General features: G+C 37.4%; 2 protein-coding genes across 2 annotated transcripts; both read right to left on the bottom strand.

The window, feature by feature from the left end:
• Positions 1–31,793: 31,793 nt before the first annotated feature.
• LOC143546446 (putative GTP diphosphokinase CRSH, chloroplastic) lies at positions 31,794–34,781 on the bottom strand. Its single transcript, XM_077038109.1, has 4 exons — positions 34,527–34,781; positions 33,206–34,114; positions 32,142–32,411; positions 31,794–32,070 (listed from the first exon to the last, which is right to left on the bottom strand). The coding sequence occupies exons 1-4, from the start codon at positions 34,728–34,730 to the stop codon at positions 31,933–31,935; spliced, it is 1,521 nt and encodes a 506-aa protein (XP_076894224.1). The 5' UTR covers positions 34,731–34,781; the 3' UTR covers positions 31,794–31,932.
• A 3,469-nt stretch (positions 34,782–38,250) lies between these two features.
• LOC143546445 (inositol-pentakisphosphate 2-kinase-like) lies at positions 38,251–41,897 on the bottom strand. Its single transcript, XM_077038108.1, has 7 exons — positions 41,730–41,897; positions 41,433–41,633; positions 41,201–41,348; positions 40,922–40,962; positions 40,717–40,827; positions 39,376–39,969; positions 38,251–38,599 (listed from the first exon to the last, which is right to left on the bottom strand). Exons 1-7 carry the CDS (start codon positions 41,826–41,828, stop codon positions 38,444–38,446), a joined length of 1,350 nt encoding a protein of 449 aa, XP_076894223.1. The 5' UTR covers positions 41,829–41,897; the 3' UTR covers positions 38,251–38,443.
• Between the last annotated feature and the right edge of the window lie 30,192 nt (positions 41,898–72,089).

The following is a 72,089-nucleotide window of genomic DNA, read 5'->3' as shown; positions in this document are numbered from 1 at the left end:
TTCCAACCCTCAATGCAAGACTTGCCAAAGATATCACAAGGGTCGATGCCACTTCGCTCCACCTTCTACCGCAACTGTTTATGAATCATGTCATAGACCCAGTCACGCAACGGCCGATTGCTGGAAGAAGAAGATGACTTGCTACAACTGCAAGGAAATGGGGCACCTCAGCTTTGAGTGCCCTAAAAACAAACCCGCGACTGGTGGTGCAGGTGGAAGTGGTCAAGCCAAGAAAGGCAATGCAAGAGTCTTCGTCCTTGACACTAAAAAGGCGGCCGATATGCTGGAAACCATCACCTGTATGTTCCTAGTCAACGACACTTATGCTATAGTTTTATTTGATACAGGTGCCAACTTAAGTTTTGTAGATTATAACTTTTGTAGTATATTAAACGAACCATTAACAAAACTAAATAAAACTCTAAGCGTCGAGACCGCTAGTGGCGAAATAGTCAAGATCTCCGAAGCCCTTGAAACCGGAAAAATTCTTTTGGCCGGTTACATTTTGCCCATTCAATTGCTACCAATGACTCTTGCTGGTTTTGACATTGTACCTGGTATGGATTGGTTATCAAACAACCATGCTCGTATCATTTGCAATAGCAAAACCGTTGAACTTCAAGCCCCTGATAAACGAACTATTCGAATTGAAGGGGACAAAGACGCTGGCTAAGTTAGCATGATTTCCATGATTAGGGCTAACAAGTGTTTGAATCAAGGATGCTTAGCATTCATGGCCTACATCACCGAAGAAACCAAACCAAAGGAAATAAAAGACGTTCCCATTGTTTCCGAAATCTCCAATGTCTTTCCCGACGAACTTCCTGGAATCCCTCCCGGTCGTGAAGTAGAGTTTAGAATGGATCTTATTCCTCGTACTGCTCCAATCGACAAAGCCCCGTATCGTTTAGCCCCAACCGAAATGATAGAGTTGAAGAAACAACTCGATGAATTGTTTGAGAAGAGTTTCGTCCGACCGAGTTCATCACCGTGGGGAGAACCAATTTTATTAGTCAAAAAGAAAGATGGATCCATGAGGATGTGAATCGACTACAGAGTGTTGACCAAAGTAAAATCAAGAACCGCTATCCACTCCCTCGAATCGTTGATATTTTTAACCAACTCCAAGGTGCTAGCTATTATCCAAAAATCGATCTTCGTTCTGGTTACCTACCATCAACTTAAAGTTCAATATGAAGATATTCCGAAAACTGCATTCCGAACAAGGTATGGACATTATGAGTTCATGGTCATGCCATTTGGACTTACTAATGCTCCAGCTGCATTCATGGATATGATGAATCGAATCTGCAAGCCTTACTTGGATAAATTTGTTATCGTATTCATCGACGACATATTTATTTACTCCAAGTCTAGGGTTGATCATGAAACTCACCTCCGAACCTTACTTGAATTACTAAGAACCGAGAAGTTGTACGCCAAATTCTCAAAATGCGAATTTTGGCTTCCCGAAGTACAATTTCTTGGACATGTCATAAATGTAAACGGTATTCAAGTTGATCCTGCTAAAATTGAGGCCATTTCAAAGTGGGAGATTTCGAAGTCGCCAACCGAGATTTGAAGTTTCATAGGTTTAGCTGGCTATTATCGAAGGTTCATCGAAAATTTATCTCGAATCGCTGTTCCCCTAACTTCTTTGACTCGTAAAAACATTAAATATGAATGGGGACCCAAACAACAAGAAGCGTTCAATATACTTAAACAGAAACTCACCCAAGCACCTATACTGGCTTTGCCAAAAGGTACTATTTTGTAGTCTTTAGTGACGCATCTCATTCCGGTTTGGGATGAGTACTAATGCAACGCATGAAAGTGATCGCATGCGCCTCTCGCCAACTCAAGGTACACGAAAAGAATTCCACAACTCACGATATAGAGTTAGGCGCCATAATCTTTGCATGAAAGATATGGAGGCACTATCTCTATGGAGTAAGATTTATCATGTATACCGATCACAAGAGTTTGAAACACATATTCGATCAAAAAGAGCTATACGCGTCAACGACGCTGGATGGAAACTCTAAATGACAACGATTGTGAGATAATCTATCACGAAGGCAAGGCTAACGTTGTAGCCGATGCCTTAAGTCGTAAGGAACATGAAAAGCCGAAAAGAGTCCGAGCGTTAAGATTAGAACTTTAAATTGACCTCTTTGAACAAATCAAATCCGCTCAAATTCAAGCGATTAATGAAAACAAGATTTCCGATGAAAAATGAAACGGCACCATTGACTTGTTAGTCAAGGGAGACGATGGCATCCTTAGAATGTGAAACTGAATTTGGGTACAAGTTGTTGGAGACTTGCATGAGAAGATTATGAAAGAAGCTCACAAGTCCAAGTACATGATGCACCCCGACAGAACAAAATGTACCAAAATCTCAAGCCAAACTACTGGTGGAATGGGATGAAAAGGGACATCACTTCCCATATTGCGAAATGTCTAACTTGTTTAAAATTCAAGGATGAACACCAAAAGCTTTCGGGATTGCTTCAGCAACCCGAACTTCCCGTATGGAAGTGGAGTTAATAACGATGGACTTTGTCACGAAACTCCCGAAAACGACTCGACAACATAATGTTATTTGGGTTATTGTGGATAGGTTAACAAAATCCGCACATTTCATACACATTTATGAATCGTACTGAATGGATAGATTAGTGCGAATCTATGTGAAAAACATCGTTTCTTTGCATGGAGTACCATTGGCTGCAATCTCTGATCGAGACAGTCGTTTCACGTCTCACTTCTGGAAAAGCTTCCAACAAGCGTTAGGCATAAAGCTAAACCTTAGCACCACCTATCATCCGCAAACATATGGGCAAAGCGAAAGGACAATTCAAACTTTGGAAGACATGCTCCGCGCTTGTGTGATAGTCTTAGGTGGAAGTTGGGATGACCACTTACCCCTAATGAAATTTTCATATAATAATAGTTATCACACAAGTATTCAAGCCGCACCGTTCGAAGCATTATATGGTCGTAAATGTAGAACGCCCGTGTGCTGGTCTGAAACCGGAGACAATCAATTATCTGGACCCGAGGTAGTCCAAGAAACCACCGACAAAATTTTACAAATCCGCGAACGACTTAAGACGGCACGTGATCGCCAAAAGAGTTATGCCAATGTCGGTCGTAAGCCGTTCGAATTCAATTTTGGTGACAAACTTCTTTTGAAAGTCTCGCCATGGAAAGGCGTGGTTCGCTTCGGGAAGAAAGGTAAACTTAGTCCACGATTCGTAGGGCCATTTAAGATAATCGAGCGAATTGGGACTATTGCATACCGTTTGTGGCAACCCGATTAAATGCAAGGGATACACGATGTATTCCATGTCTCAAATCTGCACAAATGTCTAACTGATGAACCTTAGATATGCCGCTAAAAGACGTTGAAATCAATGAGAACTTAAAATTCATAGAAAAACCAATTCAAATTGAAGATTCGAAACTAAAGAAGTTAAAAAGACGAACATTGAAAATCGTAAAAGTTAAATGGGACTCACGAAGGGGACCCGAATACACTTGGGAACTCGAATCCGAAATGAAAAAGAAATACCCCCACTTATTCTAACGAAGCAATCTCGAGGACGAGATCTATTCTAAGGTGGGGAGGATGTAACACCATGAAAATATCGGATCAAAAATACCAAATTCCAAAGTCCAAGGACGAAAAGTATAAAATTTTGTTTTCCTGACCCATCACGCTACGCGATGGATCAGAGGACAAGCCCATCGCGTATCACGATGGGCATGGTTATAAACCCAATGATGGGCGGTGACGCGTTACGCGATGCACCAAAGATCCAACGTCATCGCGTATTGCGATGACGTGATCGGACATGCTTTGACACGTGTCCACCTGTGGCACACCGTCTACCACGTGTGGCCACGTGGCACAACGTCTGCCACGTGTCACCACGTGGCAAAACTACCATATGCGTCATCTAGCCTAGTCGCGATACGCAACGGCGGTTCCTTAGGCTCATCGCGTATCGCGATGTTATAAAATATTATTAATAGATCCGATGATCCATCGCGCTACGCGATGGATCCCTTGCAAGGTCCATCACGTATCGCGATGGGTCACCAGAACTTTGCCTATAAATAGAAAGTCCGGGTTTCATGTTTCTCACACCAAAATCAGCTCACTCATCTCTCTCCAACATCTCTCTAGAAACCTCGTAAAGCGTGCCCTCGACCGCCTCGACTTTCATGCTCAATAAACTTGTTATTAGTGCCAAACCGAAGTTATTCCGAATCACCAACAACATTACCTCGAAGTATGTGCCAAACCGAGATGACTCGACAAGCCACCTCGAAGTACGTGCCGATCAAGAAACGAAGATTTGGTGTACATCGATAAGCGTGCAAAAGTGTTGATCAAGAAGTTCGAGAAAACGAGACGACGTCGAAGTGCTGCTCGATTTTCTAAGAGTGTTATAAGCCAACCAAGGTAGGCATAATGCCCGAATAAAATAATAATAAAATATTGAAAAGGCTTAAAACTCAAAGTAGAAGAAATACTCGATACCTCGATAATAAAAGAAAATATAACAAAGAAAAGAAAGGAAAGAATATGAATATATATATATATATATATCAATATGAGTATATATAATTCTTTGTTATTGATTATTATTATTTAAGTAACTATGAAAACTTTTAAATAATAAAGAAAAGAAAATATACATTTCTTAGAGAAGAAGAAACGTAGGGTTTTACAGAAAAATAAGATTTAATTAAAGGTTTGTCTTATAAAAAGAAAAGTAAATTAAAAGAATGACTTTTAATTTATAAAAGAAAAGAAAAGAAAATATTTTTATCTAAGGTTTTAAAGTCGGGGTAAATATTATAAAAAGACTAAAGGTTTTAAGCCGGATTGTATATCCGACTAACAAAAAGTTATACTCGTACTATAGGTGAGAGATAGCAAGGGAAAGACCCTCGGAACAAGTGATCTTAAAACATTAAACGGGAACTTTTATCAAATTAACGGTGGTTTTGTAATTAAAACAAGTGATCTTAAAACATTAAACGGGAACTTTTAATCCGTCTTTTGTGTATGTAAATATTATATTTTAATCCACATGTTTTAAAGACTTCCTCTTTTAATACATAACTCTGATTTATTTACAAATGTGGTACCAACTGTTGTTCGCACGACCAGGCCGAAGATGAGGGTGTGAAAGTAACCGTATGTTTAACGAAAAACTTAGGCAAATCGACAACCATATCATCAACAACTTGTTTAGGGATTTAATGAATGATGAGGGTGAGAGGGTTAGGTTGATTATAGGGGGTTTTTTAGTAGGGACGGCCGGAGGGTAGGGTGAGGACTGAGGCGGCCCCAGGCCCACTCCCTCCACGGGCCCAAGGTTTTTTTTAAATATTATATTTTTTAACTTGACTATATGAACTACCTTTCATATGGCTGACTGTTAAAGTAAAGATAGAGAAGAAAAGAGTAGAGAAAAAAGATAATGGGGTTTCCGCGACCTTACACTATGCTTTGTAATGAAGAATTGTGACACTCGTCAATTTCAGGTTAACTCCGTTAATCCAAACTCCGTTAATTCAAACTCAAGATCACACGAACTATAACGTTACATTTAAATTAGGGTTTAAAGGACGCATGACAATCATAACACAAGTAGTCTTTCGGAGTTTCACCAAATCACCCACGAGTCGACTCAAACCGTTGGTGAACAAACAATAAATATTATAATACGTACTATGTTGCGATAATATATGTTATGTGACTACGTGCTTGCATGTGTAACGTTATATTGTGGATGAAAAGGTCTATTTTGTGCTAGAATTAAGTAAGCTAGAAGGTTAAGGGCTAAAGTGTAACTTGGATATTTATATAAAAAACATTAAAATAATAAACCGTAATTTTCTCCTTCCCTCCTTCTCTTCGTCGACGGCAGCCCTCCCCCTCCCCCTCTCTTGATCGATTTTCCACACACACACACATATTAGTAATTTACAAGCTTGTTTGAAGGTCCAAGGTGCTAACTAGGTAATCAAACACACTCTCTAACCTATCCTATTGATTATTTACATCATTGAGCATGTTAATCATAAACCCTAATTGTTAAACATGTTGATTATTTATATGCTAGGGTTGTATGCATGATTGTTAGTTCATAGGTTAATAGTTGTTGAGTTTTTGATGAAAACTGATGCTGGACAGATTCATAATCGCATGTTAAAACAACTGTAACTTGATGTTAATGATGTTTTTGGAAGTGATTATTGATTCTATAATGTAGTAGGTCGAGTCTAGTTTCTAAAGAGTCTAAGTTTGTAATTTTTGGACGTGTGAAAGTTAGTTTTTATTAATTTACAAATTTGTTGTGCAAGTCTAATTCAGGAAGCCTTCTGGTAGGCTGTTTTGCGATTAGTATATCTCACAAGAGACAAGACCAATTGAGTTGATTCGACTTCTTGAAGTTAATAATTTGAGTGAGGAATCTATACCAATTGGCCTTGAATTAAATGGATTAGCCATGCAACGGTAATAGCAAATAGCATTATGTTGCGCATGATAATGACTGTTGTGTGCTTACTGTGTTGTTTTGATCATAATGAGAAAACCGTATGTGATAAAAATATAATAAAAATATTCTTGGAAACCTAACTCAATTTTGATTCTGTGATTATTTTTGGTGATTTTACTTACATGTTATGATTTATGAAATAGAGGAATCTTGAAGTGTTAAAATCTGTCTAGGTAACTTAGCTACTGTATTCCTTGAATTAACATGGAAAGTGATTAATTGATCGATGTTTGCTATGTGTTTGACATATTTGCCCGTGTGGGAGATAATTTATTGATAATGTACCATGGTAACACTAAACACTATACTTTTTCACACATGTAACTTATCACCAACGTCTTTGTCGAGTCGCACTTATTTCACAAACGAAACACAAACGCATCTCATGCATAAATTTTATGTGTCGAGTCTAGAGACTCACTCGTAGTTACACTTAGAAATCTCATTTTGTTTTTAGAGCACTAGTGAGGATTTCTGTGACGCACGCTTTTCTCAGATGTTTTAGTTAACTTCGCAAACAGTGAGTTTCACAGCCCCTTTTACTCTTTTATCACCTTTATTAGGGGGAGATAACATACTCCTACGATTTAGATTTTGTTATTCATTGTATATCACTTGTAAGGCTAAGTGGCAAACAAACCAACTAAGTCCTTCTGAACATCGAACCGGTTAATATTTGGATAATAGCGAGTCACCTTTGAGTAGTACTACTGGGTTTGACAAACCCCACCCAACTCTAAACTCGACTGTAGGTTGAGTGGGTGTAATTTTGGCTAAACATTACCATGGTCGTCGTTGACATGGTGGCAAGACAATCATTAAACAGACAGCTTCGGTGTCGAACACTTAGTAATACATTCTTGATAGGTTAGCTACCTATTGATATATAATTGACTTAACACTATCTGGTAACGCTAAAACGCAACGCTTAATTTATGTAAACCTGTGAACTCACCAACCCTGTGTTGACACTTTTAGTATGTTTATCTCAAGTAGTCGAGGCGGGGCGAGCGGTATAGGACATGCATTCTCTGAACACCATTGTTTTAAACTTCTTTTAATCTTTATCATGATAACTGTGTTTTAAGTCGTCCTGTGTGGCGCAACTATTTGCATTACAGTTTTACGCTTCTGCACTTTTACTTAAGAATTGTTTGTCTTGGTGGTTTTTGAAAACTTTAAATATGGTGTTTGATATAACTAATTATTCTGATCCTGTAAGTTCACACCCTCTGACGGTAAAACTCCTTTAGTGGATTTTGAGGGTGTAACAGAATAGAATTGTGCTTTGCTAAGAGCAAGATGGATAAGAAAGAAGATAGATAAAATAGTTTAAAATAAATGTGGACATCTAATCTAATAGGCTTAAAAAAACCTAAAAAGCTGACTTGTTAAAAGAGAAAGGCAAATGGTACAGTCCTATTTTAATCCTCTGTTCAAATAGTTGTTTTATTATTATTATTATTATTATTATTTATCATTAAAACTTTTCTTATGAGTAACTTTTTTTTCATTATAATTCATAAGCTTTTATTTATTTGATTATGACTCTAATATTGAAATTAAACCCGTTTACATCAGACATTTATATATAGGTTTATCATCATTTTTAAATGCACATTAATGATTAAATTGGGAGGAGAAAACTTTTTTTAGGCCCAGTTCCATCAGCGCCCTAGGCCCTAATTTTTTTGAAAACTTTTTTTAGGCCCTGTGTTTGAGTGAACTTTTAAATTTGCTTTTTTGTTTTAGGAAATAAAAGACATTTTTGAAAAGCTCCAATTTGAAGCTTTGAGGGGAGCTTTGCCAAGCCTCTTTTGCTTTTCAACAATTAAACAAGTAAATAAGCTAGTTTTAAAAGCTTACCCCAAACACCCCTAAAACACAATGTTGTGTTTTTCAGCTACATAACAAAAGTATTATTAGTTTTTATGTTTCTCAATGGTATTTTATAATAAAGTATGTGTGTTTATGTTACTGTGATTTAAACTAAAGCTTTGATTATTGTGTTTTTCACTTGTTTGTCATCTCTTAAACACAATACTTAAAACACAATAATCAAGTTCGTTGTGATTTTGTTTTTATTCATATACATTGATATTAGGGTAAATTATTCTTAAAAAAATAAGAAGGGTGAGAAGGTTTTATAGCCACAAAAAAAAACCTTTAAAAAATAATAAAAAATTAATAAAAAAGGCATAACTCAAATTTTAATAAAATAATGAAAAATGTAAAAACACAAAAATGTTGACACCTTCTTTCTTGTTATTAAAAAATAACTCGAAAAAGACAAAATGTTGAGTGAAATATATCAATGTGTCTTTATGTTTATCATTTTATTTTGAGTTTATTTTTGTCATTGATTGTGTCTTTTTTTCTTGATATTGTGTCATACTACTCAACATTGTGTAATATTTTGTTTGGCATTGAGTTATATTTTGCGATTTATTGTGTCTTTTTCTATTTATTATTGTGTTGTTTGCTCATTTTGGCATTGTGTCTTTTTTTCTCAGCATTGTCTTTTCGTCGTTTTTTTTTGTGGAACGTGAATGACTGGGGAAACATTTTGGTTTTTAATTTTTTTCGTTTTTTATTTATATATTGAGATGTTTTTTTTTGAATTTTTAGGGTTTTTTGTTTGGCAACAAATCATTCACACCTTTCTCATTTTTGTCTCCCTTTTATATTTTAACTTTAGACAAAATGGCAAAACAGGTCCTTTATGTTTGCACATTTCGTCATTTGACATCCGTTGACAAACTTAATGACACAAGACATCCTTTATATTTGGAAACTCTATCACGTTTTCTCCTTTAACCCTAACCCAGTTAAGTTTTTTCGTTAAATCTGGTCACGTTTTTTATTTAATAATTAAAATAAAAACTCTATCCCTCTCTCTTTCTCTCTCTCTCTCTCTCTCTCTCTCTCTCTCTCTCTTTCTCTCTCTTTCAACCATTTTGTCACACCCCGACTTAGGGCCTAAAAGTGTGACCACTAGTTGATACTTTTTGTTGTAAATATATCAGAGTTTATGGGTTAATTTTAGCAGAAGACTTAAAGTTGATTTAATATATTAATTTACATTGAAAAGTTACGTGGGAATTAAATACACAAGCATTTGTTTACAAAACACTAGTTCATATTACAAGGATTTCATTTATCAAAAATCGAGCCATCTTGTAACGCGCTTCTATTCCATGATGACTCCAATCCTTGCTATAGCACACTACTAATTAGTTACCTGCATGGGTGGAAAAATACGTCGGCTATGTGCTGGTGAACACGTATGACTCTATAAATATTTAAAGTACAATTTGTAAACGGCGTTGTTGTGACGGTGGCGTGGTAAGCCAGCGGTGATGGTGGTGGTCAGGTGGCCAGATTTAATAGTCGTCAGAGATGGAGTTTTTCTTTTTGGGGGGGGGGGATTGATTGCTTGTGGTGGTGACGGCGACATGTGTTGGTAGTGATAAGCGGTGGTGGTGTTGATGTTGGTGTTGGGGTAGGTGGTAGAGGTGGTGGCCAGAGGAGTGGTGGTTAACATGAAGAAGAAATGGAGATGAGGATGAATGTTGGTGGGATGAGTATTTTTTCAAAAGGCTAAATCTTTAGTCTAATTACACAAACAGTCCTTAAAGGGGTAAAATGACCATACTGCCCTCATGTGCAAAGCATATGACCATATTGAACGAAAAAAATTCAACTGGGTTAGTACCAAAGAGACGTAACGTGAACAGAATTTGAAACATGAAATATGTCTTGTGTCATTAAGTTTGTCAAAGGACGTCTAATGAAAAAACGTGCAAACACAGAGGACCTGTTTTGCCATTTTGCCTTAACTTTATACTTGATATTATACTCGTTTTAAAGATTATAAAATATTCATTTTTATAATATAACTAGTTTTTCTTCCCGGCTCGTTGCGCCTGAGCAGCTGACAAATCCCAACGTTGAAACCCGGGTTTTAGTAAAACCCGAGCGTAGCGGCGATGAGTCGACACGAATTTGGTCAGTATCCACTGCGATACTAACACCATTGGTAAAATTTGAGAGTTAAAAGCCAAAAAATTAATTCTTCAAATGAACATATAAAACATATAAAAAAACAAATATTTAAGACGATGTTTATTTGGTTGGCAAACTGGGCGGTGGTAGGACCCAAGCGTTGTCGGTCCCGAGCATTGAGGCAGTTACTTGACACGAATTCGGTCGGTTTTGATTATGCACCTTATGGTACCGGAAGTAAAAAACAAAAAAAAATATAAAACTTGAGATGGAGCAACGACCAAATTGGGGGGGGGGGGGGTAGGTCAGTTGGCTTTGTTGATCATGGGCTTTAAATAAGGTAGCGAGTCTGCACGAACTCGGTCAGTTCCTTAAAATTTGTTATGGTCCCAGAACTAAAACAAAAAAATGACATTTGGTCGATTTCATTACGTTTATTATGGTAACTGAACTAAAAAAATAACCGACCAATACGGTGCCGCCAAGTGGCCCAATCGGCAATTAGCGGTGTGACATTCGTCAATTTCGGGTCTCGATTCGTATTCGTTTTGTAAACTTTATTGATGTAAACCGACCTGTTTTGTAAACCGAAACCTTGGATATAATCAAAATGATGGATTTTATGTTACAATATTATTTTACACTTGTTGGGTCTTGAAAACATTCAATTCGTTCTTTAAAACGCTTAAAAATCACTTAAAACGAACTTCGGGGGCCAAAACCGCCATTTTTGAAAGTTCAAAAATCAGAAATATACCCCGTCGCGCCCCGCGACGGGGGACACCCTATCCAGTTGCGTAGCGCGGCGGCGACTTCAGACTTGCACTCGTTTTGGTTGTTTTGTGTTCGTTTTTGACCCTTTTTTGCATGAAAATTCTTGTGCTTAACACCCATCGTTGACCCAACTCAATCCCCTATATATACACACCCTTTCCCCCTCATTTACACCTGCTACAACTCCAATTTCTCTCCCAAATTTAAAGATCTTAAGGTTATTTTCATTGTGTTCTTGAAGGTTTGACTTCCAAAAGTCAAACTGAGTTTAATCTTTAATTTTAACTTGTTCATCTAACATTTCTAACACTTGAATATGGTGGTACAAAATATATATAATACACACCACTTGTTTCCTTTGGTAGTTACTTCTCCGACTCCGGTTGGTTAAGTTTCGGACCTCGTAAGGCAAGGCTTCATGGAGGACTTCGTGTTCTTGATATATATACACACACATAACTTGTTTGCACATACTAACCATGTCTAACATCTGCTCATTTAGTTTATTTACCTTATTTACAAGTTCCGTGGTTATGGGTTTAAGAGCCTATGCTTCGGTTCGACCGCAAATAGCTCTAAACCGGAAACCGAACTTTTGCTTAGTAGTTTGGTTAAAAATAGTTGTTTAAACATGTTTAATGTCAGATTTGAGTTTCTAAAATCATTTTTGCAAGTTATTTGATATTAAGCATGTGGAATCCATCTATGAACTCGTTGGGAGATGGAAACCGAACCAAACCGAAACTTTTGCTTAAAAGACTTGTTGTTAACTTTGTAGTTGTAAAACTTAAATATTTCTTATTTATGAATTATTATACAAGATATATGATATTTGGGCATGTGTAGACCATCAAGGAACATATTGTGAGATGGAAACCTAACCAATCCGACTTTTACTCGCTTAAGACACACAAGTGTGTTTTTAGCTATCAAGACTTGTATATTTCTTTAAAAATAGTTTACAAACTGATTTTAATTATTTTCTTAAGTACTTGGAAATGTTGGATCCAACTTGGTCTCATAACATAGTTGGACCAACAAAACTGAACACTCGCTTAACGTGCGTTGTTAGTTCTAAAACAATAGATCTACATACTTGGTTAAGTGTTATTATGTTTTAATGAGTTACCTCATAATAATTAATATTTTGGAAAGTTGACTTTGGGTTTGACCATTTGTCAAGACCCGAATCGACAACCCGAACACTAGTTAAAAACTCGTTTTAGTATTTTTGTCCCAATGGAACTTGCATTATAGCATTTTTCCCACCTTATTCCTTAACATTGGTTAAGTAAATATTAAGGTTAGATACTTTAACCCGGTTTTGAGCAAACTCACATTTTTAAAGGGTTATTATTATATATTCTTAAATAGTTATATTTTAAACCTCGAACTTTAAATTGTTTACTTTTTGCAACAATTATTTTATTTAAAGATCTTCAAGGTAACCTTTCTAAATCCAAGACTTCTTTTATTTTAGGCTGCATACGTTAACTCGTCGTTCCGGCAAATCTCCAAATAATCAATCTTTCAACTTTATTACTTGAAAGTGAGTAACTTCATACCCCATTTTCTAACTTTTGTTTTGGGGGTGAAATTTCATATTATCTAAACTAAATGTTTTATACTTGGGTCTTAAACCACAAACATTGTTGTATACTTTACTTAACTACTTACTCTATTTGGTGTTCTATGCTTATATGCCTATGTGTTTATTGCTTTCGGTTGGTTGAATATATAAATCCTAGACTACTTGGCATCCCCTTGTAGCAAGGTGTAACATCCTAATTTTGGTTATAATAATAATATAAATTTCGTCTATTTTATAGTGGTTCGTTATCGGTTTAGATAAATAGAATACGAGTTGGGCTAGTGTTGGGTAAATGAATATGGGTTATGGACTTGGGCTAGGAAAGAAAGAAGGAAAGACCATGGGCTTAAGCCTATGATCCATAAATATATAAACCCTTAATCACCATTTAATCCTCATTCACACATATTCCATACACCACCCAAAACACACACTTAAGATTTCTCTCTAGTTCTTCCTTTCTCTAAGCCGAAACCAAGAAGGAAAACGATCTCGACCCGAGGTAATACTAGTATGATGTTTTATTTACTTAAACCCATTAGATATGGTCACGAAACGACGAGCTGACACCGTTAAACCGTTTAAGTCACGAGACCCGGATGGAATCGGGTATAAATCGAACCTAAGATGAGCTAAGGGATCACCCTAGCTCAGATCCGGATCGAACGGGACGAAAAACGATGAAAAACGGTGTAAAATGGGGTAAACCGCGTTTTTCCGGCCACCGCCCTGTTTTTTGGCACGGCGGCGCCGGAAAGGCGGCTGGGTATTTAAGGATGTCAGAAAATGTTTCTGACATTCTCTGACAAACCCTAACCCTAATTCGTTAACAAATTAGGGGCGATTCGTCAAGTAATTCGTTAAAGAAAGCATAGCGAACTAGCTTCAGTTCATGTTCAATTCATTAAGGGAAAAGACAACGAATCACCCTTGATTCGTTATAGTCATTCGTTAAAGGAGATGACGAATTGGAAGGTCCAATTCGTTACATGGACTGATTCGCTACATGAACTGGTTCGTCAAGGACCAGTTAGTTATAAGGTCCAGTTCGCTTAATAACCAGTTCGTTAAAGGGTTCAATTCGCTACATGGACCAGTTCGTTATGATAACCTAATTCGCTAAGACCAAAGTAGCGAATTAGAAGTTTAATAAAATGGCAGAATAGTCCCTGGACATATAAAAGAATGGTTTATGTACAAAGAAGCCCTTGAACTTTTAAGTTAGCTAAATAAATAATGATTCAAAATTTTAATGGAAAATGTGTTAAGACAGTTAATGGAAATAAATTTTTTCCAAGCTGATCTGGCAGCTTGACCCCAGCCAGGGGCTCTGCCCCTTGGACCCTGCTAGGGGTTGCCGCCCCTAGACCCCGCTGCCAGGGGCGTTGCCCCCGGACCCCTGTTCGTTGAGGGTAATAATTAGGACTAGAAAGACAATAAGTAGTGATAGTTAATTGATACGTGTAATTGTTATACAGTTAGTCGTGCACAGCTCAAGAAAGGAATTACCATAAACGGTGAACGTAACCGACTTCAGGTGAGTTTCTAGCCCCATTCCTTGTTATGTTTTCGGGGCTGTGTGCATACTCGATGTGATTAGTTAATACACTTATCCTAAGTGATAAGTTTATGCCATATATGTATTACGTGAAATGTATAAATGATTTCTTGTCGGTACATGAACGATCTTCGGAATTGCATGTACTGCCAGGAAATGGTTGATGTTATATGTATGTTGTAAGATGAAGAATGAATGATGTATGTATGAAACTTACGATTATGTATATAGAAAAGTATGTTATAAAGGTATAGAAGAGAGGGTACCGGACCCTAATAATATCCGAGGATGGAGGGTACCGGACCCTAATAATATCCGAGGATGAAGGGTACCGGACCCTAATAATATCCGAGGTGTGTAGGGCGAATGCTCTTTATAACGTAAGGTTAGTTATGAATGTATATGAAATAATGATGGACAGGTTAAGTATGTAATGCGTACCTTCGGGCACGTATATGTGTATGTAAAGTAAGTCATGTGATTAACTAGAACTCACTCAGCGTAGCTGACTTGTAGTATGCACGCAGGCAAATAGGTTGAGGCAGCTCGCATGATTGAAGACACATGGCATGGAATCGAAGACACTGGCATCTCGAAGAAATGTTATGATGTTTTTAAAGACTATGTTTAATGTTTAAATAACTACGAATGTTCGTTAAGATGAGATTTGACAGTTATGTAATATATTATGGTTGAGGTTTTCTATTCCGCGTAAAGTTTTAATTAACTCTGATATTTAGAACTGTGTTTATGAGTAAATCCAACGTCAAAATGTGAGGCACTGGTAACGGGGCCTTACACAAGGTGTCGTTAACGTAATGCAATTAACGATAATCTATTAAATCCTAGACTATTTGGTATCCCCTTATAGTTAGGTGTCGCTAACGTAATTTTATTAGCGATTTTATCCAAATTTTGGCTTTTATTTATTGTTTCGTATACTAGTTTGTGGATCTTTCTTACTATATACTATTGTTGCTCAAACTTATGAATTGCTCACCAACCGTTGTGTTGACAAACTTTATTTTATGAAATGTTACAGGTTTGCATCTAGGTTGATTATGAAGTTCGGTGAAGAAACCGTCACAAATACCGTTAAGATATTAGCAAAAATGAACAATATTTGATTTGCTATATTTTGTTATATTTTGTTGTATTTGACTTATGAAAATTTGGTTATGTGACATTTTCGATGTTGTGAAATGAAATGAGTTTGTTAAATATAGTCGCTTTAAATAGTGTCATGCGCTTATGAGCAATCATTGCACCCCGGCATGTTCCGCCGCCTTTGGTCGGGGTGTGACAGCTTGGTATCAGAGCCTTGACAATAGGATAGGTGGTTAGACGTAACGACCTAGTATTGTTATGCTTAGGGTCCTATGCGTGTCTTTATACGTGTTTACTCTATAATTGATTGTTCATATCGCATGTTATTTATTTATAAACTTGTTTAAAATTCACCAATATCCTAAATGTTCACATACACACACTTTCTTAGTATTTCCAAGGTATCCTTACCTTAAAACGCAAAAAGTAGATTTTCAATGTGTTTTATGGATTACAAGATTAACTTGGATCCCGTTGTTTCAAATCCCTTAAAGGTTGCGTTTATATCGGGTTTGTAGCCATCATAGAAAACGAGACACTATAAAATGACCATTTGACAAAAAGATTCCAAGGATCGAAGGTGATTTACTTACATGGGATGGTTGAGTTATAGTGCTCGTTTTCTAGGCCATAAACCGTGTTATAAATGCCAATTCTTTAGGTAGTCGAATGCGAGCGTTCCGGTCGACATCCTAAATTTCGGTGTTAAAACAATAGGACTATGGTGATTTCGTGGACTAGTGTTTTGGCATGACGTTGTATCTCAATTTATTGTGTTATCATTGTTATTTGAGTCTAAAACATGAAAAGGTCGCGGTGGTTACGTGCACATGTTTAGACTCCAACGTGGTGTTTTATAAAACTTTTTTTTAGTGTTGGAATATCGAGTCATGGTGATTTCATGCACGGTTTTTCCGGCTCTACAAATCTCTAATTTTCAAGCTTTAACCATCTCAAAATCATTTACGTTTTGTTTACGGTTTGTTATTTATAAACAAAGTTTTATATTTTATCTAACACTAACATCTCCTCCATACTAACTCTAGGATTCACAAATCAAAAAATCGAAATCTTATTTTATTTTATTCACCTTTATATTCATTTCCTTTTACCCAAAACTTATCCCATTTTCTTTATAAATTTTTAGCATGCCTCCGCTAAGACGCCAACCGCGAAAGAACTCCACCCGACGCATGGCCGCTTTCGTCGCCAAACAAATGGCCGCTGTGATTCCCGAACTTATAACCCAAATCCAAGCTACACTACCCGCACCCGTTGTTGCACTCGTTGAACCCAAACCCGCATGTTACCTACTTAAGCAATTTACTAGTGCCAACCCGTCCAAGTTCCTTGGAACCAATTGTGCGAATACCTTGTTGCAATGGTTCGAATCGACCGAGAGTGTGTTCCGACATAGCGAATGCCCCGACGCGAAAAAGACAAATTTTGCGTCAAGCATGTTTAGAGAGACCGCTCTAACATGGTGGGGTAGTGTTATGCACCTCCAAGGTTCGGATACGGCTATGGCTCTTCCATGGGCCGAACTCAAGGCACTTATGATGAAGAAATTTTGTCCCAAACACGAGCTCCAAAAGCTTGAGGTAGAATTTTGGGAACTAAAACAAGAAGGTGGTGATAACGCCTCTTACTCACTTCGCTTCCATGAGTTGAGCATCCTTGTTCCTCATTTGGTTACCCCAACCGAACGTGAAAGTGATAAATACGTTGGGGGTTTACCGATGCAAATCTGTGACTCCGTCATGAGTAGCAAACCCGCGAACCTTGAGAAAGCCATCACATTAGCCGGTGCGCTATCGGAAAATCATGTGAAGGCGGGTACCCTAACCCTCAAGAAAGCAAGTGAGAAAGCCAAGCCCGAGCCCGCACCGCAAGCCAAGGTTGAACCCGCACCACAAGCTATAAACTACTCCAACTCTTCCCGACACAACAACAACAAGAAACCCAAGACTAATTACCGAAACTTTGCCGTCACCCAACCCCAACCTCAACAACAAACCCAAGCTCCCCAAAACCGAAGACCCTATACCGGTCCTTTCCCGCTATGCAACTCTTGCCAATTTCACCACCCACCAAACATGCCATGTCGGCAAGGTACCATTTGTAACCGACTTGGTCATCTCAACACCACTTGCTGATCCGCCCAACGAACCCAACCCAACCAACCTAACCAACCAAACCAACCGAGAAATTTTCCCCAAAATGTCCAAAACCGCTATGCACCATACCCACCAAACCAACCCCAATAATCCCGAGCTTGCTTTAATTGTGGTGATCCCAATGTAGGTTCCTGGACGGATCTTACACGGGATATCGCTATCTACGTAGGTGCGGAATCCCTGCGTAGGTAGTTACGAGCGTAGAATACGTAAAACAATCACACGCGATACAAACGAACACGTTATATATTATAACTTGAAACACGTCTATTACAGACTCTCGGCACGTTCACTGAACTCAACAACTGACTCCTCTCTCGTCACCTAAACAATCCGTCAGCTACAGTATATATAGACACGACAACTTCGCCCGATATGTTCAGGCGAAGTTGTCCATAACTTCGCTTGTTCAACAAGTTCGCCTAGGCGAACTTGTCGACAACTTCGCTTGTTCAACAAATTCGCCTAAGCGAACTTGTTGACAACTTCGCTTACATACATAAACATAAACTTAAACATAATTACATTACAGACTCGATTACAAACGCTAGACTATGAACTACTGACATTTATGTACCAACAGACTCCCCCTTGGCAGTAGCTTCATGTCTTGATCTTCAAAGCTTGTGTCTTGTAATCTCTCGTCTTCTCTCTTCATCTCTTCAAGCATGCACTCCCTGTCTAACACATACAGAAACCAACTTCTGGTACTTCTTAGCTTCCTCTTTCCAAGCAGGAATGTAGAAAATCTTCTTAGCATGTAGTACCTGCAAGTCAGCTTGAGACAGATTGACTAAGTGCATAGGATCATAAACTCTCATGATCTCTTGCTCATCTTCATCCTCCATGACCGCTTCAGCAGTTTCACAATCCACGTACCACCACTTCAAGTCTTTCAAGACGTTCTTGGGCATCACCTTCATCGGCACTTCTTTTAAATGACGGACTGGTTTATACTTCATAACCATCCATGGTTTGCCGTCTGCCCTCATCCCTCTATCTTTGTCTTCTACTAACTTCCCTTTCTGAGGCTTCAGAAGTTCAAACTTTTTATCTTTAATGGCCTCCTTTCAAACAATTTTCCCAATTACTCTCGCCATGTTATCATCACTTCTGTTTATCAGCCCCAGTCTTGCTAAGTCTTTCACCTCACACTCCGATAAGGTATTCAGGGATCTTAACATCTTCTTGAAGTACTGAATGCCGTCGTAACGTTTGATCACAAATAGTTTCAACTCTTCATCGTACAACCAGCATATGATTCCCTTCTTTGATTCTGCATATCCCTTTATATTATACGACTTTTTGAACATCGTCGGTACTGCTGGCTTCATCGTCTTTACAAACCACTGAGCGCAGCCTTCCTTCCAGTTTGGCTGATCTTCCCACTCAGTGTTGTCAACCGCAGCATCTTCACATATAGTCGACTGTTCAACCACAGGGATCTCATGCTCTACATTTTCTTCAACAATCTCTCCTTCTTCTATCACATTCTCAACCACAATTTCTGCACCAATCTTTTCGATCTCATCGATTGGCAGAACATCATCTTCATTTATCAACTCATCATCCTCTAACATATCGTCTATCTCTTTCAGCGCATCAATCATATCATCAACAATCTCAACATCTTCAACCACATCCACATCATCACAAGCGACAGACTCCCCCTCAGCTGTGGAAGCCCCAAGAGCTATAGTAGTTCTTGGCAACTCACCACCTGCACCTTCCGGTGCATTGGGATCATCGTCTTGATCATTTCTTCTTTTCGTCCTCAGCTCGTCGCCTCTACAGGTCATCTCCCCCTGAGATGCCAAGAACACCTTCAAGGCATCTATAACTTTCCCGTGCTCAACCAGGAGGGATGCCTGCAGTTGATTTGCTTCCACTAGGCGTTGAATAGTCTTGGACTGCTCAGCAACGATCCGCTCTAGTGAAGCTATTCGTTCCGAGTCTGAAGTGGGCGTAACCGCAGGTGGTACACTTGGTAACCCTGCAGTGGTAGCAACAACTGTCGACTCTATGAATTGTGCAACAACCTCCGACGTAGTGAGCGTTGGAGGCGGCAACGATACGATCTCCGGAGCCGAGAGTTGTGCTGTGGTGGACGGGATGCTAACAGATGCAGTAGTTGCCACCACAGGAACAACTGTAGCGCTTAAGCTTGTAGTCTGTGCTGTAGAAGGGACCAAAAACATACCAGACAACGCAGGTGGAGCAAAACGTACCAACCGTGAAGTCTCTCCAGCTCCTACACCCATACCTGTCCTTTCCCTTCGTGAACGCTTTCTCACCAGCTGCACAGCTTCTTCTTCATCATCTTCCTCGTCGTCGTCGTCAACAGTTCTCTTTTGTTTACCAACCGTTCTCTCATGAGTTACCATCATCCTTCTAGCCTCTTCCATCACATCATCAAAATCAGCTTGTGGACCCGAGACTTGAATATTCTCTTGTGGATCAACTCGGTCCATATCAAACAATCCTTGCCCGCCGAACATGGCGTCAAGGTCAATCTCTGCAGCTGTCACAGCAGCAGATACAGCAGGCGCAGCTGATACAGCCTGGGTTGCTGCCGCCTGTTGTGGTCTTGGGTCTCTGAACTCGTCCCCTGCCGCAGGCACATACTCCGGGTTTATAAGGTACCCAAAGAGCGGAGTATGCCTGGGACGCAGCTCAGGCTTGCTTCGTGCGCTGGAAGTGCGACACTGTGCAAAGATACGTTTTGTCACACTTTCCACGTATCGAATAGGGCGTCGTTGAGGCAGCGTCGGAGCCACATGATTTAAAATCATCTGTAGGAATCGTGGATACATTATAAACCGCTCACGCGCCACAGCCCTTCGTTGCCTATCGATCTCGTAAAAGATCATCTGGCTGAAAGAATATCTTTTATTATAAGTCAACGCAGTCATAGCAGACTGCATTGTCGCACCCATACCATCAGTGCCTGCCTTCCGTCCTGACATACATACGATCATGACGTGCATAAGGAAGCGCCACTGATCTAAAAGGAATCCCTTCCTCCGTTGTGTGTCCCCTAAGGGACCAGAATACCCCATCCTGAGGAACGCCCCATCACGGAATGGCGCAACAAACTCCGTTGGGTCATCCCTCGTCTCTTCACCAAACCGCAACGCCACCCGTATTTGTTCAGAAGAAAACTGAACAACTTGACCGTTTACGGTGGCTCGCATAACCGGGGGCACAACCCGGCAATCGTACTCTACCGTCTGCCAAAAGTCTTCAATATTCGGTAGGGAAATAGGCAGGGTAGTTGTTATTGCGTGATATATCCTTGAGCGCAGGAGAAAAGTAATTATCTCCCTGTAGTCCTCCACGCCATTTGCATCTGGGTCAAGTGTTATGAACTGGTTATGAGCTGGGAAGAATTGTCTGAGATCATCACCGTCATCACCTGCACCTCCTGCACTTCCAACAGCAGCCATATCTGCACTAAACGAACCAAGTTAGATAAACATTAAAGTGTTACACAAGTTCGCTTGATTACCAGGAGCGAAGTTGTGATCAAACCTGTATAGGCGAAGTTAAAGGTGAAGCGAAGTTGAGAACAACTTCGCTTCATCTTTAAGTTCGTCTAATTAATTTTAAGTAAAATGGTCTGGGCGAAGTTAGTGATAACTTCGCCTCTTCACAACATCGCCTCAGGCGAATTTAAGTTCCAGGCGAAGTTACGGATAACTTCGCCACAGGCGAACTTAAACTTCGGGCGAAGTTACGGATAACTTCGCCTCAGGCGAACTTAAGCTTCAGGCGAAGTTACAGATAACTTCGCCTAAACCCTAACTTCGCCTGAATCTGAAACGGCAACAGTAGGGTTTATCGAAACACGTGAAAATCGGCGTTTCGATAAGGTTGACAATCTGGAGGCTGAAACATATGTGAGATCACGTCATTAGGATGATTATGAAGTTTATGAACACGTAACATGAGTTTTGAAAATCGGTTTCAAAATCCCGACTGTTCGAGGTTAATAACCGGGTCGAAACGACCCTTGATTAGCATGAACGAACTTGTAATATATGATAAAACAACATCTCGAACCTATGATCGGTGTGAAAATCAAAGTAAATAACACGTAATCGAGGTTAAACTCAAGTTCGCCGGAGAATAGTATAAGTGTGGATATGTTCGCTGAAATAATGAACTGATTGACTGTTTGTAATCCTTTTATATAGGCGGAGTTATACAGGCGAAGTTACGGATAACTTCGCCTAGGCGAAGTTAACCACAACTTCGCCTGTTCAACAACATCGCCTATATATTTACAAAATCAAACCTTATAATTTTAACAATTTTCCAATTAAGTTATAAAACTATCCAAGAAGAAATAAATAACATGATCAATTCTAAGTAACCAGTTAAAAAGTCATAAAACTATCTAAGTACAAAAACGTAAAAAGTTTAAAGTATAAGGGATCAAATTTCAGTCTAGTTAGGGACTAGCACGTTTTTAGAAAAGATCCGAACAGGAATCATACTAACTACGTGACTGTCACATAGATCCGTGGTTAGCTGTATTATGACATATAGAGACAGGTTGTAAGCAGGTATAACTTAAAGTGGTTTTCATCGTTTCTGTGATACGAGTTAGATTCGATTAAGACTCAAAATTTAAGTGGAAAACAACTCAGAGATTTTGATGTCTCATATCCATTCTCTAAGCGTATTTGGCTTTCCCCAAGTCACCCCGAATTGACCTCGACCCATAGTGTCTGATTAAACTTGTAAATATTCTTGATCTGCTTCCCGTTCTTCACTCTAACTCAATGATTGTGAAGTCTAAAATGTTTCACTAACTCCAAAATTTTTTTTTTTTTTTTTTTTTTAATTTACAAACATAGACTTCAGAGTAGAAATTGACTGCAAGTCCCGAATCTGTATCACTGCAGTATCTCGAAATGCTATCTTCACGGGAATCAGAACACTTACGGGCTCGTGTATGACTGGGTAATCACTTTTCTGCCTATCATGCGGAAAGATATATACGAAGACATGGAAAACTCTTAAGTAGTTTCCACGTAAAATCAAGTATATTTAATTTGTATCACATATACGTTGACACACCATTAAAAATTTACCTTGACATACAATGACTGTTCTAATACCTTTTAAGCTTAAGAACTTCACTAGTTAAGCACACAAAATTAGTATAAACATCATTTTCCAAGGTTGGATCAATTTCCTGTTAAACATAGCAAATGAACTTCTTACGAAGTATTAGACTTGAAAAGTAATTTCATTTCCCAAAAAAATTTTGACTTCAATCGCCCCGATCACGTCAAAGTCTTCAGGTAAACGGCAATCCTGAAGATCCAATGGATCAACTGGACCGACCACATACAAGTATGTGTCCTTCTAACTAAGTATGAACGACTAATTTTCAGCGACCGAAAGAAAACACATCATAACCGCCCCGGTCACTTTCAGTCATCTGGTTAATGGCGACCCTCATTCTCTACAAATAGAAACGAGGACCAAAACATATCCGATGATATGTCCATCAAACTGAGGTAACCGACTAATTTTAAGCAATAGTGACGTTTTTTTTTTTTTTTTTTCAAATAAACACAAAAAACATGGTTACTCGGGATTGATCATCCCGTTCAGCTCAATTAGGTTTTGAAATCTGGATTTATCAAACGCTTTTGTAAATAAATCAGCGAAATTTTCTAGCGTATCGACCTTTTCGACCTTAATCAGTTTTTTCTCAGCACAATCCCGTATGAAATGATGACGAATGTCAATATGTTTAGTTTTACTATGTTTCACGGGATTGTTAATTACTGAGATGGCAGCAGTGTTATCAATAAAAATAGGAGTGAGTAAGAAATTCAGACCATAGTCGCGCAATTGTTGCTGAATCCACAAAACCTGAGAGCAGCAGTTGGATGCTGCCATATATTCAGCTTCGCACGTAGAGATTGCGACTGATGTCTGTTTCTTGCACTGCCAGGAAACTAATCTTCCACCGAGAAACTGACATCCTCCTGTTGTCGACTTCCGACTCTGATTGCACCCTCCATAATCAGAATCTGTATAAGCAACCAGTTCCACGTCTCCTCCCTTCGGGTACCACAACCCTAGCTTCGGCTTGCCTTTGAGATACCGCAGAATCCTCTTCACACCCTTCATGTGAGATTCCTTTGGGTTTGCCTGAAAACGAGCACAAAGACAAACAGCAAACATTATATCAGGCCTAGAAGCAGTCAAATACATCAAAGAACCTATTATAGCCCGATACTGAGTTGGGTCCACATCTGCGTCACCGTCTATTTCAGCTCCCAACTTGTGGTTGACGCAAATTGGAGTGTCAAATGGAGAACAGTCCTCCATCTTGAAGCGCTTGAGGACATCATGAACATATTTTGTTTGATGAATGAACATCCCATCCTTCTTTTGATCAACCTGCAATCCTAAAAAGAACGTTAGTTCACCCATAGCACTCATCTCAAATCTTTTCTTCATGACGGCCTCAAATTCCTGACACATGGAGACTCTTGATGCAGCAAATATGATGTCATCCACGTAGACTTGAACTAGCAGGAAGTCACTTCCATCTCTCTTCACAAACAGTGTGCTGTCAATCAAACCCCTTTCAAAACCATTCTCTAGCAAGTAGTCCGATAACGTTGAATACCAGGCACGAGGTGCCTGATGTAATCCATACAGCGCCTTGCTCAACTTGTACACGTGATCAGGAAAGTCTGGGTCAGGAAAACCCGGAGGTTGCTCAACATACACAACCTCATCAACTTTCCCATTGAGGAACGCACTCTTCACGTCCAACTGAAACACTTTCATCTTCTTAAAAGCAGCAAACGCCAAAAACAATCTTATCGCTTCCAACCTGGCCACCGGAGCGAACACTTCATTATAATCTATCCCCTCTTGCTGATTAAAACCTTTAACGACCAGCCTCGCCTTGTTTCTTATAATAATCCCCTTTTCATCTCTCTTGCACTTAAACACCCATTTTGTGCCTATCGCATGCACATTCCTTGGTTTTTCAACCAAAGTCCAAACTTCCATCTTCTTAAATTAAGCCAACTCTTCTTGCATGGCCTCGACCCACGAGCTGTCCTTAAGAGCCATTTGATAATTTTTCGGTTCAATCTGGCTAATAAAGCATGAGTACAAACATTCGTTCATTATACCCGTTTCCTTAATGCTTGTATAAACAAAGGTGTGCTCATTCAAGCTACTTCTGGTTTGTACACCGGAGGACACATCACCTATAACATTCTCCAAAGGGTGTTCTTTGTGAATTCTCGTGGTCGGAACAGCACCGACATGCAAATTATCTTCTAAATTAGAAGAGAGCTCATCAATGGTTGTTTCTGGTTGAGAGTGAAATGGATTGATAAACTCTTCTTCAGGAGAGACAGCAGGGGAACCGATAGAATTTGATGAGGAAGGTTGACAATCATCAAATAGCTGTCTATGTGCCAAATTTTCCTCCTCATCTAGAATCATCTTCGTAGCAACACGTTCTTCTTCTTCTGTATAAAACAAATCAGGTATTTTAAAAGTCTTGAAGAGCCTATCATAGTCGAAAATCCCAGGAGGTCCGATGCTCGGTCTTGGCGATCTGTAACTCGTAATGTCGGTGTTACATACCACCTCAACCTTGCCGTTCGTTGTATTAAAGACACGCCTGTTGGGAGTCCCAACTTCATAGCCGACTAAGATTCCTTCATCGGCTGCTTCACCAAACTTTGAATGTGCCTTTAAAATTGAACACGGGGACCCGAAAGCTTCAAGTCCACACAAATTGGGCTTTCTCCCATGCATAAGCTCGTAGCATGTTTTATTAAGTCTTTTTACCGTTAAAACTCTATTCAGTACATAGCAAGCTGTAGAAACAGCTTCAGCCCAGAACACCACCGGAAGCTTCGAATCAGCCAGCATAGTTCTGGCTCCTTCAATTAAAGTTCTATTCTTCCTTTCAGCCACTCCATTCTGTTGCGGACTATACGGAGCGTTGAATTGGTGTTCAACCTGGCTCTGATACCAATTGTAGGTTCCTGGACGGATCTTACACGGGATATCGCTATCTACGTAGGTGCGGAATCCCTGCGTAGGTAGTTACGAGCGTAGAATACGTAAAACAATCACACGCGATACAAACGAACACGTTATATATTATAACTTGAAACACGTCTATTACAGACTCTCGGCACGTTCACTGAACTCAACAACTGACTCCTCTCTCGTCACCTAAACAATCCGTCGGCTACAGTATATATAGACACGACAACTTCGCCCGATATGTTCAGGCGAAGTTGTCCATAACTTCGCTTGTTCAACAAGTTCGCCTAGGCGAACTTGTCGACAACTTCGCTTGTTCAACAAATTCGCCTAAGCGAACTTGTTGACAACTTCGCTTACATACATAAACATAAACTTAAACATAATTACATTACAGACTCGATTACAAACGCTAGACTATGAACTACTGACATTTATGTACCAACACCCAACCATTTCTGTAACAATTGCCCACGTTTAACTTTTGCCAACCAAGCTCAAACCATAAGCATGCCTTATTACCAAACCCAAGCCTACCAAGTTCAAACTTACTAACCTCAACTTCCCCAACTCAATGCACCAATCATCCAACCCATCCAAGCAATCCAAGCACCACCTCCAACTCCACAACAAACACCACAAGTCAACCATTGCAACCAAGGGCGAGCTTTTATGATGAATGCAAATCAAGCTCAAGTGGCAAAAGATGTGGTGAACGGTATGTTTTTGGTGAACTATCATTTGGCTTCTATTTTATTTGATACCGGTGCCGATAGAAGTTTTATTTATTTGAAATTTGAGTCGAAACTTGATATGCCTCAAACTAAGCTTTCCCGACCGTTCTCGGTTGAAGTCACCAATGGAAATTCTATTACCATCAATTCCGTCGTCCACGATTGTTCTCTCATCCTTTCTAAGCATAAATTCTCCATCGATCTCATCCCGATGCAAATGGGTAGCTTCGATGCCATAGTAGGCATGGATTGGTTATCTTTGCACCGTGCCGAAGTCGTTTGTTTTGATAAATTCATTCGCATCCCGCTCGTCAACGGCAAGGTTCTTAAGGTATTTGGAAACACAACGTCTTGAAGGCTAAATCTCATGTCGTGTGCTCAATCGCAAAAGTACTTACGCCAAAAGCACGTTCCGTTTTTAGCTCTCTCGGTGACAAAGGACAAAAAGGAAAGGAAAATCCAAGATATTCCTATTGTTTGTGATTTCCTTGATGTCTTTCCCGATGATGTCACCGGTCTTCATCCCGTTCGTCCAATTAAATTCCAAATCGATCTTGTGCCCGGCGCGATGCCCGTAGCCAAGGCTCCTTACCGTTTAGCCCCGTCGAAAATGCAAGAATTATCAAACCAACTCGAAGAACTTTCCGATAAAGGCTTCATTCGTCCAAGCTCTTCTCCATGGGCTGCTCCCATTCTCTTCGTGAAAAAGAAGGACGGTTCGTTTCGTATGTGCATTGATTATCGTGAACTTAACAAGCTTACTATTAAAAATCGTTATCCATTGCCACGTATCGACGACTTATTCGACCAACTTCAAGGCACAACTTGTTTCTCTAAAATTTATCTTCGATCGGGTTATCATCAATTGCGTGTTTGCGAAGAAGACATTCCTAAAACCGCTTTCCGTACTCGATATGGACATTTCGAATTTTTGGTTATGCCCTTCGGGTTAACAAATGCACCCGCGGTGTTTATGGACCCCATGAACCGCGCTTGCAAACCATTCCTTGATAAATTCGTTATTGTCTTTATTGATGACATTCTTATCTTCTTTAAATCCAAAGCTGAACATGAACATCATTTGCGTTCCATTCTCGATCTCCTTAGAAACGAACAACTCTATGCCAAATTCTCCAAATGTGAATTTTGGCTCGAGGAAGTTCAATTTTTGGGACATATCGTAAACGACAAAGTTATTCATGTTGATCCCGCTAAAATTGAGGCCGTTAAGGATTGGAAAACTCCAACGACTCCCACGAAAATTCGATCCTTCCTTGGTTTGGCCGGATATTATCGGCGTTTCATTCGAAACTTTTCTAAGATCTCTTTGCCTCTTACTTCTCTCACCCATAAGGGACAACCCTTCGATTGGGGTTCGAAGCAAGAGGAAGCCTTTTGTACTCTCAAGGACATGCTTTGCAATGCTCCCATTCTAACCCTCCCCGATGGAAATGACGATTTTTTTGTATTTTGCGATGCCTCCCATCAAGGCATTGGTTGTGTTCTCATGCAACGAGGTCAAGTCATCGCATAAGCATCAAGGCAACTTAAGGTCAACGAGAAGAACTATACGACTCACGATCTCGAACTTGGTGCCGTCGTTTTCGCTCTCAAAATCTGGAGACATTACCTTTATGGAACAAAATGTGTGGTTTTTACCGATCATAAAAGCCTTCAACACATTTTCGACCAAAAAGATCTCAACATGAGACAACGACAGAATATATTATTTCTTGCTATGGAGCCCGTAAAGGGGTTGTGGATACCGCTATACGATGGGCCGAATTACTTAGTGATTACGATTGCAAGATTCGCTACCACCCCGGTAAAACGAATGTTGTTGCCGACACCCTAAGTCGAAAGGTTAATGTTAAATCCGTTCTGCTTCTAAGCGTCATTGTTCAAACCGATCTTCAAATTCGTATCTTTCAAGCTCAGCGCACTTCCGTTGAAGAAGGTAACATGTACGAGAAATGTCATGTGGAGCCGAACTTCTACTCGAAACCAAACCCGATGGTCTTTTGTACTTTCTCAATCGTTTGTGGATTCCCGATCGCGGTGACCTTCGTACTTGTATTCTCGACGAAGTTCACAATTCGCATTATTCCGTTCATCCCGATGCGGATAAGATGTATTTCGATCTTCGTGCTACCTTTTGGTGGCCGGGTATGAAAAAGGACGTAGCGTTGTTTGTATCTAAATGTCTTACTTGCTCAAAAGTCAAAGCCGAACATCAAATATTTTTTGGTCTACTCGAGAAACCACTGATTCCCGTTTGGAAATGGGAAGACATTGCTATGGACTTTATTACCAAATTACCCAACACCCAAAAGGGCAACGATAGCATTTGGGTGATCGATAACCAAATCTGCTCATTTCAGTCCGATTCGCGAGAAGTATTATGTCGAGCAACTTGCTCAAATCTATGTTCGGGAAATCGTGTGTCGACACGGTTTGCCATTGTCTATCATCTCCGATCGCGATGGCCGTTTTACCTCTCTTTTTTGGCGATCTCTTCAAGGAGCTTTGGGAACACGACTCGATCTTAGCACCGCTTATCATCCTCAAACGGACGGTCAAACCGAACGTACGATTCAAACACTCGAGGATATGCTACGAGCATGTGTTCTTGATTTTGGTGGAAATTGGGATTCTCACATTCCGTTCATCGAGTTCTCATATAACAATAGCTATCATTCTAGCATCGAAATGGCTCCTTTTCAAGCTCTTTACGGTCGTAAATGTCGTTCCCCGGTTTGTTGGAACGAAATCGGTGAAGCTCAAATCACGGGACCCGAAATGGTCCAAGAAGCAACCGATGTCATTGATCAAATCCGTAAAAATCTCCTAGCCGCTAGAAATCGTCAAAAGAGTTACGCCGACAAACGGAGAAAACCGATCGAATTTAATGTTGACAAACTTTATTTTATGAAATGTTACAGGTTTGCATCTAGGTTGATTATGGAGTTCGGTGAAGAAAACGTCACAAATACCGTTAGGATATTAGCAAAAATGAACAATATTTGATTTGCTATATTTTGTTATATTTTGTTGTATTTGACTTATGAAAATTTGGTTATGTGACATTTTCGATGTTGTGAAATGAAATGAGTTTGTTAAATATAGTCGCTTTAAATAGTGTCATTCGCTTATGAGCAATCGTTGCACCCCGGCATGTTCCGCCGCCTTTGGTCAGGGTGTGACAAGCGGCACCAAACTTTCAAATTATTATATATAATAAATGTTTTTTAGAAAATAACTTAGTTTGAATTATTTATTAATATTTAAATAAAGTGGTGGAAATAGAGGAGAGAGAAACACTAATGCCCTTAAAAACTCATTATTTTTATTTACACTCACTTAATCAAAGTCATCCACTAAAGCCTTTTTAGACTTCTTAAAAACCACTAACTTCCTATTAGAGCATCCATAACAAGCCTCATCTCCCTAGGTCCGGATCTACATGGCCGACAACAAACTCGAGAAAAGCCAAGTCCACCATTATAGAGAGAAGTCTTTAAGTGGAAAGTTTGCTCCTGCAAACTTGAAACAAACTTTAGGTGGCACATTCACTCTCTCTATCTCTATCTCTGATACATATATATATATATATATATATATATATCTCTCTATCTCTATCTCTGATACATATATATATATATATATATATATATATATATATATATATATATATGATTGATTTATTTTGAGAACCACTTTGAGTTTTAAGAACTCAGTGTAACGATTTTTTTTTTCGAATTTTTTTTACACATGCGTAATATATGTAAGTTACATACACGTAAAAAAATTACATAATTTATTACGCACCGAGTCGACTTTTTACATATGTGTAACAGACGTAAAAGTTAGTGTAACCACTTACATATTTATTCTCTCTCCTACTTTGACTTTTTTACCAGATTTAATCTCAACCACATATTCCAATCCATTTAATTAAATGTGTGACCTAAAATTGAGTTCTTAAGTTCTTAAAACTCAACATGGTTCTCAAAACATCCCTCCCCTATATATATATAAATATACACACACACATATACATATACACACACACACATTATAAGTATATAACTTTAATAATTTTTTAATAGGTTTGTAGTTGTGGAAAAAGTAAGGTTTTTGGAAAAAGTTTGGAATATGATGTTTCGATGATGTGGAGGTTTGTGAAAGTTTGTTGTTGTGGATGCTCTTATAACTTGACCCTAAATTATAATAACATTAATATTGCTATAAATAATAATAACATAAAAATAAAAATTTTAGTGGACCTGAAATCGAGCAGATGTCAAACTGGTTTGAAACCGATTATGTGAAAATCAGTTTAGAACTGATTGAAATTGTAGGTTCGGTACGATTTGTAATTCTCTATATCAAAACCGGTTTCAAAATGGTTAATCGAATAAAAAACCGGCCAAAACCAGTTTGAATCAAGAACCGGTCAAAAATCGTAAACTGGTCAAGAAACCAGTTTGAAAGCGGTTTGTGAAACTCCAAACTAAGCATGCATTTGCAGAAGAGTAAAATTCTGAAATTCGTGAATTCTTAACCATTGTAAAACTTATGACAAGAGCTAAGTATATCAACTAAAAAACTGTTTTTTTCTTTTTGACATGAAAGTATAATAATTTGTGGGTGGTTTCATTGAGTAATCACGATGAAGTAAACCGGTATGTTTTATATGTAAAAGTTTTATAAAAATCATTTTAAATGTAAAAATCTCATTTACATAATTTTTTAGAAACACACCTTGAAACCGTTTTAGTAAAAAAAAAAAAACAGTTTAGAAAAAGAAAAAAAATTTACAAAACTTTATTTCTATTATAAATTCGTCTTCGTGTGTTGATACGCAAAAGCTTTAAAAAATATGCAAAAGTGTTTTCTTACATGTAAAAGCGAATTGAGTTTTTAAGAGTTTTATTCGCTTAAAACTTTATGATTTTTTTTTCCGGATGTCCCAATGAGCCTCTCCGTAAAATCTATTGGCATAACCCAAAGTTACTAATAATACTAGTGGACCTAAATCAATAAATGCACTGTAGATTATGAATATAAGGGAAGGAAATCTGGTCATTAGGTTTCTTCGGAATTGTTCAGACATGATGCATGACCCAGCAAAAGATTCACACGGTGTACGGTTACGGTTATTCGTATTGGACTCTGAAATTAAAATTTGTTAAATGGCTTATATCCTGTTAATATGCATGTATTGATTTTTTTTCTAGACCCAACATATATATACTAAATCATATCCGTATCTAGTATCATTTGTACATACATACATACAAATACAATAACAGAACCACAATGAACCATCGATAATTAATCGGTCAATAGACTAATTTACCGAAAGCCTATCTTCAAGTTCTTTCCTGTACACCTGAATCAGACCACTACCATCTGCCCCTTGAAGCTTCTCGTTTAACAAGCTCTTGTATTCATCATCTCTATCTTCTAAACCACGCATCACTTCAACCTGACCAACGCAAATACCATAACTTATCATTCAGTTCAAATTAGTCGTTTTTTGTTTATTCAAATATTTACCTGCTTTTGGAAAATGTCAAATTCATCAGAGCTAAGTGAACCATCACTGTTGGCATCAAGCAGTTGCATCATTTCCCGAGCATCGTCTCCTTGTGCACCAAGCTCAACCATTACTTCTGTAAGCTCCTCGATGCTAATCCTACCATCTCCATTCGTGTCAAGAAGTCGGAAGATCCGGTCATCCCCTTTCGCGTTTGTGGAATTAAAATCTTTTAAACGCAATGCGGCATACTCAGCAGCAGCAATCATAATGGCCTTCAAACGCTTCGCCTATAGCCAACTAATATTAGTAAACACAGCTAGCCTACTCTCAAAATCACCATTCGGTTATGATGCAACTAATCATATTGTACAACTTCCTTCTCTTGCTTGACTTATGAAACAAGCTTGTCGGTGCTCAAATATACCATCAATTTCTTACCATTGTTTTTATCCACATAAGTTCTTATACGTGTTGTAGAAGTATTGGAAAATTTAAGCTCACTTCTTGCAACTCATATTATATAATATGGGTGACGCTATAAGTTGTTTTTCTTTATTAAATTATAATATTTATAGAGAACCAACAATATGTTGTTTACTGGTTGCTTTAAATGTACGGTTTACATTTTTAATTTACGGTTTTGGTCCGATTTTGTTTTCTCTCTGTTTAGTGGATTACCTTTTTAAGACCTTAACTTGTTTTTTTATTTTTTTGCGCTTTCGTTTTTTATATAAGATTTTGAATATTACTAATTGTTTTGCTGCAATGCGTGGGTTTTCCTAAAGGTTTTGATTGTTTTCTAAAAAGTGAATTCACTTGTTTTGTCATTTAACGCGTTGCAACGTGGAGTCTTAATATTTTTTTTTCCTTTGTCTTTCAGTGTTAATTCTTTGAGCGGTTTACATTCTGTATCGTTTTTATATAAGGTTTTGAATATTACTAACAGTTATGGGGCGACACGTAGGTTTGCGTAAAAGTTTTACTTTATTTTACAAAGTTTTGTGCGATTTTCTACGTTTAACGCGCCACTACCTGTGGACTAGTTTTATAACAAAATGAATACGGGAACTTAGTAACTTACTTCTTCTGCGTTGGTAAGGCCACCTTTGTAAAATGCATGTGAAGCCGCTCCATCAGAAGCAAGCAAATTCATCTCTGCCGTCCTTATTTGTATCTCCACCAGTGGTCCGCCACCACCACTCACATCAACCGCCATATGCAGACTCTTGTAACCATTATCTTTAGGCCTTGAAATATAGTCCTTGGATCTGTTACTCTCCTCTTTCCACAAAGACTGGATCACTGTGCGTGCCCTATAACATGCTTCCTCTGACAACTCTAACTTTGAACTAGTCTTTAATATGACCCGCAATCCTAAAATGTCATTAACCTCTTCGGGCTTACGCCCATCTCTCAATAACTTCTTCATAGTACTATAATGACTTTTAAACCGACCCTGAACCGAGATTTCATCCACGATATTCACTAACACGGGGTCTGAATTCAATAACTGAAGTAATTGTTCCTTCAAGTCGTGTATCAGCCCTGTGTCATGGCTTCTTAACCAGGTATTTACATAAAGATAAGAATCAGGAAACAGGTATTGAAATGACATATCTTCAAGTTCAAGTGACAAAGAAGTGGTCCCGACCGCGTGTGCGAGAGGAGCGTGTATTTTCATAACCTCTAGAGAGAGCAGTTTTTGCTGGTATTTTGGGAGGTAGTCTAAATGTCTCATCATATCAAGCTTGACAGCAAGGTGAAGAATCAGTGCCCTAACATCATAATATGTTAGACAGAATTTTCTAAGAGCTGATGCACCTTCATCATCATATGTTTCAACCTTTGAAGCAATTCGGTCGACACGAATGGTTTCATGTAATAAGTGAGCTGTGCTGATACCTATTCGATCCTTGACTTGGAACATGCTTACGCCGCATGCTTCCACAACTTCCCTCAGTATACCAGCGGATATCACTTCAGCATCCATCTAAACACAAAATTATCAAAACCTAACTTCAAATTCCGTTTCAATTTCAATTTCAATCATCAAAACCTAGTTTAAAAATTCATATTCAATTTCAATCTATGCATTTAATGCGGTAAAAAATCGGATATCGATCAAGGAGCGATATAGGTTATGATGCAGGATTTAAATATATAGCAATTTAAGACTAACAATTCATTATACTCTCTCCTCCTACCATTAAGAAATTAAGCTTTTGCAACTTACAGTTGTAGCAAATAGAAACTGATCAAGACTTGAAACAGTAAGATTAACCATAATTTCATTGTGAAGGGTATCTAAACCTAATTTGAACTTGAATCATTAAAACCAAACTTTAAACTGAAATTCATTATGAATGAAAACCTAATATCAATCTGAATCATCAAAGCCTAACCTTGAGATCAGCGAGAAGGAGCGCAACGGAAAGCGCACGGGAGAGCGGGGAGCGGCCATCGGGAGCAAGCGGCAGGGACTGCAGAATGGGGAGGCAAAGCTTCAGCGTTTTGAAGAGCAACTGCGATAGCAAATGGTGGTGGTTGCTGTCCTTGTTCATCCGCTCCGTAAGCTCATTAAACGTCCCCACCAGCTCCACCACCATCTTGCCGCCATCTGTTGTTGCCGGCGGGAGAGAAAGAGACGACGTCGTTCTGACCACCACCACGGAAGAACGACAAGAGTGAACATGGATGAAATTCGTTTTCCTAATTGAACAAGGGTTTGGTTTGATTGTAATAAGATTGTTGTGGAGTTGTTGACTATAATAGACTACTCTCTCCATTCTATCCGAATGAAATGAGAGTGTTGGTTTACGAGTCCCCAATGCCCAATGCTTGCTTGGTTGGTTATTAAGAACGAAAATAATAATAATAAAATATATATTTGTAGGGCCGGCTTAACGGATATGGAGGTCCAAATCAAAATAAGATTTTGTGACATTCTCATGAAAAAAAATTGCTTATTACAATTTTTAAACTCATAACCTATGATTTAGTAACAACCAAATCTACCATCACACTACTACATTACTTTGAATTTACTTTATCTATTATAATCTAGTTTAGAGGTGCAAATAGGTTGGGTTGGGTCGAACGGGTCATGGGTTGAAACGAGTCATGGGTCGAAACGAGTTTGGGTCTGAATGGGTCAATTAAAAAACGGGTTGTTTTGGTTTGGGTTGGAACGGGTTTCGTTTTTTATTTGTTTTTTTAATAAGGATAACAGCGGAAATATTTTAGTTTTTATCGATTTTGTTTTTTATTTGTATTTGAGTTATGATTTTTTTATTATTATTTAAAAAAAAAATTAAAGGGTTTTCTATGATAAAAAAAAAACTCCTTGAAAGATATTCAAAAAAACGATAAAAAAATCATTACTCAATATAAATAAAAAATAAAGTAAAAAAAACAAAAATTTTTCCTTCGTTATCCTTGTTCCATTTAGAAAAAAATGGAAGACCTACGAGAAATCGAACCGAAACCGAGTCTGGATTCAACCAAAAAGAAACCAAAACCCAACCCGTGTGAAAACTCGTGTTGGCTTGAAGCCTCAACTGAATCCGTTCCAATATCTGAAATGTGTTTCGTGCCGAAATCTGTCTCGTGCGGAACCCCATTCCGATCCGAAACCTGCCACATTTGCTTAGGATACTAACCCACATCGCACCCAATTTGTTTGAATTTGTTAACCCATTTTGACCCGAAAATAACAAGATGGAATTTTAAGTTACCAATTTTGACCCATTTAATTAATATCTCTAACCCAAACCAATTTATTTAATTTTTAAAACAACTCAAATTGACCAATTTAAAATGGTTTAGGTCAAAATTGTCACCCCTAGTCTAGTTATAATGTTTTTTGGATTTGGAGACCTTAATTAGGTGTGAATTTAAAGCGCTAACTTGTTTTCGCTGGTCGACAGCCCGGCCTTGAACATTTGTAATTAACAAAGATAAATATAGGGAACATGATGTTTTTTTATTGCGAGATTTTGAAAAACTAAGATTTTTAGTTCAATTATAGGAGAAGATATGAAATCGAACATTATAACTAAATGGGTTAGAATAATGGGATAAACGGGAACAAAAATGAGAATAATGAGAAAGATTTATTGTCACATAACCACTCAAAAAAATTAATAAAAAATAATAACTTAAAATTAATAAAAAAAAAGAAAAAATAAAAACACAAAAATGTTTTCACCGTCTTCCTCGTTCTTATAAAAAACACAATGTTGAGGAAAAAAGATCATTGTCTTTTTGTGTTTTGTGTTATTTTCGTCGTTGATCATGTCATTTTTTCTTGATATTGTGTCTTTTATTTAATATTGTGTTGTATTACTCAACAACATTGTGTTATATTTTGTTCGGCATAATGTTATTTTTACGGTCTATTGTGTATTTTTAGTTATAATTGTGTCTTTTGTTTATTTTCATCATTGTGTCTTTTGTCATGTCATTGTGTCTTTTCGAGGTTTTTTTTGAATGGGAATGACGAGGGAAACATTTTAGTTATGTAAATTTTTTTCGTTTTTTATTTATGTTTTGAGTTATAAATTTTTATTAATTTTTTTGAATTAATTTGTGTGTGACCACAAATCATTCTCACACTTCTCATTTTTATATCCCTTTGTATTTTAACATTTTCTTAGAAAAGCTCACGAGTGGGTTCATATATAGAATGAATCTATACTATTTAATAAATAAAGCTTTCTAAATGTCACATGTCATCACTATGTTGATTCTTACAAAATTGTCCCTCTTCTCTCTCATATTAATTACATTTCTCTTTTAATATTTCATTTTCAATTTTTAATAATTCTATCCTAATTTAAAAGAATTAATACCATCATAAATATGTTAATTTGTTTAATATAAAATATATTGCAATAGTTATTAATATTAGATTTTTATAACTAACCAATACGAAACGGGTGGGTTTCTTTAACCGGTTAAAGTATCAAACATTGCTTATGTCAAAACAATTTAATATTAGTATGAATTTTGGTCCGCGAGTTGGTATAAAAAAATAGTCATCTACAACTAAGCTTTGATATAGAAGATAACAAATAAATAATTTATGATTTATGAATTTTCTAACAACTTTCTATTTCCAAATTGCGTAATGTGTAATTTTTTTACCGTATAATATATCTTTATATATGTGATACATTTTTTTTTGTATTTCACATTATGTTATTATTTTAAAAAAATACTTATTCTAACCCGTGTAGCACACGGGTAACTAACCAAGTATCTTAAATATATATAAACGAAACCTTCATACATTCTCTCAAGCTACCAGATTGCTTTATTTGTAAATGAAGGCTTCTCATGCATTTGACCTGAACTCACGGGTGTGGGTCTTACCAAACCCAGATATCCCTTAAACAGGTTATAACATCTCATTAAATTAAAAATGAATCTCACCAAATATTATATATGAAAATCCTATAAAATAGGGATATACTAAATAGTATTATCCGATTTAAAAAGAATTATTATTTATAACTAAGAAACAATTTTACAGTAAAAAAAAATAAACGTGTCACAGGTCTCACCAAACCCAAATAACTTTTAAGCCGGATTATAACACCTTATTTATTTGTAAAACCCTTTCATCATTAAAACATAAGTATATTAACTTTCTTACAATAAATAAAATTAAAATCCAAAAAATATATCATGTTAGAAACTATTGATGTAAAACAACCCCGTAATACGGGGGATAAAATCTAGTTTATAGATACTTCGATTGTTGTACGTGGGTGAGTATTGAGCTAGGATTGTTAAGTTCATGATGAAAACGGTTAAAATAAAAATATATGAAAACCCTATAACATTATGAAAAATATAATTTGCTTGAGATAAGACCATTAAATAAAAAAGTCATTTTTCTTCGAATTTCCATCGTCCTAATTCACTAGATTCTGATTTGACAAGAAAAAAGGTTACAAGACATATCCAGAGATTTATAGAAAACTAGCTTTTACTTTCTAAAAAAGAACACGCAAATCCATGAACAGAAAACCATAGTTCATGAAATTAATTTCAATAAAACTAGTGCAAATAATTAAGTGAAACACAGACATCTTGTTAAGGTCCTGAAACCCGACGGTGATATAAGAGCCATCACAATATGCTTCTGTCTTGAACATGCAGGAAATGCGCACGAAAAGAAACAGAGAATCAAATTACAAGCACATACAATATAGACAAACATCACCCAAATGGGTGGTTTCTACAGTTTGAAACATCTTTGAGGCCTCTTATTAACACAGGAAAAAAAATATTACAGAACTACAACAAGAATCTCTCAACCATGCCGACTGTCTTCAATGGCGGAGGATTCATCTTGATACAGAGTTTCTGACTTCATCGTTCGAGTGTAAAAACTCACTATTTCTTGATCCAACTTATAGTAGTATGGCATTTTGTCAAGAGGTTTCATATCCAGATCAATGAAAGATGCCTGATTTTTAATTTTAAAAAAATCCCTTAGATCACAGTATACATGAAACCAGTTAACACAGGAAAGGTCAAATTTAAAACGCAAAATTCGCGGGTTTAGGTTTAGTCTAAATAACCATGAACATGTTTAACTAAATGGGCGTGTTCGAGGCTGACCTAGTTTATTTTTATAACTTCTGAAAAAAATGTGTTTTCCATCATAACTTGAATTAGTTGCGTAATTTATGCCAAATTTTAAAAGTTCAAAGAAAAATGGGCATCATGTTTACAATTTAAACATAACCACCTTATATGTATTTGTTTTTTAGTTGTAAATTAAAAACTTTATATTATAAAATTTAAAATGCAAAAAGGTCCAAAAAAAATTTGATTTAAACTAGATGTGTTTGTGTTAACCCACAAACACGCGTGTCATGTTCAGGTTCATATGTCCTTGAATGAACATATATTTTAGGCAACTTAGCTCAATTAGATAAAAATAATTAGTAAAGTACCCTTTCCGTCCCTGAGGTTTGGCCATGTAAAGTACCAATATTACTTAATAGTAGGGCTATTTGTGTAATTTACTTAAAATGGCCCCTCAACTATTAAATAATCTAACAGAGTTAGTGTTAAGAGTAAAAAAAGAAGTTATGAGACAATAATTTTAGACTTTTAAGTTAAAATAACAAAAAATAATTGAGATAAAACACAACCAATTTAAAAGGAAACGATTGCGTGAACATGCTACTCAACTGATATAAAAAGATAAACAAGCAAGCAAGAGAGACTACTTACTTTATACTCAAAACTTTGGTCAAGTGATTCAAGGTAAAGCACATCACCATCATGTTTATCTCCTTTTGGTGCCGGGCGGAAACTGATCATGAGACTCAAATCTTTGGCGGTTAAAGATATAAGAAAATTCCTCACAATCTTCACGCTTTCATCAAACGGAACCGAATGGAAAGTATTGGTGGCAGGCAGTTGTAATTCTCTACACACGGCACATGGTTGAGATACCACATCATAATAAGCATGAATAGCACCTTCAATATCAAGCACATCAAGTTTTTGAACTTTTATAAGGAGGTCCAGTATTCCTGATTCAGAAATCGCTCCGGCTACAAGCTGCAGAAAGTCGGGTGTATGCATGCTATTGGCCCCGTTATCGGCTTTAAAGAAAGCTTTTAGTGTGTATTCAAATGCTTCTGCAATTTTAGTGTCGGTGTCATCCGCCTCACCACCTAAACTCCCTAATACAAGTTGTCCGTTTAGGAATACACGAAAGTTGTTTTGAGGGGTAAGAAATAGGTCCTTGACTGATTTTAACACTCGCCCTTTTGATCCAGAGAACATATCCAACGGGTCGTATTCACTTATTTGTGATATCTAATGATGATTTTGTAATCATTAGATGTATACATACCAAACCAAATCACACGACAAATAAATCTAAAACTACATTTGTATCTATATTGTAAAGAATGCAACAAGAGGAAACCTAAGCTCCAAGATTATAAAAAAGCTATTATTTGATTTGTACATTAAGTATGCATGGGAAAAGCATATTAAAAAGGGGTAATATCACAAAAAACCAACATGTTTTGGTATATTAGAATTAAAGTCACTAAATTGGTCACAAATATGAAAACAGTCCCTCGAGCTAATTTTGGTATGTTAAAGTCCATAAATTTCTCTAAAATGGCAGTATTTGTGTAAAATATTTAAAAGAATGACTTGTTATCTGCCGGCCAAAATAAGATGGTATAAATATACTTGAGCAAAGATGCCAATTCATCAAGTTTTGACCGGTTTAAGGGAAAACAAGTCAGTATTTTCGATTTTGTTTCCACATGTACATGCATTCTAGACAAGTTTAAGGGCGTTGATATGCCAAAACTAGGTTGAGGGACTTTTTGTGCTTTTTTAACAAGTTTATGATAGTTACTCTTTCTTCTGTCGACAAGGGCATAAGCTATAAGAAAAGCCTCATTAATCTAGTCAAAAGATTCTATTCTGGTCTTTGTTTCAGTCTTGCATTTTCCTTGTGAATAACAATAATGATAATAAATGGTATGGTAGCAGAATCCCACTATCTAGCATCAAACATAAGAGAGGATATGAAAATATCACAACCTTTCCTTGATGGGATTTTAGAATCTGATGCATCCTGAAGCGAGAGATCTTTCTCTTAGCTGCGTTTTCTTCTCTAATAAATCTGGAAGTTGGAAGAAATCCACACTTTGGCTGCTTAGATACAAGAGAATAAAAGAAAAGGACTTATTAGCTAAAAACTGAATGATCAAATGAAAGATAACAACGAGTTTGCTTGGTTGGTTACCTTTATCTCAACTGATATGCAGACTTGTTCCTCATGGACAGCTTTGAAAGTGATGGGGCAAGAAAAAAAAACATACTGTAATATGCACTTTGCCACATGTTTCATAAAAAATAATAATAACTACTTAATTACTAAATTTCAAACACTATAAAGAAATTAAAGTTGTAACAACCGAATGAAAGCTTTAATTAAGGCAAATCCTAACAGTCCATGTATGTAATGCCTAACATACTCTAGATTAATATATATTCACAATCACATTAGGTAACAAAAGATTACCATGAGGAAAGATTGAATGATCAGACATGAGAATTACAGAATCCAAAAGCGTATTAACTCCACCGTTATCCACTCGCCAGGAGGGGCGTTGAAGCAAAACACCATTATGCACCAGCTCTAAAAACTCCTTAGTCACCAAAACCCTAACCTGTATAATCTCAATGAAAACTAGAAGATTATTACAAAAATGATGGATGAATTATTAGAAGAATATAATAAGAATGCAACTGACCCCTGCATCAACATGCTTTGAACCTAACAATGGACATAATACAAGGTGAGCATACATATGGTTTGCAATATCCTTAGTTTGAGCAGGGCCTAATTCATCCTTCCATAGAAGCAGCTCGTGGTCGGATAAAACAGCAGCTGCTGCTGCAGGAGCTTGGGATTCGTTACACTTAAGCTTCCGCACACGCAACACCTTACCAATCTACAATAATAATAATAATAAATTAAGTAAGTAATTTAATTTAAGAGAGGTGAAATTATTAATAGATGGATAGATAATAAAAAAAAAATAAGGTACGAAGTTGGGGGATGATCCGTTGTAGGCGAGAACAATATTGAGGCCGCCTTCACCTCTGTAAATCCAATCGGCTGCTTCAACATCACCTAACTCAACCATTGCTACTTTCAGCTTCGAACAATTAAGGCGTGAACCTCCAATTTATGTTATTACCGGGCCATGTGATATGAGACTTAAGACAAGACAAGAAATGGTTTTGACTGATACTACTATTTAGACAGACAGGTGGATCCTACCTGCCTGCTGTCACAAACCTTTTATTTCTTTTATTATTTTTCACTCTAGTATCATCTTTTATTTTCTTCTTCAACGTAAGGCTGAGGGGTGTGGGGGGCGCGAGAGGGGGCGTGAGTGGGGGCGCCATCCAATAATATTGTGACGTGTGGCAGAGAGAGAAACTTGATAAGATGGGTATTGGTAGTGGTGATAGCGCCCCGGGGCATGGTGTGGAGGGGCGCGAGAGGGGGCGCGAGCGGTTTATTTTTTTATTTTTTTATAAATGTATTAAAAAAACGTATTATTAAAAAAACAAGTAATTATTTAAACAAACACACATTAATTAAAAAAACACATTAATATATAAAAAAAATTAAAGTACTAAAAAATTAAAAAAACACATTAATTAAAAAAAATTAAAAAAACACATTAACATTATTCTTATTCTTCGGCTTCGTCTTCTTCGATCAACCTCTTCCGGATACGTTCCTTTTGTTTTTCCATCAGCATTTGGTCGACCGGATTTAGGTGGCTGAAGTCTCTTGCAAGGAAGTCCAAATCTCTCATTCTTTTTTTTTCCTTTTTGTCAACAGAGACCACCTCCAGGGTTTTGTTGAATTTATTGAGGGATTCAACAAGATCGTTGATGTTTACGGCTTCCCCCTCAGCCGGTTTTTTCCCCCTGGCGTCCCTTCCCAATGGCCGCCTCCTCGGCGGTGAAGACGTTTCCTCCCCCGCAACGTTTAGGTCGAATCCAACCCGGCAATCCGACCCGTCCGTTGTGCTGTACGCTCCAGACGAACTAGTTTTAGTCCGTTTCGGCCCTACTTCCGCATCAAGGTCCGGCGCCACCAGCTCAACCCACTTGGCACACCTTCTCAACCTCTCCCACAACTTTACACCGTCCCACGTCTTCACCGCCCCATACCTCCGCAGGCACTCCTGCTTCCACTCTTCGACAGTGAAATTATAGACCGCCAAATCGTCACTGCCACTTGGTCTCATACGACCGGCGTTCCTGTTGAACAGATTAGTAAACAAGCCGACAAATTTTCTAATTTCGGTCCACCGACCCGAAATCATATCGGGATTCCGCTCTGTACTCCCAACGAGCGAATAGAACGTCTCCCTAACCTTTGTCCAAAAGACCTTGCTCTTTTGGTAGTCGGCTGCAAAATTATGTAAATAAATTTGTAAGCCATTTAACTTTTTTATTTAACTTTTTATTTACAATCATTTTTAAAAACGTTAAAACAATTACCGCAACGCCGATCCTCAGAAATGGCTATCCAAGCCCGACACAGGGCTTCCTTCTCATCCGATGACCACGGAGTGATTTTCCGTTTCGCCCTTCCGGTCGAAGCCGAACCCGACCCGTCCGTTGCAAGTTGTTTTTTCCGGTGGACGCGTCTTCTTTGTCCCGCAGCTTCACCTTCTGGTTCCGGTTCTTGTGTCTCCGGAACTACAAAGTTAGGAGACGGTTGCATGTTGGATGGTTGAAAGCCGGATGATTGTTGCGACCCCGAATAAAACATCGGTTGTTCCGGTGCCGACCATAAATCGTCGTACCGAGCATCTGAATCTAGGTTTGGGTACCAATTTCCAGACATGTTTTTAAAAAAAGGTTTCGAAGATAGGGTGATTTTGGGTTTTGGGTGTGGTGTGTGATATTCGTTTTGGTTGTAGTATGTGAGAATGGTTGTGTTTGATATGTATTGTGATATATGTATTGTGATATATATAGATGATTTTGTTAAAAAAAAAAAATATTTTTATTCATTATTAAAGCCTTCCAACGGCTCTTTCCCATTTCCCACAGCCACTCACGCGCGCGAGCCTCCTGGCGCCTGCCTCGTTTTCCGCTCTCGCGCCCCTCTCGCGCCCCTCTCGCGCCCCGGTGGTGTGGCTCTCGCGCCCCGGGGCGCTATCGAAGTCCCTCACGCGCCCTGACTAGCGCTCCGCACCCCTCAGCCTAATCACATTAAAATCTCTAATTTTTTTCAAATTACTTTCTCTTTTTTTTTGCTAATTTTTCTTTTTAACCCTCGGACCATTCACATTAAATCCCCTCACCTACTGTTGTTAGTCAATTGATGACTGCTTAATTTTTCCTAGTCGAACCTTAAGTCCGGCCTTAATTTTAACACATTTATGGTAATTTGCGACAATTTTCACCGACTCTAGCAGTTTCTGACCAATTTCCGGCGACATACAAAAAAATGTGTTTATGTATAAAAAGTTTTTATGACATGTAAAAATGTGTGTGTATATATATAAAATTTCTAATCTGATTAATCGCTAGTGTCACACCTCCACCAAACTAGCGATTAAAATATGTGTGTGTTTATATATAAATTTTTTTATTTCTTTTTCTTCCGTATTTGCATTACAAACCAAATACTCAAGGCATAAACCAAAATGCTTAACATATAATCTTCAAATTTTAGAGATTTAATAATGAATCTTTCTGTATAGAGATTACTGTTTTAAAATATCAACATTTTAGATATTGAGACGGAGAAGTGACGCTAAAAAGAGTCATCCATCTAAACTTTAAAAGTGGAACAAGAAGCATTAAAAGCAAATAAATAAATAAATAAATTGATTGATTGTTAAAAGTTTTTATATTTTTCTGAAGTTGAATTAAAATTAAGAGATTGATACAATTTTTCGGAATCAGATAGATAGTGTAATGATGTTTCTTTGAGTTTAAGCTCCAATTTTTGTAAGTAATTTATATCATCAGGGGTGGGGAATGAATAACAAATCAAAGATTTTGATAAACTACATTATTTGAAGCAGCATGGATGAGTCTTGAGGCTTATTTTAACCTTGATCTTTTGCTTGTAGAATGGAGATTTGGTTTTATCAATGTACGGACATATATTATAAACATTTATAGTTTTCCTACATGTTTTGTTATGTTTTCTTTCATTATGTTAGTTGTAGGTTTACTTTTTTTTAAGTTTAATAGACACAAGTTAGAGACCTTCGAGCGTTGATGAGGCTCGAACTTGATTTACAAAGGAACCCTAACGTCTACACCAAGTATTTCGTTGGAATTTCGAATGGATCCAAACCCCCCTTTATGTAGCTGGTTAAATCGACACGTTGTACAGTGAAGCGACAGTAACTCGGTCGCTATTGATTCGGTTCGTTATGGTATTGTGAAAAAAAAAAAGTTTGTGACAAAGTGAAAAGTGAAAAGTGAAAAAGTTGTTTGTGACAAATATTTAAGTCTAAAAGCTTTGTGTTTAAAGTTAAAAGACTAAAAGTTTTATACAATTTGTATGAGTAAAAGTTTTGTGACTAATGTTGAAATGCTAAAAGTCTTATGCCAAAATATAAAGAAATGAAGCTCAAGTGGTAAAAGTTTAAAAAACAATTACCTTTTTGGTGAATGTTTAGCACATAATAAAAAAAAAGAAAAAAAAAAGCAAAAAGTTTGAAACTATTTCTTAAAAATAATCGGATTCTCTTACTTAAACTTAAAAGGGGTCCTATTAATTAAACTTCATGAATATTTATATAGTTGTCAAGTCGTTTTGAAGTACCGACCTCCATTGGCTTAAATAAAAAGAATACGAATAAAATCTTTTTATATGGATAAGAAAGTATTCTATTTTACGAACAAGTCGGGGAGAATTTAAATATAGTGCCTGATTCATAACTATAGCTTGGAACTTTATTTTATACACAACTAGTTACTTCAAAACAGCCTCTCTATCCCTATGGGATAGAGGTAAGGCTGTCTACATCTTACCCTCATCAGACTCTACCATAGCATTGCTATTGGTGGGATATACTGAGTACGATGATGACGATGATGATGATGATGATGATGATGATTCATAACTGTAGCTTGGAACTTTATTTTATACACAACTAGTTACCGGACGCGTTGCGCCGGGATGTTCTGTGTTGGTAACACATGGGTGTCGTTTTCGTAAGTTGGTGCAAATTCGGTTGGTATCGGCTACGTTATTTAGGGATGGTAATGGGTTGGTTTGGGACGGGTCTTGGTATTCCCAGACCCGGACCCGATTATAAAATCCCCGTCCCAGACCCGTCGGGTATTTATCGAGTAATTACCCATCAGATCTCGGGTATACCCGCGGGTTTCGGGTATACATGTCGAGTTTTGACAACATATAACTAGTCAATATGTTTTTTTAATTGATTGCTTATATATAATACACACACAATTTCCTTTTAATAATTTTGAATGTTACCAGAATGTAAAAAAACTTAATAAAATAGTTAACACAAATTACAAATACTATTTTATATATATATATATATATATATTAGTTATGTCGCGTACATAATCGGGTAAATGGGTCCATATTATTGGGTAATCGGGGGTATATTAGAAATCCCAGACCCATCCCAAACCCACGAAAAATTTCAAAGCTAATTCCAGACCCGTCCCAAACCCTAATGGGACGGGTAAAACCCGTCCCAGTTATATCGGGTTTCGGGTATTCCTATCGGGTTCAGGTTTCACTGTCATCCCTAGTTATTTACGGTAACAAAACTAAATCAAAAAAATAATTCGTCAAAATAACGTATTTAAAACAAATTAAAAACCGAAACACCATATCACCTTACTTTTTCATTGTTTGAATTAGTATGAAATCTATTTAAAAGAACCCAAAAAAGCACAAAAAAATCAGCCTAAAGAAAGTTCAAACTCGGGACATGCTAGTTGAAACAATTCAACAATATCACTATGGCAGCTTCCTTCTTTGTTACTTTCATTACTTTCAAATGATTAAGTATTCAAACAAATTTTGAAATATTATAAAAAATACTTAGTAAATTCACTGTAGCTTTAGGTTTCCATTTATATATGGTATAATATGTGAAGAAATACTAGTTCAATCCTCAGCCTAATTATTTAGTCCTTAGGTTAAATTTAGCCTTTTCCACGGGGGTTAAAAATACAATCCAGCTGATTAGAATGATACCACCTGAAAAATAGAATACCGTGAGCTCGCTATGAGAAGGTGATCGGAGGAGGGGGTCTTCTCGTAACCACCCTTTGGCGTGAAAAATCAATACGGGAGACTGAATATATGTGTAAACACAAAGTACCGCAGAACACTAGTGAGCATTCTCGTGGAGAAGTTAAGATCCTTTTACCGTTGGAAGTGGAATGGTATTTATAGCCGGAAGGGAAGAGAGAAGGAATAGGTCAACTGCCATGTCAGAAAGTCCACCAATCAGAGAGCTTGCACACGCCCATGGAGAGTTGGTGAATAAAGTAGCTGACTGATTGTGACCTTTGTACTATGTAGTACTATCAACGATGCGTTGTCGACATTCTATTGGTTGGACGTCTATTTCGCCAATATACTTCCTTTTAGCATCATACCTAGGAAGATCTTTCGAGTCAAACCTCCTGGAATGTCATAGGGAATGTTTTGGCGTGATGTGGGACTTTTGCCAGTGTCATGTACTCTCATACTTGACGAGTATTAATGTTCCGCAGAGGCTGTGGGTTCGCTGGCGGAAGCTTCTACTGTTTTAGGTGGGTGTGGGACCCTAACTCTTCAAGTCCCCAAGTACATTGTTTTTCTCATGTGTTAAAGTTAAACTTGGTAAATATGTAATTGCTATTGTGTAAGTCCCGAAACTGGATCTATGCAATATGATATCAACAAACCAACGTTATTGCGGAATATAACGTAGGGTGATTCAAGACAATCAATAGCAATACGAAAAGAACACGAGATCTTGCTTCAAAACACACGTTGTATTAACGTCGGGTGCTTAAGCACTAGGTTACATGTCACACCCTCAAAATCCACTAATGGAATTCTACCATTAGAGAGTGTGAACTGATAGGATCGTAGTCATTAGTTATATCAAACATCATTACTAAAGTTTTAAAAAACAAGAAAAAACATACAAGTCTGAAATAAATGCGGAAGCGTAAACAATAATGTAAATTGTTGCGTCAACACAGGACGACTTAAAGAAACAGTTGATATGATAAAGTTAAAAGTAATCTAAAACATATGAGAATTGTTCATGCATGTCCTAAACCGCGCGCCCGCCTCGGCTACCTGAGATAAACATACTAAAAGTGTCAACACAAGGTTGGTGAGTTCACAGGTTTAAGTAAAAATAATCGTTGCGTTTTAGCGTTACCAGATTTAGTTATTCAAATATATATCAATAGGTAGCAGGTATTACTAAGTGTTCAACACCAAAGCAGACTGATTATACGTTTGCCTTGCCACCATGTCAACCACGACCATGGTACTGTGTTAGCCAAAATTACACCCACTCGACCTACAGTCGAGTTTAGAGTCGGTTGGGGTTTGTCACACCCAGTAGTACTACTCAAAACTGACTCTCTATCATCCAATATTAACCGGTTCGATTGTTTCTGAAGGACTTAGTTGGTTTGTTGCCACTTAGTCTTACAAGTGATATATACATGATAAACAAAATCTATAGCATTTGGAGTATGTTATCTCCCCCTAATAAAACGTTAAAGGTAAAAGGGGCCGTGAAACTCACTGTTTGCAAAGTTACTGAAGTCTGAGAAAAGTGTGCGTAAAGGAAATCCTCACTAGTGCTCTAAAAGAAAAATGAGATTTCTAAGTGTTTTGAACTATGAGTGAGTCTCTAGACTCGACACATAAAAGTTATGCATGAGGTGTGTCCGTGTCACATTTGTGAAATGAGTGCGACTCAACAACACGTTGGTGATAAGTTACGGGTGTGATCAAGTATGGCATTTAATGTCACTACGATATATTTTCAGTACATCATCAATTAGAAGGGCATATATATATGTCAAACACAACTCAAACATCGATCAAACAATCAATTTTTCACATTTCAATCAAGAATTTAGCATCTAAGTTTCCGAGACAGAATTTAGTATGTCAAGAGGACTCTATTTCACTATTCATAACATGCATATAAAATCAACAAAATTTACCACAGAAGAACACGTGAGTTAGGTTTCGGGAAATAATTTTATTTTATTTTTAGCATGTACGGTTTTATCACAAGAATTAAATCAACACAGTAGGTACACATCAGTCATTATCTGCGCAACGAAAAGTTCTCGACTAGTCCCATTACATGGCTCATCCAATTAATACAAGACCAATTGGGTTAGATTCCAAATTCAATTTATTAACTTCCAGAGGTGGACTCAGTTCAATTGGTCTTGTCGTTTGTGAGATATGCTATTAACAAATCACTTATAAAAAGGCTTCCTGAATCAGAACTGCACAACTAATTTATAAATTCATTAAAAGTGACTTCCACATGTCCAAAAATTACAAATTTGGATTACATGGAACTAGACTCGACATAATATATCAAGGAATTAATAACCACTTCAAATTATCTCATTAACACCAACTTACAGTCAAATATAAACGGATTTTCAGTCCAATCAGCATGCTGTTTTCATATAAATACAATACTAAACAAGTTTTTCTATCATAATCCATGCACAAACCCTACTAGACACATAATACATCAAACATGTTCTTCAATTCACTTTTCATGCATATCTAGGGTTTACATAAAAGTTCAATTTCAAACAAACATGCAATTGACAATCAATTTCAACATAACTAGTAATCAATTTACTTGTCTTTATCAACATTTGCATAAATAAACCCTAACTCATCATTATTCATCAATTTTAAAACTTAGGTTCTTGATTAACATGTTTAATGATGAAACTAAATCAATAGGAAGGCTAGAGATGGTGCTAATTACCTAGTTAGCACCTTGGATCCTTCAAACAAGCTTGAAAATAACTTGTGGGTGGGTGGGTGGGTGTTTGCGGCCGTGAATGGTGAAGGGAGAGGGTGGGCAGCCGTGGAAGGGGTGGGGTGGGGGGATTAGGGTTGGGATATTAAGTTGTTTAAATATTTAATCATATTACAATTCATCCCCTAACCGTCTAGTTAACCTAATTCTAGCACAATCTAGTTTATTTCATCCATGATATAATGCTACACATGCAAGCACCTAGTCACATATAAACATATATTATTACAACATAATACGTATTTATACCAAGTACTTGTTCATATTAATTATTGTTTGTTCACCAACGGTTTGAGTTGACTCGTGTGCGGTTCGGTGAAACTCCTAAAGACTATTTGTATAATAATTGACACATTTAATTTAAACCCTAATTAAATGCAATGAGGAATGCGTTAACTGGAATGACATAGTTCATGTGATCTTGAGTTTGAATTAACGGAGTTCGGGTTAATGGAGTTAACCTGAAATTGACGAGTGTCACATCATTCCCTTGTTGAACGAATTTTCGTCCCGAAAATTTGTGTCATGTCGCGATGGCTGACTGAAAAAGGTAAAAATTTTTCAGTTTGTCACATTACACGAAATCGTTCACCACACAAACAATATGAACGGCCAACACACAAACCCTATACACGTTATCTATATATAGGATAGCCAACAACCAAGCCCCAACATAAAGCCCAAAGCCCACCGAGATCACTAAAGGATCTCGGTTTACATACATAATCCAAACACAAAACCCATTTAACATAGAACTAAGTACCAACCACCAAATATAGACCCAAGAATCTCCCCCTTGGTTTGTAGCTTCGTCCTTTAGTCGTGTTCCATGATATCCACATCCGCATCCTTTGAACCACCCGCCCAAAAACCTGTTCTGATAATAGAAGCTGCCATTTTTGTATATTTCTTTGCGGCGTCTTCAAAAATTGGATCAGCAATGATTTGGAATGTTCTGAGGGTCTTGATATCTCGTTCTCCAAACTTGAGCAAATCTCTCGGATCAACAAATCTATATTTCTCTTTACCCTTCTGTAAACGTATGACAATGGTAGCTGTTTCACAGTCAAACATCCAGAACCTCATATTTTCTAGGGTCCTGTCTGGTATTGCACCAGGCACAAGAATATGAGTGGCCTTGTTTGTTGCATGCCACATTACATTTACCATGGTCTTTCTTGTCCTTGGATCCTTGACCCCCTTGGCTTTCTTTAAGAATGATTCAGTAGTTGTCATTTTTGGGAAGCCTCTATCAACCTGATTCCTCAAAAAATTCCAGAAATATGTACCTCTCTTACCATGAGTTGGATTGTGGAAAGGTGCATTGATCAGGTCGCTGAGATCTACCTTCGTCCAAGATCCGAAGTCTTTCATCTTATTATAGTACTCAGTATTCCCAGACCTTCGTTTAACCTACCACATGTTCTTTTCAGCATCAAAACCCCATGACATAACTCCAGAACGATCACCATATTTATCTGAGAATCCCTTCTTAAAAGTGACTATAAACTTATCTGGATGATCGGGCGATTCAACATTCTGATTAGAATTCTTCATAATGAGGAGCTTTTTCTGAATGCGATCCGATTGTTCAGTAGTCTTGGGTGTAATTGAAAGATAGTGCTCCAATGACTCGGCATCGTCATCATGTGCAGAAGTTTGTGAACTGGAGCTCCCACCCTGATCGTAGTAGTTGTCTTCACAACGGGATCTTCACTGCTTTTGAATTCGTCTCCAAATTTCTGAATAATTTTCTGTTGGAGGTCTAGGTACATAGAAGTTAAGCCTCCCTTGTTGGACTGAAGCTCTTTGATCTTAGAATCTTTGTCAGAGTTGCTAGCTTCGAGTTCTTGAGTACGCACATCCTTTACAACCGAATCTTGTTCGAGTTCAAAAACTCGACGTTTCAGAGCTTGTACGTCCACGGGAGCATCTTCAAGTACAACCCCTTTATTCTGCAGATAAGTGTCTTGCATAGAGAGAAGCTGAGCAATCTTCTCTGAAGCACTAGAGCTTGACTGACCTTATCAATTGGGTCAGATGATCCAGATGGTGCATCAAAATACGTGATATCAGCCTCAAAGTTAAACTCATGAGCAATATCGTCAAGATTTGTTCTTGTGTCTGAGGCTCAGCAGTGGATGGACTTGTGTCAATATGAGTCTCAGGAACTTCCGAGTCACGTTGTTGTTGTTGTTGGATTGATGTTTTTTGTAGCTTCAGTGACCAGCACGCCAGGTCTTGGATCTTTCTTCCTTCGTTTACGTGGAACAAGATCAGTGGCTGGTTCCTCAGGGGTATCATCATCTTCATTCACAGTGAGTGCTTGAGGAGGCTTCAAGGTAGTCGGACGGAACAGTTCTTTGAAGCTCTCAAACTCCTTTAATTGCTCAGCAGACGGAGCAGTTTCTGCTTCGTGGTGTTATGTTTCTTCATCATCTGAAATGATTTCAAGTGTAGCAGTACGCCTCTGAACCGGCGCCACATGCTCTTCAGCAACCTGAGTACTGACTGACACAGTCTCAGTTGCAGAAAACCTGCCGAACTTAACCAGATCTTGAAGACCCTGGTAAACAACTTTTGCCCCTTTCCTTGATTGTTTCATTAGCCCAAAGGAGTTGGGTCCCATTGACTTCATATCTAGCGTCTCGACAGACCTTGCAAGATCAGGATAATGTGAGTCGAAGATCATCTGCATAAACCTGGGATACATAAGAAACATCTTCTTTTTCTTCCCCTTCAGGTTACTCATCATTTCATCAAACACGAATTTGTAATAGTTATAGTTCCAGTCCATGATCAGAGCAACTACCGCAGACATATGGGTGTGACACAAGTAAATAATGTGTGTATCAAAAACCTCCAGTAAGGATGGAAAAGTTTCTTGATTGCAGGAGGATAAGATCCCGCGTAACCCATTCTTGTTAACACTTCAGTGAAAGCAGCAGTCGAGTATTCTGTTGGGTAATCAGGTTGATCCCCAAATAACAGCACTTCACATATAATAGCCTCCAAGATGACGGCCGGATTCTTCTGAACCTTGGAGTCTATAGTAACAGCCCCACCTATTCCCTGCTGGTTGATAGAAGCATGATTCCAGAAATCCGTGATCATTTTCTTGTGTATGACAGGATTTTCTCGTAAAGCGTGAGAAATCTTGCAAGTATTGAGGCCGACGATCATGCACTTGAACTCCTTGTGCGCAAAAGGAGGATCAAACAAGTATCCAACAATATTGTGAGTGTCAAACGAACTTTAGTGGTGCCTGATCAGCCATTACTGCAACAAACGAGTCAAGTTAGTAATAGTTTACACAACTTGAACAACAATCACAAGTTTAAGGATATGATTTTAATTCTTCAAACATTGAGGACCAGTTATGAAAGAAACAGATTATAGGAACCAAAAGTGAAATATAATAATAATTTTATAATAGATTTCGGTCTCAGATTTGAGTTCTCGGTGTTCTCGGTCATTGATAAGAGATCTCGGTCAGTTTATGTGCTCTGTCCAAAACCACCGAGAACAATGAGTTCTTGGTCAATGATAAGAGATCTAGGTCAACAAAAGTCAACCGAGAACTCTTGGTTTGACCAAAGGTTTTCGGTTAAATAGACTGAAAAGAAACCCTTTTGAATTCTGCCTAGAAACTCGTGTCATCTTCTTCAACAAAGCCGAGAACTCCATGACCAATAAACCAACAAGAAAATTCCTAAGGACCCAACAATGACTTTAACCATAACCCGTGTCCAACATGATGTGGGTTCATTATATGAATCGTCAAACAAGGACCCGAGCAATCGTCTTTGTTACATCTCACTCAGGCCAACACATGTATCAAATCAATTAAAAATATTGAAAATCATACGATTCACTCATTACGTTCATTACCTGTTGATGAATCAAAGAACACTAAGACAAGATTGAATTTGATTAGAATAGCAAGGGTTAGGGTTTTCGGCCAGGTAAAATCTTTAGAGAGAAGATATTTTGAGATATAATGAAAATAATAAAGGTTTGATGCCTTTTATACCTCAACAATTAGTGGGCCGAGAACCCTGTGAAACCCAAACCAGAAAATTGCCCAAACCAGTTTATCAAGTAGCCCAACCAGACGAGCCCAATTCAAATTTCAGCCCAAAACAAGTTATCAAATATACATCAAACTCAAGGCCCAACATGTTTTAACCAAATCAAAAATAGCCCTTTTATAACATGCGTTTCGAGGAGAGTAATTTCGAGATGAAAACAAATTTAAGTAAAATAAATGGAGATAAAATAATTTAGATAAAACAAAAGAAATGCAGTTTAAAAACATAACACAAAACACCGGTCTTCTTGTAATTTAGCTAATTACGGATCAAATTTCAGTTTTGATAAAAACGCCGCCTCTTATGAAAAGATCCAAACATGGAATCGTATTGTTTAAGGTGCTGTCACAAGGATTCATGTTCAGCGTTATTATGACATAAATAGATAGGTTGATAGCAGGTATAACGAACTTAGTATGATTTTCATTGCATCGGTGATGTGAATTAGGTTCAGTTCGGCATAAAGCTTAGATGGACATCACTCATGGATTTGTGGTGCCTCCTATCTCTTCTCAAAGCGTATTTGGCTTTCCCCAGATCACCCCAATTTGTCTCCAACCCCCTAGAGCTTGATCAAAATATTTTATAGACAAACAAACAAAAATTTAGGCTTAAAGGTTGAACGTTAGACTTAAATGCCTTTCATTCAGAGTGTTTAGGACTTACTTGAGTGCCCCACCCCTGTAATTCTAGTTTGACCCTTTAAGCCTTAAAAAACGAATTTCAATATATATATGTATATATAACAATTTTTTTATATAATAATAGTAAGCAGAACAATACAATATTTTGGTGATCAAGACACTAACGGGCTCATGTATGACTGGGTAATTGCTTTTCCGCCTATCCTTCGGAGAGATGTATATGGAGACATGCACAATTCTTCAAAATGACTCTCCATAGTAAGTTTAGCAAATTTAGTTTATATCACTTCAACTTTTACGCATCATGGAAAGCTACCATACAGATCAATGACTGTTCTAGAGCCTTTTAAGCTTAATAACTTCACCCGTTAGGCATACAACAACAATTTATTTATCATTCTCCAAAGTTTGGATCAATTTTCATTTGAATATAATTTTAAGCTTCAAAAAGCTATTAACTTAATAATCATATCACTTCCCAGAAGACAGTTTAAAACTCAGTCACCTCGGTCACTCTTAGTTTTCAGGTGAATGGCTATCCCGTATGTCCACAAGTGGTTAACAGGACCAAACACATATGAGAATACATGTCCCTCCAACTTAGAGTTACCGACATAAATTTAAGTTAAAGAATTAAAAAACAAAACACATCACAATCGCCCCGGATGCTTTCAGTCTTTAGGTAAATGGCTATATTGTGAATCTACAAATAAATAATATGACCAAACATACGCAAGTATATGTCCTTCAAACTTGAGCAGCCGACATAATTTTAAACGAGAGTGAAAAAGAAGAAAAACGCACACACACCTTTTTGACTTTTTGATTTTTTAAAACACACACACACTTTTTTTTGATTTTTAAAACGCACACACACTCGTTTTGACTTTTTGATTTTTATGAAATAAGAAAACGCGCACACACTCTTTTTGACTTTTTGATTCTTTCCCCCTAAATATGTGCAAATTTAGAAAATACGTACAAATTTATACTAAAAAAGACTCAATCCTCGAAACGAAGCATTTTAAGAAAACTCACAAGCACATTAAATATGGTTGTTCCGACCGGTTTTGTAAATAAGTTCGCCACATTATTATCAGTGTGAACTTGTTCAAGATGAATTAATTTTCGGTCGTAACAGTCACGAATAAAATGAATTTTGATGTCAATGTGCTTGGTTTTTGAGTGTTGAACCGGATTTTTAACAATTGCAATGGCAGCATCATTATCATAAAATATAGGGGTGTCAAGAAATTCCCAACCCTAGTCCAGCAATTGATATTGCATCTAGATAACCTGTGAGCAGCAAGCTGACACAACAACATATTCAGCCTCGGCAGTTGATGTAGATACCGTTTGTTGCTTCTTGCATTGCCATGAGATGAGACGATCGCCCAAGAACTGACAGCCGACAAATGTGGATTTCCTGTCAACGTCATCTCCACCATAATTGCTAACAGCAAAAGCATAAAGATCAAAATATGAATTTTTGGGATACCAAAGATCTAACTTCGGTTGTCCCTTCAGATATCGAAAAATCCGTTTAACAGCAATTAAATGAGAAAGTTTAGGGTTAGCCTGGAAACGGGCACATTAGCAGACAGCGAACATGATGTCAGGACAACTGACGGTGAGATACATCAGGGACCTGATCATCGATCTATAGTACGTTTGATCTACGGGACTCCCTTCAGGTTCAGAGGACAGGACACGCCTTTCCGCCATAGGAGTTCTGACATTCGTCAATTTCGGGTTATCTTGTATTTGTTTTTATGTTGTAAACCGACCCGATTTATATACCGAACATTTTTGGATTTTATGTTACTAAATCATTCTCGCTTCTTTAATTTGAAAAACCCCTTTTATGGATTCGAAAACGCATTTAAAACGCTCAAATTACATCGAAAACGAACTTTCGGACGCAAAACGAACCACGCAAGATGAGCTGACCAACCCAACCCCCTAGCACGCCAAGCCGCGCGACCAGGGAGGCTTGGCTGGTCGCGTAGCGTGGTCTCAGACCTGCAGTCACCAATCCGTTTTTTGTCGTTATTTATCACATGTTTGACCCTTTAAACCAATCAAAATGCTTGGAAATCTCTAAAGCAACCTTATGGATAACCCTATCACCTTATCCTTCACAAAACCAAGCCTCACCAATCATTTGAACCTGCTCATACTCATCAAACACTCTCAACCTAAGTTCTAAGCTCCAACCTTCAAGTTCTTACTTGTTTGACATTCAAGAGTCAAAAAAGAGTTTCCTTTGAATTCTACTAACTCCATATGATTCAAACTTGTTGTTACAACATATACATAATATATACACCTTGTTACCTTTGGTGGTCACTTCTCCAGTCTCGGTCGGTGGAGTGTTGGGCCTCGTAAGGCAAGGCTTCATGGAGGACTCGAGTCCTTGATATATATATTATTATATAACTTGTTTATGCTTACTAACCTTGTTTAACTTCTGCTCATTTTAGTTGAATATCATTTTTATAAGTTCCATGGTTATGGGTTTGTAGAGACTAGCCTCGGTTTAACCGTAAATAGCGCTAAACCGTAAACCGAACTTTGTTTACTAGTTTTGTTAAATAATTGTTTAAACATGATTTATGTTAGATTTAAGTTTCTAAAATCATTTTATGAGTTCTATGGTTATGGGTTTGTAGAGTCTTACCTCGGTCTTAACCCGAAACAAGATCCGAACCAAAAACCGAACTTTAGTTTAAAGACTTTATTGTTAACTTTTTGGTAGTAAAACTTAAGTATCTTTATTTATAAATTATTATACAAGTTCTTTGATGTTTGGGCATGTGACAACCATCCATGAACTTATTGTGAGATGGAAACCAAACCAAACCGAACTAAACCGATTGCACTCACTTAAGACACACAAGTGAGTTTCTAGCTATCAAGACTTGTATGTTTCTTTGAAAATCATTTATAAACTGTTTTTAATTATTTTATTAAAGTACTTGGAATGTCAAATCCAACTTGATCTTATAACAAATTTTGGACTGACAAACCAAACACTCGCTTAACGGACATTGTTAGTTCTAAAACAATAGAACTACATACTTGGTTAAGTCTTATTAAATTTTATTGAGTTATCTCATAACATACATTATTTTGGAAAGTTGGCTTTGGGTTTGACCAATTACCAAGACTCGAACCAACAACCCGAATACTCGTTAAAGTCCGTTTTAGTATCTATGATATTAAGGGACTTGCATTCTTGCATTTTTACCTACCTTATTACTTAACATAGGTTAAGTAATATTAAGGGCTAGATACTTCAACCCGGTTTCAAGCAAACTTATATTTTAAAGGGCTATTATTATAATTTCTTAAATATTTACATTTTAAACCTTGAAATTAAAATTGTTTGCATTTCCTATCATTTATTTTTATTTAAAGAGTTCACAGACAACTTTTCTAATATAAGACTTTCTTTCGTTTAGGCTTTGCTCGTTAAACCCCATCCTTCCGGTTACTCGTCTTTTTACCGATCAAGTTTATTACTTGAATGTGAGTACTTTTCATACCCCGTTTTCCATCTTCGTTTTGGGGGTGATATTGCATACTTATTCAAACTAAATGTTTTATACTTGAGTCTTAAACCACAAACCTTATTGTATACTTTACTTAATTAAATGCTCGATTTAGTGTTCTATGCTTACATGCTTACATGCTAATGTGTTTACCGCTTTTTGGTTGGTTGATTCATAAATCCTTAGCTATTTGGTATTCTCTTATAGCAAGGTGTCTTTAATGTATTCTTATTAACGATTTCATACTAAATCCTTAGCTATTCGGTATACGCTTATTGAAAGGTGTCGTTAATGTATTCTTATTAACGATTGCATACAAAATCCTAGACTATTTGGTATTCTCTAATAGCAAGGTGTCGTTAATGTATTCTTATTAGCGATTTCATTATATCCAAATTATTGCTATTATTTATTATTTTGTATACAAGCTGTGGAATTTCTTATTATATACTTATTGTTCAAAACTATGAAATTGCTCACCAACCTTTGTGTTGACACATTCTATTTTATACAATGTTACAGGATTGACTATAGGTTGACTTGAGAACTTGGAGAAAACGTTATCAAGACTCTTAGGATATTAGCAAAAACGAACAATATATTATTTGTTATTATTGAGTTAGGTTATTGTATGAATAAGTTATGTGACATTTTATGATTTTATGATTAATATGAGTTGATTAAATATTTTCATTTAATAGTGTCTTGTGTTTTGGGCAATCCGTTGCACCTCGGCATGTTCCGCCGCCTTCGGTCGGGGTGTGAAAGGAGTGGTAGCACTCTTGGAATCTTGAAATTCAAATTTAGCCAGCATATCTTCAACATACTTTCCTTGATGCATCAAAATTCCCGTCGAACTCTGACGAACCTGTAACCTCAAAAACGTTGTCATTTCTCCCAACGAGCTCATTTCAAATCTCTTCTACATAACTTCTTCAAAGTCATAACACAAATCGGCACTGGTAGACCTAAAAATAATGTCATCCCATAAATCTGAACTAGAATCAAATCTTTCCTGGCGGTTTTAAGGAACAAAGTTTGATCAATGGTCCCTCTTTTATAATAGTGACCCAGAAGATGTACCGTTAATGTAGCATACCACGCCCGAGGGGCTTGATGAAGACCGTACAGTGCTTTATCTAATTTGTAGACATGATTGGGATTCTTTGAGTTCACAAACCCCGGTGGATGTTCCACATAAATCTCTTCCTTAACTTCGCCATACAGAAATGCCGTCTTAACATCCATCTGATAGACTGTAAAACCCACGAACGACACATAAGCAAGAAAAATTCGAATGGCTTCAAGTCTAGCTACGGGAGCATAAACTTCAGTGTAATATAAACCTTCAACCTGACGAAAACCACAAACGACTAACCGTGCCTTGTTTCTAACAATAACCCCCGTGTCATCTTGCTTGTTTCGGAAAACCCATCTCGTATCTAGTGCTTTCTTTCCCTCCGGCAACTCAACCAATCTCCATACTTTCAATTTATCAAACTGATGTAATTCTTCATGCATAGCATCCACCCAGCTCGGTTCCTGAAGAGCCATTTCTACCGTTTTTGGTTCAAATCTGAGAGATAAAACAAGAAAACAAGCAGCTGTTTATGTGTATTGTCTGACTTCTGGTGGACACGCCTGTCTCAAGAGGACTTATGATGTTCTCAATTGGATGATTTCACTGGATCCTTGATGGAACTAATTGTTCGGAAATGACACCGATAGAAGGTAAGTTTGACAGGTTCTCATCAATCTCAGTGAGGAGATTCTTCCATCGAGAAGCCGTTGTACTATGTGAGTACGAGGTGCTGGCAACGTATTCATTCGGAATGACATCAGGAAACAAGGTGCTCCCAAAAATTTGATGAATAGGACTCTCCCCCTCAACTGTTGGAGCATTTTCCGAAGAGGCTGGAGAGAACATAGTTTCCGTAACTTCTACTGGTTGATTGGCGGATACGGGCAGAGTGATATCAAGTGGTTCTGTGAGATCATCATCCAGAATTGGAGATATATGAGATATTTCATGTAGGTCTTCTTTCTCAATATCTACGGTAGCACCACTTGAAGTTTCTGTGTTGATAACCGGAAGCACAATGAACGGTTTGAAGAGTTCATTGTATTCAAACAGCCAGTCAGGACCAACACGGGCATCGGTCTCGTTTTCTTCCAACCAACGAACATCATATGATTCTGAAATCTGCTTGGTTGACTTATTATAAAATCTTTAGGCGGTATGACCAGCGTAACCAACAAAATAACAATCATCAGCTTTGGCCCCAAATTTTGAAGTTGACTCGAGATTCAGTAGAGTACACGGGCAACCACACGTTCTGAAATGTGCAAATGTGGGCTTATGACCATAGACAATCTCATATGGAGTTTACATTTGGGACTTGTTGATTATCACCCGATTCTGAACAACATATCATGCCGTATTAATAGCTTCTGCCCAGAAGAATAGTGGCAGTTTAGAGTCACACAACATGGTTCTTGCTGCCTCGATAAGAGTCCTGTTTTCCTTTCAGCTACACCATTTTTTGGGGTGTCCGAGCTGAGCTTTACTGACAAAGCACCCCCCCTTTCTGTACAAAAATAAATCAATGAAGCATTCTAGAATTCCGTACCATTGTCACAACGAATGCCCTTCAGCTTCAGATTCAGCTGATTCTCCATAAGCACCACGAACCTTTTGATCAATTATGTAGTTTCACTCTTATTTGACAAGAAAAACACCCAAGTAAAACGTGAGTAGTCATAAGTAATAACGAGACAATAAGAGCTGAGTGAAAGACTCAAAACATGAACCGGACCGAAAAGGTCCATAAGCAATAATGAAACACAGATGAGATGGTGTTAAGCAATTTTGGTTTATGATATTTTCGGTGATGTTTACACAAGGCACAAGCCACACATTTTTCAATAGTAACAAAATTTTGACGGGTAAGCCTCACACCAAATCATTTTTAGCAAGCCGATTTAAGTTTTTCAATTTGCATGACCAAGACGACGATGCCAAAGAATGGCATTATGTTCTGACACTTTTGAAAATAAAAAGGTAATTTCATCAGGATCATCTTTGTTCATGTTGATCACGTAAGCATTATCTTTTCTTTGTGATCGAACAAGAATCCAGTCTTCTAGTATGATGATACCAGGTTTTAAAATCAAGCACTCTTTCTTTGTAAAATGAGTTTAAAAACCTTTATCATATATATGTGACACGCTTAACAGACTGGGCTTCAACTCTGGAACAAAATTAACATTTTCAAATTTCAGAACGTTATTACTTACAGTAACCTTCTGCGTAATCCTCCCATTTTCTCCTCCCGCAAAGGACACATACCCACCGTTAAAGATTTGAATGTCGTGTAGCTGGGAGATGTCTCCTGTCATGTGCATGGAACAGCCACTATCAAAATACCAAGGTATGATGATATTCCTCTATAGCTGCTCCTGCACGATGTGCGGGATCAGTTAGACTTTGGTACCCAGTCCATAGTAACACTGGGTACACCTGACTTATCTACACTTGTCACGGGTTGCCATGACATATCTTCACGATTATCTAATATAGAAGTTGAAACCTTTTTCACCGGAGACTTAGGCAACCATTCGTATATACCGTTATTAGATTTACTGTTAGTGCATGATTTTACGTCTCGAGTCTTTGTATTTATCTTTTGTGTTTATTAATGAAAGAAATATTATTATATTAAGTTAGTTCGTTATGATCTATCTAGTTCTCTAAGGATGTTTAAAGTTTAAGTTATTGTTCCTCCCAATTCGTTAAGGATGTTTAACGAATGGGAGACTTAGTTCGTTATGTTTATTATTCGTTTTGTAATGTAACGAAGTGGAAGGCTAGTTCGTTATGGAATGTGTAACGAACTAGACCCATATTCTATATATAGAGGTGAACACCTCTGATAATTTAAGTTGTGAGATTAAAGTATTGAACCTCTGTCCATTTGCACTCTCAATCAAAGCTTCCTATATCTAACGTATTACTATTACATATACACATATATACACCTAATATAACATATAATTAAGAGTAATCATGAACTAGATCCATTACGGTTTAGATCTAATAGTTAATCATTATAGATCTGAGTAATTCCGTGTTCACACATTTACTGTTGTTTGTACGAATGGATGGTTCAGTCTCTGGTTTGCGAGTGGGGGAAACAGACGAATTTGTTTTTCCGACAGGCTTCGACTTAAAACTAAGTTGGTTTTTGAAATCGAAGCACGGTTCTTATTATTTCTACCAAACATGTTAGGCTTGGTCTGATGAGGACTAAACTTACCAGATTTGTTTATGTTCCAATCACCGTCAGAGGGAGCCTGGTGATACCCGAAATTTCGTCGATAGGTATCTCGACGCATATTCCTCTGATAGAATCCATAGTATGGAACATATGGACGATGTGGACAGTTTCTAGAAATATGACCAGTAATCCCACAATTAAAACATGTTTGACGTTTTATTTTAAAATCATTATGGTGGATTCTTTGTCTTGACCTATTGTGTGGGTCATATTGCTTAGCTTGATGTTTACCATTTGACTTGTTGTTTGGTTCAACACCCTTTTTTTTGTTTGAGCATCTTTCTTTAACAAACTTGGGTGGTAAGTAAGTTTTAGTAAACTTCTTATTTTTAATTTTCTTATTAAAAGCTATATCATCAGATTTCAAAGTTTTAACAGAATCAACCACACAATTGTCTTTGCACTTAAAACCAGAGCCCACACAAACAGTCGAAATAACAGAATTCAAAACATGTAGTTTTAAAGAAACACAGAATTAATGTCTTTATTAAATCAAACACAGGAGTCATCATCCTCATCAGTCCATTCCTCAACGACTACTTTCTCTGTACATGAAGTAAACACATTAGAATCGTTCACTCCTGAGGTAGATGCAGGTGCATTCACAAGATCAGCCTTATCATCTTTTTCTTGTTTACCATACTTCATGCCCTTTTCCTTTTCTTCCTGCTCTTTGGTAAGAGGAAGACCAGTATAGTTGTCATTATATGGTGGGGGTACCTGACTATATCCTATACCCTCACCTGCGTTTTCTTTCCACCACAACTAATTGTTAATCATTGAATTGAACACTATACTGGAACCTTTGAATTTTTAAAAATCAAGTTTAGCCCTCTCAAATTTAGTATTTAAATTTAAAAACTCTGTTTTGGAGGCTTCCATTTTAGCGGTTAATTCAGCGATTTCCTGTTTGGTATCTAGGTGGTGATAACATTTTATACTGAATTCAGACTTAAGCTTAGAAAAAACCTTCTTATGTGCTTCTATTTTATCTAGGAAGGCTTTCTCATTTTTCTTAAGTTTAAAGTTTTCAGAGTTTACCACTTCCATTTCTCTAATCAAGTTATCATTGTAAAGCTTATTCAAATTTATCTTATCAATCCAACCTTGAGAACATGATTGAGAACTTACCTCAGATGAGCTGGGAGAAGTAAATGCCATGAACGCGAATTGAAGTTCCTTAACTTGCTCCTCAACAACATTTTCTTCTTCAGTGTCTTCAACATAAGCATAACTAGCAATCTGATTGCTAATGTTGAGAGCAACCATCTGATCAGCCCAAAAAAATTGTTGAGCAACCAAAACCCTTTCACCATTTCCGGAGCTACCCCTAACTTCTCCTCTAGTATTTCCCACTGGAACCAATGCCCTTTCCATGTTTCCTTCCTTTGCTGGGTTGGTACATTCACGAGCGAAGTGACCTAGCTCGTGACAATCGTAACACCTCAAAGTGTCCTTGTTAAAGCCCACCTTCTGATTATTTGGCATATTTAAATTATTCCTTCCCATTCTCTTAGTAAATTTCTTAGCCCGAAACACTGCCATAACTATTTGCCAAGAGATATCCATTTCTTCTACATCATCTGGATGAATTTGATTAAGCTCAGCAGCAACTACAGGTTGAACAAAATCTCCAGCAAGGAATGCATTGTAGCAGTTCATGAATCCCGCCATTAAAGCAATGTTCTCTTGAGTTTCCTTTGGAATAGAGAGAATCTGACTGGAGTTATGACCAGGAGCTACACCAGATGATTGAGGTTTAACATTAGCAACAGGATATTGAGCATGTTTAGTGAAAAAGACTAGAGCTGGTTGTGCTGAGGTTGAAGCTGATTGACTCTGAGTGGATTTAAGCATTTGGAAGTTGCCTTGAGGTGGAAAATTTTGTTGTCCCTGAGTAGTCTTGAACACTGAGAAGTTGTCTTGTGAGATGAGTGCATTATTGGAAGCAACACTATAACCAGCCGCGTTGTAGGAATTTGCATGGTTAATAGCACGTTGTTTGTCATCCATGTCACATGCCTTAATGATAGCCATCATCTCGGATATTGACAACCTGTTAAGATCTTTTGTCTTTTTGATAACTACAATATTCATATCCCAACTTTTAGGCAGTTAGTTCACCAACTTATTGTTTATTTCAGCAGTTGCTAGATAGATGCTCACAGATCTGATCTCAGTCACAAGGGCTATGAACCTCTGAAGCTGAGTCTCCAACGATTCTCCCAGAACTTGATTAAACATATTAAATTTTTATCGCAGTAGATCTTGACGACTTCTCTTCATGTCTTCATTCCCTTCATACACTTCAATCAATGCTTCCCACAGTGCCTTAACAGATTGCAGTTCTCTAAAACCCAGGGCAATCTCAAGTGAGAGTGCCATAGTCAAAGTTGAAAGTGCCTTTTCATCCTCTTCTACTTCAGCGAGATCATCATCATCATACATCGTAACAGGCTTCACAGCAATTTCTGTAGAGTTCTCACGTTGGTAAGTGATGACTTGAGGACCCCTAACTATGCTTCTCCAAATTTTAGCATCTTTCATTTTGACATATTTCTTGAATCTAAATTTCCACTCGCTAAATCCCTCATGAGACAGAAAACGGGGTACGCGAGTAGTGGTTCCCATTATAGAGTCCAGTTCTTGGTAAAGTGAGGCACTGTATGATCCATTAGTATTAGTTATTGAGTCCATTTTAGATTAATCAGTCCAATCTTAAGTACAAAAGTCCTAAAGTCCAATAAACAAAACCCAACGTGGAAGGATTAGGCCCAAGATCTGTTAACAATCAACGTTGACCGAGAACAGGAAAGGTTGATCGAGAACCACAGTTAACCGAAAACGTCGTTGACCGAGAACAATTAAAGGCCGAAAACCCTTTAATTTGGCCGAGAACACTTGAACTGAGCCGAGAACGATCAAAACTGACCGAAATTACTTGATTTTGGCCGAAAACAGTGAAATATAGTTGAGAACACCCAAAGACGTGTCTGACTTGCTAAATTGAGGAGGATTTGTGATTGGTATGGTATTGGTAGTGTGTGGTTGATTGGAATTGGTTTGAATTGGTTGAGTTTTGTTTTGGATCTGAGATTGAACGAAAACAGGGGTATGGTTTTTGGACAATTGGATTAAATATTGATTGAATTGGTGCATGACTTGTTGCGATTTGGTTTCGCGATGGGTTTACGAGTAATTTGAGATATTGTATGCACGATTATGTGTAGTATCGGAAGTGTTTTATGGATTTGTTGAATCGTTTGTGTGTTCATCATTTTTCTAGAAATCTGGAAAATTATGATGAAGATTTGAAGATCTTCATCATCTAATTGCATATTCGTTAAATTTCTTAATTCGTCATCTACCTCGTTACTCAATTCATCATCAAGGTTAATTTGTGTCAGCCAGTTCGTCATATACGGGGTCTGATTCGTTAGCTTAATATCTAACAAACTTTTGCCACGTGGCAAAGGTTGTCAGAGTTTGTTATAACGGTTATAACAACCTGATTCGTTAGTTAACTGTAGCTAATTCATTAGTTTGATTCGTTACATTAAATCAGAGATTCGTTACTTTGATTCATTAAGTTGATTCAGAGATTCATTAACCTGATTCGTTACATTGAATTTAGATTCGCTAATCTAATCCGTTAGACTGATTTGTCAACTTGACCTGATTCGTTGACTCAGTTCGTTGGTGATTCGTTATCAGTTCGTCATAAGCTAATTCGTGTGACACTGTTCCTTGTTCATTACTCAGATAACAGTCAATTCGTTATAATTGATTCGTTATTTTAATTCGTTAAAAACACTGTTCACAGTTCGTTACATTTACTGTTTACAGTTCGTTAATTTGTTTTCAAGATGGCTGGTTTTTATGCATTAGCTTCACAAAACGCACTTATGCAACAAATGTTACATTTGGATACTGAGATTGGATCTCATTGCAAGTGTCCTCGATTGATGAAATTTAGCGACTTTGCTAAATGGGAACCTAGTTTTCGTGCTAATCTTGAATCTGTTCATCCTGACTGTTCTTTTTGTCTTGATGAGGTTTACATTGTACCGATGATTGGAGATGAGACTATTGGTTTTACTCCTAAGGCTATTTCACAATATTCTCAAGAGGAGAAAAAGGCGTTAGAGATCGAAACAAAAGCTCATTCGACTCTTACTATGGCTTTACCAGATAACATATTTCATCAAGTGGGTAGTATCAAGATTAGCGCTTCGTTGTTTCAACATAACAAAATAAGAAGTATGGGTAACACTGAGGAAAGTAAAAAGGTGATGTTAAATTTTCAATTTAGAAACTTTAATATACTCAAAAGTGAAACTGTTGAGGAAATAACTACTCGTTTCAATCATTTAATTGCTGAAATGGACAAGTTAAAGATTGAACCATCTGAATCTGATAAGATTGATACAGTCAAGAATACTTTACCTAGTTCTTACTCGACATTTTTAATGGTGTTGAAAGAGAATAATTATTTCAAGAATGAGGATTTGACTGCTTCCGAGTTTATGCAAAAAGTTGAAGCTCGAGAATATGACTTGAGATGTCAAAAGTCTTCTAAAGAAAGTCAAGATCCAGTATTTTATGGTGCTAGCATGCCTTTAAGCTCGACAATTGCTCCAATCACAACATTTCTCAGTCAAAATGCACAAGAAAACTCCACAACAACTTATAGTGATCCACGTGCTTGTTTCTATGATTCTGGAGGTTCTGGATCTTCTGGTAATTTTGGAACTTCGGCTACTACAAATCAATTTTCCACACCATCGACTGTAAATATGAAGGAAGCTGAACAAAATTTTGCCTTCTTGAGTGCTTTCATGTCTTCTTATGAGAATCTGGTTGGTAGTAAAATTGCCATAAGTGAGTTAACTGATGAAGATTATGACCAAATCGATCCTGATAATTTGGAACTCATGGATTTGAAATGGAATATGGTAATGATCGTCAGAAAGGTGAAAAGGTTCATGCAAAGAACTGGCAAAGATCTTCCCTCATTAAACAAGAAGGTTGGGTTTGATAAACTGACAATTAAGTGTTATAATTGTCAAGAGTTTGTACATTTTGCCAAAGAATGTGATAAGCCGAAGAAGGAATATACTGGTCCTAGAAGTCAAGATCGAAGTTCGTCTGGGAAAAATGGAAATGATGTTGATAAGTATTCTGGAACCAAACCATCTTCTTCTGGGTCACAAGCTACGCTGTCCAACATGGATGGAACTGATTGGTCATAAAGATTGCTGTGCAACGACAATCAAGCGAATTTGGCTATGTTTGGGTCAAATGAAAATTTTCAAGATGCAAGTGGGAGTAAGCTATCTTCTGACAATAATACTGAGTCAGATTCTGATGATTTATGTGAGAAGCAACCGACTACTTTTTCTTGCATGGCCAAAATTAACGAGGTTAGTCATTCTGTTTCTTGTGTTGATTGTGAGAAAAACAAGCCTAAGTTAGAATGATTGAAAAATCATAATGATTGTTTAGTGAAAGAAATTGCTTCACTTAAGGATACTTATAGACAATCTTTAGAATCTCAAATGAGATCTAGGGAGAAAATTGAAGCATTGTCGATAAGTAATCATGATCTCAAAGCTGAGTTATCTGTCAAAATGACAATTAACGATCAAAAATTTCAACAAATCTTGAAACATCGTTATAAGATAACCGAGCTTGAGAATGAAGTTCTTGAGTTGAAAAACAAGTTGGGCAAGTTTATAAACTCATCATTTTTGCTAAATGAGATAATCGAAATATCTGGTAAGCAAAAAGATTCTAAAAAGGGTATTGGTTTTGTTGAAATACCACCACCGTTTTACAACGATTATACGGTAAACCCTTTTGCCAGAAAAGAAGAAGATGTGATTGTGAATGAACCTGTTGTTTCAGAAAAACCTATACCGGTAAAAACTAATCATGTTAAAGCCCAATATTCAACTCAAAAACATCATGTTGAAAGCAATAAAGTTTTTGTTGAGGATGTTGATAAAGTTATCATTGAAGATGTATTTGAACTAGAAATTGTACACTAAAATGAGAACATTCCAAGTTCGAATCATATCCTTTGTGAACCTCATGAATTTGAGGAGGCTGTATATGGTTCAAATACAGTTCAAGAGAAAAATAAAACACATGTTAAGGTCAACTCAAAGAAATCTGACAAACGAAAGATTTCGGATGAGGATATGTTGCGTTTCATAAATCCTTCAGTTTCTACTGGACGTGTGTTTAAGTTGAAGGGTTTGGACACCATGTTCACTGAGAAAGACATTCCGATTAGTATCATCAAACCAGAACTGATTGAAAGTGTCTTTCACAATGAAACTTCCAAGATACAAGATCTTGAACGTAAGTTTGCTTATGCCAAAACAATAAACACATCAGACCCATTGATTAAAGCTAAGCAATTGTTAAAAAGTGCCAAGAAAGTTCATTTAGTGAAATCAAGTAGAAATGACACATTACAAAGTTTTTCAAACTGCTCTAATATTGATTTCTACATGAAAAAGAAATCGGTGTCGTCTGATGATTTGGCCATGATTTTTACTAAGAATGTGAGCCATCAACCTTCTATGGCATCTTCTTTTTCCAAATCTCAAAATGATCGTGTGGACATGCGAAGCTGTTTTCTTTATGGTCAACAAGGTCATGTGGTGAGAAACTGTGGACAGAGTAAGACTCAAAATCTTCATCCGTTTGTTAAGGATCAATTGAAACCGGTTCCTGTGATAAAAGAGATTTTGAAACGAACTTTGTCTTGTGATGATGATACTCACATCATGTTTTCTAATGTGAATCCACGTAAGGCGATTCATGTGAATGAAACATTTGGTCAAGTAAAACCAAAGTTTGTTCCAACCGAGCCAATCTGCAAGAACGTGAACTCAAATTTCGTTCAAGCTGCCTATCTAAGAGAAAGTCTAAAAGGCCTGTAACTTATTCCCAAGTTGCTGAACAACAATTAAATTCGGATAAATTTGATTCTTCTCATGAAACTTAAAAGGTGCCCAAGACTGATGCCTGAGCGGCCTTTTTGAACTAATCACTTTCAATTTGTGTGTAGGGTACATCCAAGACCGTGTCTAGTGAGAACTGGATAATGGATAGTGGATGTTCTTGTCATATTACTGGAAATATCGACCTCTTAACAAATGTTAGAAATATTCAAGGAGGGTATGTTGCTTTTGCTGGGAATTCTGGGGGTATGATAACACAAGAGGGTGAAGTTTCAAATGGGCATATCACGTTTGAGAAAGTCAACTACTGTGATAAAGTTGATCATAATTTATCAAGTGTGTCACAAATTTGTGACAAAAAGTACACTACTGTATTTAACGATATAGAATGTCTGATTCTGAAACCGGGATACGTTATTCCCGTGGACATGGTTGTCATGCGATCACCTCGATCAAACGATATTTATGTCTTAAATATGAGTTCTACGGTATCTACATAGATCGAAACATGTTTTGTCTCTAAAGCAACTGAGAAGGACTCTATTCTATGGCATCGTAGGATGGGTCATATTCATGTTCGAAAGATGAATTATTTAATGGCAAATGAATTGGTCGAAGGTGTTTCTTTGAAGAATATTAAGTTATCTGATCACTGTGTTGCTTGCAAGAAAGGCAAACAGAAGAAAAAGTCACATCCTTCTAAGTTATTGAATTCCATCGATACTCCTTTAGCACGTCTTCATATGGATTTGTTCCGTCTTGTGAATCGTGCGAGTATCTCTGGAGATTGGTATTGTCTTGTAGTTACTGATGACTATTCAAGATATTCATGAGTCTTATTTATGAGTTCAGAAGATCAAACAACTGTTCTGGTTTAAAATCTAATCACTAAGATCGAATCATTATACAAGCATAAAGTGAGGAGAATTCGAAGTGATAATGGTACTGAATTCAAAAACGCTTTATTGGATTTCTTTTGTGTTCAAAAAGGAATTCATCTATAATATAGTGCCCTTTATGTACCACAACAGAACGGTGTTGCTGAAAGGAAAAACAGAACTTTGATTGAAGCAACTAGAACTATGCTTGCCGATTCTAAGCTTCCTGTCCAATTCTGGAATGAGGCTGTGAATATTTCTTGTTATACGCTTAATCGGGTTTTGACATTTAAAAGACTCCAAAAGACAAGTTATGAGCTTTCGAACAATCGAAAGCCTAATTAAAAGTACTTTGAACCATTTGGGTGTCCTTGTACGATGTTGAAAAGAGATGTGGGTAAATTTAAAGAAAAGGCCATTGAGGGTTATTTTTTAGGTTACGCTTCTCCAAAGAAAAGGGTATTTAATTTCACTTCTAGTTGTGTGGAGGAGTGGTACCATGTGGATTGTCAAAGGTACACCACACCTCCTCAAGGAAAAGGTCCCGATTGGATGTTTGATTATGATGGTTTATTTAATTCGTTTACTCCATCAACTAAGCAACCAAATAAAGACCCGTCGTGCGTATTTTGAAGATCAATTGGTACTTCCAAGGTTTTCAAGTTCTAATGATGTTGAAGCTAAAACTGTAGCTCCAACTGAAGATCCACGTGATGATCCTCCGGCTTCATTTGATAATGTTTCTACTTCTTCTGATGATAATCAAGTTGCTGATCAAGTTATTGAGCTTGATAGTGCTTATACAGTTGAAAGTGATGATTCATATTACGAGCTTGGAGAACATTACACTAACTTATTCGAAAATGTTGTTGTTCCTGAGAATTCCACTCTTAGGATTCATAATTATCATCCAAAGGAAACATCATTGGGGAACTTGATGTGGGCGTGCAAACACGTCATCAAGTTGCTTCTTCGAGTGAGAATAATATATTGTGTGCTTATGTGGATTTACGTTCTTTTAGAATCGTAAATGTTGCCAAATACACCTGTTTCTATCCCAAGTAGAGCCAACGACGACTCGTATGGCACTTGAAGATCATTCTTCGGTAGAAGCAATGCAAGAGGAATTGCAACAATATGACAAACTGAAAATTTTTCTTACTTTTTCAGACACTCATCACGACTTGACTCAAATTTTTGGGACGAAAATTCTTTAACATGGGAATGATGTGACAATCGTCAATTTCAGGTTAACTCCGTTAACGCAACTCCGTCAATTCAAACTTAAAGATCACTGAATCTATAACGCACACCTCATTACATTTAAACTAGGGTTTAAATGACGCTTAACACTTACTACATGTGTAGTCTTTCGGAAATTGCACCGAAACGCAAACGAGTTGACGCAAACGATTGGTGAATAAACGAAAAACGTCAAAACAGTAATTATGTGATAATTATGTGTTAGACTTATGTGTTGTGTGATAACATCGTTATAAACGTTAACTCAATGTACTAGAACTAGTTAGTTAAGCTAGAAAAGCAACAATCGAAAGTTGAGGGGCTTGAGTGTAACATAGTATTATTATAAATAATAATAATAATAAACCCTAACTCACTTTTTTTTTTCTTTCTCTTCCTCTACCCCGATCGGACTTCTCTCCCCCCCCCCCTCACGGCTGCCGCCAGTTATATACACACATAAAACCAAGTTTTCAAGCCTTTGATTGAAGATTAAGGTGCTAGGAAGGTATAAACGACTATCCTATGCATCCTTTATACTTAATTTTGATGTTTAATGGGTTAATTGTAAACCCTAGGGGCCGATTTTATGTGTGTATGTAGTTCATATGATTG

Source organism: Bidens hawaiensis, unplaced genomic scaffold (assembly GCF_021521415.1).
Source record: "Bidens hawaiensis isolate Kalapana, Puna unplaced genomic scaffold, B.hawaiensis_p1.1 tig00014347_1, whole genome shotgun sequence".
Taxonomy (NCBI): Eukaryota; Viridiplantae; Streptophyta; class Magnoliopsida; order Asterales; family Asteraceae; genus Bidens; species Bidens hawaiensis.
This window is presented reverse-complemented; position numbering and strand designations above follow the sequence as displayed.

Bases quoted from the DNA above. Each gene is read 5' to 3' on its own strand.
- LOC143546446 (XM_077038109.1), bottom strand. From the start codon at position 34,730: ATGGTGGTGGAGCTGGTGGGGACGTTTAATGAGCTTACGGAGCGGATG. The intron at 34,115-34,526 runs GTTAGGCTTTGA...TTTTGTGTTTAG, and splicing joins TCCTTCTCGCTGATCTCAAG to ATGGATGCTGAAGTGATATC. The intron at 32,412-33,205 runs GTAAGTTACTAA...AGTTGGCTATAG, and splicing joins GCCTTACCAACGCAGAAGAA to GCGAAGCGTTTGAAGGCCAT.
- LOC143546445 (XM_077038108.1), bottom strand. From the start codon at position 41,828: ATGGTTGAGTTAGGTGATGTTGAAGCAGCCGATTGGATTTACAGAGGT. The intron at 41,349-41,432 runs GTCAGTTGCATT...GAGATTATACAG, and splicing joins CAAAGCATGTTGATGCAGGG to GTTAGGGTTTTGGTGACTAA. The intron at 38,600-39,375 runs GTAAGTAGTCTC...ATTAAAAATCAG, and splicing joins ACCAAAGTTTTGAGTATAAA to GCATCTTTCATTGATCTGGA.